The sequence below is a fragment of the Medicago sativa genome, chromosome 1, assembly GCF_051527215.1.
Source record: "Medicago sativa cultivar Bolivia chromosome 1, Bolivia_mono, whole genome shotgun sequence".
NCBI classification, from domain to species: Eukaryota; Viridiplantae; Streptophyta; class Magnoliopsida; order Fabales; family Fabaceae; genus Medicago; species Medicago sativa.
Window position 1 is genome coordinate 50,064,065 of NC_140749.1, and position 52,716 is coordinate 50,116,780.

Consider the following 52,716-nt stretch of genomic DNA (forward strand, 5'->3'; position numbering starts at 1 on the left):
GAAGAGTCCCCAAGGGGGAGCACCTCGATTCAACAAGTTATGAAGACTTCCCAAAATAAACGACTATCTGTTTTTGGGCAAGAATTGAAACAAAAATAAACAAGAAGCTAAAGTACTTGGGGACCTCTCCCATATGAGAGACATCGCCCAAAAAAAGAAAGAAAAAAGACTCGACAATTTCGCTAAAAAGCAAGAAAGCGCCAATCTGTGATTAAATATGATCTGAGTGTAAATTAACCACTTTGCTCTTATGAACCTCTTGTTTGGGGTTTATGAATCTTTAGAAAAATATAAAGGGGCGACCAAACCAGACAAAGCTCGCCATAATATTCCTAAATGATAGACGTCGCCCGCCCCTCTGTTTCTAAAGCAAAAACCACTTCGCCTTGTCCCAAGACTCGTGCTTGGGGGGCTGTGGACCGTTAATGTACAATTAAGAGCTCAAACGCCATCCAAAAGGGCCAAAAACGGCCTTAGGCAAGACCCCTTAAGGGTGCCACCTCTAAAGGCTTCTAGAAACATCTAGAACACTCTAAAAGCATCCTATGCGACCGAACTTATTGATTCATCACTTTGCCTTGTTCCAAGACTCGTGCTTGGGGAGCTCTGAACCGTCATAATATTCCTAAAGGGCTTAGACGCCCTCTAGATGGGCTCAGACGCCCTCCAGAAAGGCTGCCAAGGCCCAGGCGCGTCCTCCTAAGGATGCCGCCCTCCTTAGCTTCCAGAAGCTTCCAGAAACCGCCCAAAATACATAAATACCCCCGTTGCTTGGGAGCCAAGCAACCGAAACCCAAGCCCATAACAGGCTATAAATACTACTCTTGAGATCATTCCAAAGGCATCCAATAATCAGTCTAAACCCTAGAATCCTAGAATCCTTTACCGTACTTTTTTGCAAGTACATATATATATATATATATGTGTGTGTGTGTGTGTGTGTGTGTGTGTGTGTTTTGAACCGTATAATCTAAAACAAATTTTTAATTTCAGATTATATAATCCGAACAAGATAAAATTGATAAAATGGAAGACATGCAAAAGACTTGCTAGGTAGAAAAAGAAATTCAGAGTACAAATAAGGGTTAAATATGTTTTTGATCCCTATAAAATTGGGAACTTCAAAATTTAGTCCTTACTTAATTTTAATAGTTTTTTTATTCCTTACAAAAAAATATTATTTATAAGTTTAGTCCCTGTTAAAACAAACTTTGTTTAATTATCCTTAAACTCTTATATTTTTGAACGATTTTTTTGAAACATGTTTAGAACATTATGAAATGTTCATTTACTAAAATTTAGAATTTTTTTTAACATGAAACGAATTAAATATGAATTTTTAAAACGGCAAAAGCTAAAGGTAAAAGTAACCAAATCTGGACGTAGAAATCAAATTTTGCGATAATATTTTGCAGAGAAACTTTTAGTAATGTTCTTAACACGTCTCCAAAAAATTGTTCAAACACTTAAGAGTTTAAGCATAAATTAGACAAATTTGAATTGAGCAGGGACTAATACTGAGTGCAGAAATTTTTTGTAGGGACTAAAAGAACATTTAAAATTAAGTAAAGACTAAACTTAAAATGTTCCAGGGACTAAAAACATATTTAACCCTAAAAATAACATGCAAGAAAGTTGTGTAAAAAGTCGTCTCGAACATCTATGCCTTTCATTTTTTCCATCACTCCATAAAATAATAAAACCTCTTTCAAAAAATAAAATAATAAAACTCAAATTTTTGAAGGATATAAAACTCAAATTATTAGCGTAGGTGTTTTTGAACGGGATTTTGCGTAACTTACTGCGCACTGCAAAGTGTTTCTAGTTCCTTCCATTTCTTATTATAAAATTAAAAAGGTCACTATTATTTCCGCCACTATTATTTATTTATTTATTAATTTCCTTATCTCCATTTTTTCTTTTCTCCCCTTTCTGTATATTTCTCAAATCCCCATTTCATTCTTTCAGTAAAATTATTACCTGATCACACTATCAGCAACGGTGAAACTGTAATCAACCACACAGGTCACAAAAACATTCATTCATTCATGTTATCGTTTTTCTTAAAAACATGTTTTATATGTTCAATTTTATTTAATTCCCTGTGTTTTTTATTGGGTTATCGATTCTAGATTATGGGTTTGTTAAAAGTTTTTTTTTTTTCTTTTGTCAAAAAAAGGTTTTTTTTTTTCTCCCTGGGTAGGTGGGTTATGGGTTTTCGGTGTTTTACTGATGGGGTTGTTTGGTTTGGTTTGGTTTGCATGATTGAATTGAGAGTTTGAATTTTATGATATGATTGTTAGTTAATAGTTTGGATGAAAACAGAAAATTCTATTTTGCCAACAATTGGAAGGTGTTTGAATAGTGATCACAAAAGGAGAATGAATACTGTTAATTGCTTTTGGCATGAATCATTGACAATCTGACATGATGTTTATGTTATTGTAGTAATCAGTGGCGGATCCACGACCCTGGCCTAGAGGTTAAAACTTTCGAGTTCTTGAGTTTTGTTTGGTTTAGTGTAGGAAAAAAAATTCAGGGTTCAAAATGAAAATTATATAGGGGCATATTTGCATTTTTTTTAGTTTAGGGGTTCAGTTGAAACCCCTCAAAAGGGCAAGCTCCACCCCTGGTAGTAATCCTTGTATTTATTTGGTATTTGGCTGCTTTGTTGTCTTGGAACAAGTAAGCTATGTAGCACTAACACTTAATGTTCAAGGTGTGTCAAAGTGTCTGATATGTGTCAGTTTGTGTGGCACTGACATGCGTGGTTACATTCGATCACTTAAATTTTTTCAAACTATTACAATACAGTGTCTGATTGTTAGTGTAGATGTGTCCGGTGTCTGTGTTTGTGTTTGTGTTTGTGTTGGGACTTCCTGGTGTCATGGCCAATGTTTTGAAAGCTGAATCAAATATTGAAGCTGCGATATCTTTGGGTCATGGTTTAAACTACTTTAAACCGTTCGAACCGCTGTGAAGCCGCTGTTGAACTGCTCAAATAACCAAACCATAGAGAGTGACGGTTCAACTGGTTGGATTGTCTAGTTTGTATTTTAAGACATTGGTCATGGCACATGCAAGTGCAATTCGTTGGTATTGATGAATCATTGACTATGTTGGTTTTGGATTTGCTTGTAGTTATTTGTCTTTTGTAAAGAAATATGTTACGTGTTTGTATTTTCCAGTGAGGGTGAGCTGTTCTATTTATGGTTGCAGGTGATCATAAAATAATGGATTCTCATGACGAAACAGGATGCCAGACTCCAGAACTCCCGATACTTTGTGTTAATAATTGCGGTTTCTTTGGGAGGGCTGCTACCATGAATATGTGTTCCAAATGTTACAAAGACACGCTGTTGATGCAGGAACAGGAAAAGCTAGCGGTAGCATCAGTTGAAAACTTGGTGAGTGGCGGTTCTATGAAACAGGTTGTGACTGATGGTGCTGTTAACGTGCAAATTGAGAATGTGGAGGTCAAGACGGTCGGCGCTGAGATTTCTGGAGATTCATCTTCTAGTGAGAATTTGGAGACAAAAGTCAAGACAGGTCCAAGCAGATGTGCTACTTGCCGGAAGCGTGTTGGATTAACAGGTTTCACCTGCAAATGTGGAAACCTTTTTTGTGCAATGCACCGCTATTCTGACAAGCATGATTGCCCTTTTGATTACCAATCTGTTGGCCGGGATGCTATTGCTAAATCCAACCCTGTAATTAAGGCCGACAAGCTCGACAAATTCTAGGGATGCACTAGATTGATAAAATGTCTTGATAGAAGGCACATGCTTAGAGAAAACCTGCATTGTTGCATTAGGGGGGTTTTGTGCTGGTTTGAAGGAATTCTTTGGATTATTTATTTGGTTGCTCTGCATATTTTTCTTTACTCATTCCATAGTGGTATTTACTGCTTAGTGTTTGTGTGTTTTGCTTGAGTTTTGACATCATTTATTTATGATCATGCTCATAGGAACTTTTGTTAATACTGAAAATAGAACTCGAAGAAATATCCTTTACAGGGGTGAAATACTGCTCAACATATAGAAACACGGATATGCTGGAACTAGTGTTGTTTGCGGATTGCGGAAAAAGTAGTTTGTTCAAATTCCATTATTACAATGCTATAGTGCGGTTATAACAGCTATTTGGAAATGCTTTCTACCAAATAGCATTTGGTAGAATAATAGCGATTTGTTCAATTACCACTATGCGATAGCGCAGCTATTTGACAACACTGGTTGGAACAATGGAAAAAGACTTGTGAGTATTGCCTATTAATTCTAAAATTGTTATCCTGTCAACACTTCCCCGTTGCTGCCATATTGGTGTTTTCATTTTTCCTCTGACATGACATCATTGTTCGTATACTATCTAATAATACTTATAAGCTTATAGGTTTCACATGCCACTATTCTAGTATCCCCTATTGTACTTTTTGCAAGTACAATATCCTTCTTAGTTCCGGAAACATTCTTATTTCTCCTCCGAAATATGTATAATTTTTGTGTGACCAAAACTGTCCAGATCGCTTCCGATTTACTGTTGTATTCATGTTAAAGGTCTATCAAATGTTTATTATGCTCTTTATGCACAAACTTGTGTAATCCGAATCTGTAAGTTTGAAGGTGTTTACTGGACTATGTTATTGACATACTCCTCAGTCTAGTACTCCCTCCGTTTCAAAATGAGTGTCGCTTTAGCCAAAAAAAACTTATTTCAAAATGAGTGTCGCTTTCAGTTTCCAATGCAATAATAACTTTTTCTTTTCAATTGTACCCTCCAATTAATACTCTGTACACTACTTTCAAAGTATTACTTATAAACTAACCAACAGTTAATAAGGATAATTTGGTAAAATAACCATTCTCTTTTTCTTAATCATTGCATTTCTTAATATATGTGTGTAAACACCTAAAACGACACTCATTTTGAAACGGAGGGAGTATAATATTACCATATCTTTGCATCTTAAAATTAAGTCACGATGCATTCACTAATAATGGATTTGTTAGCTATACAACACTTTGTTCACCTAATTTTACTACTCATTACACGGTGTGCCGCACTGCATCTAAATTATCATGTTCATTCTTTTTCTTTGTTTCGATTGTGACTTTTCTTTGGCTTGTAGTGAGTTCTCCTCTATTTTTATTATTAATGTCAAATTTGAGTACTCAAACTATGCCAGATAAATTCCTGACCATAGCTTAATGTGAGAGAGAGAGAGGGAGAGAGAGGCGAACCGAAGATGCATGCAGTTTGGATGTTGGTGTAAATTGAAACTGAAAATAGATTAATAATTGGTATGAGGAAAAAAGTGCCAGAAGAATTGTTAACTCGCTAGGCGCAGCATCTAGCCTGAAAACAAGAGTTTCAAACAACATCAAGCACACTGTTGAAAATAATCAAAAGAAGACAAAGAATCGTCCAAGAAACAATGCATCTCCATCACTGACTAATAACAGATTGAGGGTATTCTTTCGTATCCTATATGCATATACATATTCACCTTGGAAATTAGGTGAGATTTAGCCTGGGAAAGGCTAGTTGCTTCCCATCATGGGAAAGTTGCTTTATCACCATCAGATCATAAGAGGAGCATAGTTTTATGGTAGACTGCCAACACTGAATTTTTTCTACACTATTCTCCATCACTATTCACACTCTCTCTCAGGCATGCATCTGGGAGTAAGAACCCAAGTCTTTGTTTTAACCCATTCATATTGATTCATTTTTCTCCATGGTTGAACATCAAAATCTATTATTCTCAATTATTCTATTTTCCCAATTTTTCAATTCTCAAACACAAAATAAACTACACGTTCATTTGCTTGCAAAACCACTTCTATCCCAAATTCATATGGTTTCTATATGTTCCCAATCCAATTCCCTACAATCTGAAAAAATGGGCAAAATAATTCATATGGTTTCTATATGTTCCCAATCCAATTCCCTACAATATGAAAAAATGGGCAAAATCATAAATGTTCATAGTTTACCTTACAAAATTCTACTGAACATTAAAAACTTAAAAATATTTCATTTTTAACTCCATTGATTTGTGGAGAATAATAACTAATTTTGTTTGTGATTTGGCCCCCTTTTGTTTTTGGCAATTCAAGAATATTTTTAATTAAATATTGAAGCTTCCATATCAATTTCTCTAGAAAATCCGATTTCTCAGTACAAATTTCTCTAAAACCCAAAAATCAATAACACAGAGATTGCCTAAGCTTCCCTAAAAATAGTTTGAAGCTTATTAGAATTAAGGAAAATGGGTTAAATCTGATTTGATTTTGGGACAGTATGCAAGATTGTATGCTCGGAAAATTTTGGGTTTGAGAAGACAATGCAATTGTTTTTTTTCTTTCTGGGCTATGTGAACAAGATGAATATGATGAACTTACAGAAAAAAATCTAGTGTTGGCAGTCTACCATAAAACTATGCTCCTCTTATGATCTGATGGTGAAAAGGCAACTTTCCCATGATGGGAAGCAACTAGCCTTTCCCAGGCTAAATTTATTAGTGAAGAGAACCTTTGTTGAGCATTACCACTTTACATTCTTCATTCCCATTTTTTACAGGTTGTATTCATAACCGTAACAATGTCTTCTTTAAGAAAACCGAAAGAACTTACGAACAATAACAAAGAGGTTTAGCGCAAATCAATGCTGCAATCCTTACACATGAACAATGCAGTCTGTATGAATGGATAGTACAGATCATACAAATGAGCTGTACAAGTCATATATATGAATAGTATCGACGATAGGAAATATACAGTAGTCACAAAAACAGTGTTGTGCGATGAAGAGTGGTAACCGACTGGCACAACAAAGGGCTGCAACGAAGGCATGAAAAGAGACCACAATGAAGGAGCGTAAGGTTTTTCACGCGTAAGCAAGAAACTCAAAATCGGAAGCTCGTGATAGCATGTAGAATTGAGAAATTATTTTCAGAATAAATTCCAAACGAGAATAGAGTACATACGCATAACACTTAAATGGACTGTTGTTACATAATATATACGCTGTTTACAATACAGTTAAGATCCAATACTAAGTAAGTTCTATAGTTTGATGATTCCTAAACAGTTGTAAGTTTCCTATGCTAGATTGTAGATAAATGAAAATTTGAAGTTATGTAAAATCAAGACCATTCATGTTACTAATACTAAGAATATAGTAATAAGTTCTAGGAGTAAGATTATGTTATGGCAGGGTGTTTATTTTATAATTCCTCATAATCTTTTTTCTCATTTTGAGTATTGGATGGGGGAGGCGAGAGGAAAGCCCTTGCGAATAGGCTTTTTCCTCTTGTGGCATGCGACTATTTGGGTCATTTGGTGCGCGCGGAATGACAAGGTCTTTAGTAACGTCTCGAAGGTAGGAGAGGAAGTGAAGGTGCTCTCTTGAACCATCCCAACACATATTTTATCCAAATTCGATCAAGTTTGGGTTCAACCCAAACCAACTCGTTCAAATTCAAAGTAGTTTGGTTACGATAATAAGTTTATGATTTTAAATTCATGAACTAGCCAACCTAACTCATTAAAAAAATTATTTTTTTAATTATTACTAATATATTTTATTACTTTTGTATGTTTATTTAAATGTTTTTCAATTTAATTCAAAGTGCTCAAATTTTAAATTCTAGAGTTTGAATAATAATATCATTTAATTATCTTTTCTTGAATTTTTTTTTTTAAATTATGTACGTCTACTTGGTTCAAGACTGACATAAAAAATATGATTTTTGATCAAATCCAAACCAATATAATTTGATTAGATCAACAACATATTTAAACCAAAACCAACTCAACCCGACCTGTAAACACCTCCAATGAAAGATATACCTAGAACTATTCCTATTCCAAATCCAGAATTTACAAAGTCCAAAATGGTCTCCTTAAAAATTGCAGCCACTTAATTAACCACAAATAAATCATAAATCGAACCTAAAGATTGTTAGAATCTGCGTTGGGGGTCTGCTGCAATAACTTGATCAAAAAAATGATGAAGATGAATGTGATAAGGAGTGCACATAAATTCCAAAGCATGTGTGGGACACACTAACCTTTAGGTTCAATTCGCCCCCACCAGTTATGTCAATCGGATGCAAAATCATTATACTGGTGAATCCCCTTCAGGATACGATGGAAGCCTTGACGTGACTTGCACATTCACACCAAACGTATCGACAATGGTAGTTTACTGAATAAAATTTTGTCAATTTTTCTCGTGCACTAGAGAAAAGAAAGAATGATTTAGTATTTTTTTGGCAGAATTTAGACTCACAAGAATGTGATGTTCTATCTCTTATTCTTTTTAATATTTCTGAATGCTTTTCTGCCTCTGATGAGTCAATAATTAGTGTTTTTAATATAATATTTGAGTTCGTTTTATTTAGATTTGATTTGATTTTATTTAATATTATTTCCTTTTTAGAACTATTTTACTTCAATTGCAAGTTATTTAATTTTAGGAACGAATAATTGAAAGATTGAGTCTTGGAGCAAAAGAAAGAGGATTAGGAGCTGATTCGGGTTGAAAATACGAAGATTGAAGACAAAAATACGATTCCCCCAAGTCAGAAGCTTGGCACGGCCCGTGCCACCAGCCACACGGCCGTGCCAACCCCCAGGATGCTCTTTTGCTGCTTCTGCTTCAAGGACAAGCTACCTATTAGTTTAATTTCTGACCTAAAAGCCTGTGGTTTCTTGTGGAACATTCTATTGATGTATTGCTTAGGGCTTAAGTCGATATAGACTATAAATAGAGTAGCTAGCTATCATAACAATTCCTCTTTTGTTCTTGGAATTCACCATTGTTTTTCTTAATAAAAGTTATTTCCTTTACTTTCTTGTTATTTTAGTTATGTTCTTCTTCTTCTTCCCTTTCTTAATAAAAGTTCTTTCCTTTACTTTCTTGTTATTTTATTTATGTTATTCTTCTTCTTCTCTCTGTCTGCGATGAACATGAGTGAGTATACTCTTCTTGTCTTGGGATTGTTGGATAAGTCTAATGACGTAATCCTAATCAAAACCAAGCCTTAAACCCTAATTTTATGTAACCCTAATTTCTAATCTATTTCACCGTTCTTATAATCAATAACAAACATTAATCGAAGGATCGAAAGATGAAGTTTAATAGTTGTTATTGATTCATCACAAATATTAAGCGATGTATCGAAAGATGAAGTTTTAATATTGGAACAAGTGAATATAGACAAGGATTGTAAAGCATGAAAATAGTCAAGCAAACCTTGAGACAATAAAGTTTCGAGCTTCAAGGAATTCAATAGAAATCAACCATGAAAATATGTGTGGTTCCTAGAGAAACACACTCACTGAGACAGAAAGGAGATGTGATAGGCTAAAGAGAAACGTGTCTTCAGAAAGAGGTCTAACATAAAGTTCTAGGTTTAAGGTGTGATTTTGAGAAGGGTTTGTCACCATGACGGACCAATAATCCCAAGGCTCTTTATTATTATTATTATTATTATTATTATTATTATTATTATTATTATTATTATTATTATTATTATTATTATTATTATTATTATTATTATTATTATTATTATTATTATTATTTTTAACCGTTTAAAAATCCAAACTTTGCAACTTAAACTCTTTCTAATCAACAACTAAAGTTAATTGAATTGAACAACTTCTTGTCGGAACGATACTCTCTTTTATTACTACTTCGATAAACCGTGTACTTGCGGATTTATCTCATCAGCCTCCAAAGTGTCTCTATTTATAGAGAAACTTATGTCATTTGGTGAAGAGAAACAACCCTTTGAAAGAGTTTGTTCATGAATGGTTACATTGCTTCAATTGACAAGCATTACCCTTTTCTTCTAAAAGGTCTCTATTTAACCATCGCAACATTCCGAATATATTTTGAAAATTTCTTTCACAATTTGCAAACGGTAATAGGTTTATAATTTTAAATTTATGAACCCGCGAACCTTCCTTCAAAACAAAAAAAAAAAATCATGAAACCTCAAACCTAACTCATTAAAAAAAGTTATTTTTTTAATTATTGCTAATATATTTTATTACTTTCGTATGTTTATTTAAACCTGTTTCAATTTAATTCAAGTGCTCAAATTTTAAATTCTAGAATTAAGTATGGAAAAATATTATATTTGATTATATTTTCTTGGTATTGTTTTAAAATTATGCACGTTTGATTGGTACAAGATTGACATAAAAAATATGATTTTTGATCAATTCCAAACCAATGAAAGATATACCTATAATTATTCCAAATCCAAATAAAGTAATATGAATACATTTGTTTTTTTTTTTAAGAAGAGAATATATTTGTTTGATTCCTGTCAAAAATTAAATATTTGATATTTATTTATGTCCTCAATTCCAAGATATATTAATATAACATGCAATATTTGTTTATTGCATTAAACCCTACATATTTCCGTGTTTGTTTGCCTTAGGAGTCGTTAGGGCACAGACCTATTTTTTTTTCTCTCCTTCTCTCTGCAAAAACAAACCATGGAAACCAACACCTGGCTGTCATTGCTGAATTCCGGTGCGTCTGACTTAGACCTCAACTTGTATAGAATCACGAAAGCTTTGGAGTACATAGCTTGGTACTTCGAACCAGGCAACCGATTTAGTGACTCTTCAATCTTTTATAGACTATGCATCTCCCTGTTTCGAGGGATTGATTATGCAATTGCCTATGCTCAAACTCCTTCCCCAAAAGCAATTCAACTACTTCATATGTTGATGAAACAGATAGACTATCAAAAAAAGAGTGATGATGAACTAGGAGTTGTGATGGTTTTGCTGATATCTGTCAAGAATGCCTGTGAATTTGGATGGTTCGAGAACAAAGAGTTAGAAGAACTTCTAACTATTGCTCACGAGATAGAAAATATGTACTGCACCCTGGGAAGTACCGGACCTAGTTTTTCTCACCATTCTTCATCATTATTAAATATGAGAATGCAAAGATTCTATCCAAGTATGAAACTGGGTCCAATTATTGCTTCAATCGAAGCCAAGTCTGGATTTGCAGCTGCTGTTGTTGACTTCAATATAATAAAGAATAATCATCGGTCCGATAACAAAATTTGGTTATTGGTGGCAAAAACTGATAATATTGAGACATCTGCATGCTTAATAAGCCCTCAGCAAGTGGATTTTCTCGTGAATGGACAAGCAATTAACACAAGGACTTTGCTTGGAATGGATCATCAGTCACAGATGCCCACTTGTTTGAACAGCTAGCATGCTTAAATTTGGGACAAATCTTTTTCAAGCTGTTGGTGAATTCGATGGTAATTATATTATACTTTTTGCCTATATGAGTTACGTTGATGCATCCTTGCCACCCGAGCTTCCACCAGATTATGTTCAGCCTACTCTTGAATATTCAGATTCAGATATTATGGAGGGGGAATCGCGAATCTCACTTAACTGTCCCATAGGATTGACACGTATCAAGACTCCTGTTAAAGGGCACACATGCAAACACTTCCAGTGCTTCGACTTTGACAACTTTGTTGAAATAAATTGTAACAGGCCATGCTGGTGTTGTCCCCATTGCAATGAGTATGTCTCCTATACAGATATTCGTCTTGACAGAAACATGGTTGCCATCCTGAAAGAAGTTGGTGAGAGTGTTGCGGAAGTGATTGTCCGTCATGCTGATGGATCGTTGAAGGAAGTACTCTTCGATGAAAATGATGCCTCAGGTCTCTGCAGCTGCGACACAGGTTTGCTTCATTAGTACTATTCTTTTAACTCTTTGCATCTATAGTGGCAACTTTATATCTTTTTACTGTTTCCATTTAAGATTGCATTCATTTTAGAATTTAAAATTGAGAACGGCCTAATTAAAATATGTTCCATTTCTATTTTGGCAGGTGGACAATAAAAACAATAGATCCTATAACGCTATGTTTGGAAGCAAACTCTTTGGCTTAATTAGATTAGAAGTAACAAGATTCTCTATTGGAAATCAAGAAGCTAATAAGGGAATGCTATGTTTTAAAGAGATTTGTTCATAAACTTGTTTTCTAAATTCTCATTTGTACGTAGTAAGAACATTTGTGCTATCCATATTAACAATGTCTATGACATGTGTGTTTCTTTTTCTTTGTATGAATTATAAATGAGAAATAAGAGTGATTTTAAAATTGATTCGCCTTGTTTTCTTTCCCAATGGTCTCTCCGAAATTACACCAGTTCCATGGGTATCGTGTAAAATATAAAGCACGCAAATTTCTGTTAAATTTTTTCCATTATTCCTTCTATTGGTTGAATGTTGAAAGTCCAAGCCCTGTGTAAGCATTTTGGACTCAATACATATTGCGAATTGTAATAACATGACTTAAATGCTAAGATTCCTCAGCAGATAATTTCCAAAAATATGGTGTATCCTTTTTGTTTGAGTTCTTATCCCGAGTTTCCTTGCATATTCAGTCTTTTGGTGTTAAAAAAGACTGCCTGTTATGAATGGTTGTCTATCCGATGTGGATGGTTATGTTTCAGACACGTTGCTGCGATCTTTCAGTTTTTTCTATATACAATTTCGCATTTTTGTCAGAACCCTGCTTTCCTGGGTTGTCTTTACTAATATAATTTTGTCTGAATCCCGCAAAAACTGTCCGTTCAAACCTTAAATCTATTTTGACTTTGCTTTTCATATCTCTTTTTTGTAAAACTTAAAACTTTTCATTTTGTAGAAATCTCTTCAAGATCTTTTGCGGAAGCAGGAAGGAGATCGTTCAGTGTGGGAGTACTCATTCATGCTTATTCAAATGCTAGATCTTGAAGCAGGTTGATCAGTTTCTCCTTTTATTTTAATATAATATTCACTCTCAGCATATAGCATTTCTAAAAGGTTTCAATCTGAACAAATCTCAATCTGTGATTTGTTTTCGACATGTTAATTAAATACTTGTTCATGATTTTCGTTTGATTATTTCGTATTTTTTTTTACTTATTTTCCGGTTGACTGTTTGTTTAGATTGAATGTCGGATTTATGGTTCCTTTCAAGTATCATATGGCATCTGTTTGGACTATGAATTGACTTAAGTAATTACCTGATCCCATAAACTTTGAGGGTGTTCTGTGTTTTGATGACAGATTTGTTTTGAAAACTTGTGACACCATTTTCTTTAGCCTCTCGAACTTGATGTGATGAGACTACACTGATCCGTTGTCATAAACTTCAATGTTATTGAATATTGTGAACTTTGTCCCATTACTCGACCACTATTCGAGCAAAGAGTGAACCTCGTTGATACATTCATCTTCCCAACAAGGGGCAAATCATCGTCAGCAATCTCATGACCTTTTCGACTGCCCTTGTTTAAGTGAAACAGATGCATATAGTCCAAAGCCTTATCATATGTTGCGTCTACTACCTTCCTTACTTTTGCTATGTAAACATCTTTCTAATCGTTTGCAGAAAAAATTAAATGAGGAAACCCTCGCTTCCATGTACATTGGATCATTCCCTGAGATAAAGTATAAGTTGAAGACATCCAACTGAACAAGTAGAGGTGGCGCTAGAAATTGAAAGTAAGCCTCTTATGGACAAGAATGGATCCGTAATAATGATTCTGAGCAAACAACGTTGTTTCCTTTTCGAGTTTATACAATGAAGATATACTTAACCACTAGAAGAGTCCATATAATCAAAGCATATCAACCTTTAACATCAGAAAAGTTTAGTCTGTTTAAATCATACTAAATAATGAACAAAAACTGAGCTAAACAGTATTGTTTGATATGTTTGGCTTACAAAAGTTTTTGACTCGTTTGTATCATCGCTTCCATAAATAAATAATCCGAACTTGAGCTACATATTGTTTGACTCGTTTGTTAATAAGTTGACTCGATGATACACACACTAAAGTTTGTAAGCCAAAGAGTATTTTGATGATATTCTCAATTTTCTGTTTAAATCATACTAAATAATGAACAAAAACTGAGCTAAACAGTATTGTTTGATATGTTTGGCTTACAAAAGTTTTTGACTCGTTTGTATCATCGCTTCCATAAATAAATAATCCGAACTTGAGCTACATATTGTTTGACTCGTTTGTTAATAAGTTGACTCGATGATACACACACTAAAGTTTGTAAGCCAAAGAGTATTTTGATGATATTCTCAATTTTAGTTGTGGAACTTTATTGGTATTTGTCTATGTTACATGTACTAATTTTGATGTGCTTTTGTATTTTTGTTTTAGGATGTTTGTAGGCATGTTTATCTTTTAATTTTATATATTTATTTGATATTTATGTACGACGGTATTTGCATCTATCATTTAAACACATTATGTTTTTTTTTATTTTTTTTTAGAGAAAATAGCTTATAACTTTTCATTAAAAATCAAAGTCGAGATACAAAGAGGTACATCATCAAAAACATGGGGACTAGCTAGGGAAATGACCTCTCGAGCAAGAGTATGAGCGACCACATTCGCTTGTCTCCGACTAAACTCCACCTTAGAGTTTTCAAAACAATCATTGCAATTCTTCCTACATTCATCCATTATAGCTCCAAACTCGGATATATCTTTCCCGCCCTTATTGAAATAATCCACAACTTTTTTGGCATCCAACTCAAAATCTACATTCGAAAGTTGTAATTCTCGCACCCATTGAATAGCATGGTAAAGACCCAACGCTTCGCCTACATCCGAAGAGCAAACGGAAATTGACCACAATGTTTTAGCTTTGATAAAATTCCCGTATTCATCTCTAATACACAGCCCAAAACCAACACAGTTCAATGCTTCCGAAAATGACGCATCGACATTGCATTTTAACCTTCCTTGGTGCGGTTTCAACCATTTGCACTGAACTGGCAGCGCTGCTGTTGCTGCAGAATCTGTCATGACAGCAGCTACAGAATCTGTCATGACAGCAGTAGTATGTGGCGCAGCTGCAGCTCCAGCAGCCCCACTTATTTGCTTCTTACAATTTGCGAAATTCCAGTTCTGCAGCAATTGCTTCGCGCGCTCAACAATAACCTGCCCAGTGTCCGTAACGTTCTCCCAAACATGCAAATTACGGCTTTTCCAAACACTCCACAATAATGTTGCAAACTGTTCTGCTTGGCCTTGTGGCAGCTCTTGTAATAGACTGAAAATAATGTCAGCCGTGGTGTTGCTTTTCTGCATCACTGAAATCACTTTGCTCAATAACAAACTCTGCTGCCACACAATTCTCGCCCTCGGGCAGTCGAAAAACACATGACTCGTGTCTTCATAACTTTCGTCACACATAGCCCATAACGAAGTACAGTTCACCCCTTTGTCCAGCAATCTAGCTCGCGTCAGCAGGCAGCCCCGACAAATTCTCCATAATAAATTCTTCACTTTCGGCGGGACTTTAAGCTTCCAAATACTACCCCAATTTCCTGTCTGGTATAAGTGTGAATTGTCTGCTATATTTTCCATACACAAGCGATACGCACTTTTAACCGAATATTGTCCATTCTTCTCTAATCTCCAAATTAATTGGTCTCCCTCCACCTGCCTAAAAATAGGAGTTCTAAGGATATCCTGCACCACATTTTGATCAAAATAATCACTAATCAAATGATAGTTCCAAGTACTGTTATTATGATCAATCAGAGAATTAACTCTTGAGTGCTGAATGACATCACTCGATTGTCCAACACCTGAGATACATCCCCCATGACTTAACCACGGCGCCTCAAAAATTGGGATGTTTATACCATTTCCAATTTTCCATCTAGCTCCTGAACGGACAATCCTCCTCGCACTGAAAATACTTCGCCAGACAAAGCTAGGATTATGGCCTAATTTTGCATCAATGTACTCATTACGAGGGAAATATCGAGCCTTAAAAAGTTGTGTAACCAAACACTCAGGTTGAGTTTGAAATTTCCATCCCTGCTTGCCTAACATCGCCAAATTAAAAGATGTTAAGTCTCTAAAACCCATCCCTCCTTTTGTCTTATGAACCGTGAACTTATCCCAAGAAAGCCAGTGAATGCCTTTGCTACTACTACCTCCATTTCCCCACCAGAAGCCATTGATCATTTTCTCAATAGAATCAATAAGGTTAGAAGGCAATAAGAAAATACTCATGACATAAGATGGAATGGCTTGCAGCACAGATTTAATCATCACCTCCCTACCAGCTTTCGACAAACATTTGCTACTCCACGAACTAATCTTTTGCCACACTCTGTCCTTAATATAACTGAAAGTTGCTTGCTTATTCCTACCTATCATAGAAGGTAGCCCCAAATATTTTCCAGTCCCTAGAACCGCCTGAACTCCCAGTGTCGAAGTAATCACATTTTGAATATTACTATCCACATTCCTGCTATGATATATTCCAGACTTCGGCAAGCTAATAGCCTGACTTGAGGCAGCTTCATACATGTTAAGAATACTTTTCATTTTGTGCGCCTCCTCTTCCGAAGCCCTGAAAAATAAGAAACAGTCATCGGCAAATAAAAGGTGGGAAATAGTAGGCGCGTTCCGACAAATTTTTGCTCCATGTAATTCGCCTCTAGCTTCAGCCTGATGTATAAGAGCTGATAAACCTTCAGCACACAATATAAACAAATACGGGATAGAGGGTCTCCATGGCGGAGTCCCCTTCCAGGAATAATATGCCCAAATAACTCTTGATTTACTAACACTAAATAATCCACAGTCTCTATACACATCATAATCCAGTCCACCCATTGCTGGCAAAACCCCATCTTTAGCATCACCTCCTTTAAGTACAACCAATCAATTCAGTCATAGGCCTTGCTAATGTCAAGCTTCAAGGCCACATTACCTTGCTTACCTTTAGTTTTCAACTTCATATAGTGAACAACTTCAATAGCAACCATTGCATTATCTAAAATAGACCTCCCTGGAACAAATGCTGACTGGTTGTCAGAAATACACTTTTGCAACACTAACTTTAGCCGGTTCGCTAGCACCTTCGACAACACTTTGTATAAAACATTACAAAGAGCTATTGGCCGCCAATCTCTCATATTTCTTTGTTCATTACCTTTTGGAATGAGTGCAATATTAGTAGCATTTAGGGACGCCGGTAATTGACATTGCCTAACCAAGAAACACAGTCCCTAAAAATATCAGGACTACAAATCTTCCAAAAATGCTGATAAAATCCCGGATTAAATCCGTCTGGTCCTGGACACTTGTCTGACTGCATTGAAAACATTGCTTCCTTAAATTCCTCTATCTGAAACGGTGCCATAAGCTGAATATTATCCTCATTTGTAAAAACCTGTTTAATTGCATTCAACATTGGTGTTCTTAAACACATTATGCTTGTGATAGCTTTTATTTGAATTTAAATTTTCCTTTTAAAAAAATTAAATGGTCAAAAGATATAGAAATTCTCTCTTTTTTGACAAAACAAAAATTGACGACAAATTTAGTAAATTGAGATAACTGAGTTGTTCGTCAATTTTATACAAACCAAATTCCAGCTAAACAAAGAAAAAATTTATCAAACTCACATAGGTAATAGGTCATAAATAGTAAAACCTAGAGCTACGACTAACTTAAATTTAAAAATTGAAATTTTAAAAACTATTTTTATAGGTTCTTAAATTTAAAAATTGAAATTTTAAAAACTATTTTTATAGGTTGTAAGTTGAAATCTATAGCATCTGATCTTAAAAAAAAAAGAAGTGAATAATATCAACTTCAAACAGTTCAGATCAAGACGCGATAGATTACAAGACTGCAACCTAAGAATAAAACTAACTGTGTAGATTCTCCTTTCAAAACATAAAATGACGAGAGACTACATTACAAAAACAATGCCTCTCCTTTGGGTTTTATAATAAACATTTGTTCTGTCTCTCACTTGATTTGTTCTGTCCTTTTTGAGTTTATACGATGAAGATATATTTAAATCACTAGAAGAGTCCACAAAGTCTTCACCTCATAATTCTTCCCTATCATAATTTTTGAATCCATAAGCTTAATGATTGCAAAAGCAATAGTTTACTTGACAGTACTAAAACAATAAGAAGACTTAACTATCTCTATTGTTTATGACAAAAATGAAAACTCAAAGATTATTCTTTAAAATAAGAGAGGATGAAGAAAAGAACAAGGTTTAAGTTCGAGCTAAAAACATGTTTGCAACAAACTCAAGTCAATTTCAAGCTAAACTAATTTTTATCGTGTTGTGTGTTGAGTTCGGTTAAGTTCGACTCAACTCATTTTCAGCCATAAGTAGATCCTAATAACAAAATCTATAAATTATGTTAAAGTTCAACTCAACTTAAATGAAATTAACTTAAGTCTAACAATTAAAAATTATTTTAATATTAGTAAGTTGTAACTTGAAATAACTGGATCCTGAGATCCAAATTCGGACCCAACCTGATATTTCAAGCGTGCACCCTAAGGAAACCGTGAGAATATGAAACTTTGTAGATTCTCAATTTCATAAAATTTTTAACTATTATTTTAATAGGACGTAGCTTGAAATCTAAGACCAAAAAATCTGAAGAGACAAATTCACTTCTTTTAAAAAAAAAAAGTGAATAATATCAACTTCAAACAGTTCAGATCAAGAAGCCATAGATTACAAGACTACAACCTAAGCATAAAACCATGTAGATTCTCCTTTCATAACAAAAATGTCGAGAGACTACATACATTATTATGATATTAAATGTAAATGTCCCTTTCTCTTTTTATAAGCCACGTTTGCTACGTATCTCTCTTGATTTTCCGGTGTGGGACTTGAAAGCTTTATTTCTAAACAATAATACAAGTTCTTCACAATCAGAGGCATTTTACAATTCCACACCAAAGACCAATCACTGGGAATATGCTAGTAAGATGTGTCTATGAAAGTGTTCAGAACAAGTTCATAAGAGGACTTAACTGTAAATGTACCTTTACTATCTGGCACCGAGTGAGTGTGTCATGAGTTATGGATGGAAGAAGAGGCGTCTGAAGTACCTTCTCTGCATCTTTTGCCACAAACAGACTGCTCATCACTACCTCAGTTTTCTACTCTTTCACATCATTGCGCTAAAGATCTTTGATCATCAAGCTGTGATTGATAGGATAGCTAAATGGTTATGTTCAAAGGGGTATATATGTCCACTTTTCATGCTAAACATTAATCGAACCAGCGTCCCCTATCGCCCACCTTGTGCCTGCACGTAACAACACTCTAGTCGTGTATATACTTCAACAGGTAAAACTCAAATTACTTCAATTGCTTGCTTCAATACACTCCCCTTTTAGGATCATTTTTAGTCTTGAACAACTTAGCCACCATTGAATCCGGGTTCATCACAGTCTGCCAGGCTTGTTTGGCTCATAGTCACATAGTTCGCAATTCACTTCGATAGGTGGTACGGGTTCGGGTACGCGGTTCGTAACATTTAAAAAATTTGGTACGTGGTGGTATACATAGTCGGTACTTTGTGGGTCGTGGTGGTTTTAATTAAATTAGAATGGAAGTGAACAGTAACATGGTTTGGCTAGCATAGCTAAATTAAAGGTGTAGAGATTTTGAAGTCCTATGCCTCCTGCTTTCTTGGGTTGTGACAATTTGTCGCAAGACAACCTCGATTATCTCTATGTTAAAACCCGACAAATCGAATTCATCATTTTTTGAATCTTGTCGCCTAAGAGCGATGTAGACTTCCAATCTTGCATAGTATTTTTTCGTCTCCCCCTTTGGTGGAAAAACAATATTCAGCTTGTTCAAATCAGGAGGAAGAAAATCATTCTCCAACCAAGTGCAGCAAGCATTATACACATCAACACAACAATGCTCCCAATTTTTTTTGATAAAAAGTTTGATTCACACATACCATTGGGAGCTGGAGATTTGTTCGGATGCATATCGTTTAGGGTTAATCAGCTTTTACCCCCCAGCCATTTGGGGGTCTTTTGGTTTACCCCCCTATGGAAAAAAAAACTTGGAGATTCCCCCTGTAAAATAAAGATTTTTTGGTTTAAATTTGATGATTTGGCATGCTGATTGTGTAACGATGGGTGACGTGGCACTGACACGTCATTATTTTTTTATTTTTGAAAAAATGTTAAAAAAGTGAAATATCTAAAATACCCTTAATGATAAATTACAAAAATGGGAATTTTGGAATTTGATACACTATTGTTGGGTGAAAAGTAGAGCTTTGTAAGCGGTTCTTATCCTATTCAAAGAAATATCAGTGTTAAAGGTAAACTTACACAAGAGCATATTGACGGGGGTGAACGCCATTGATTCGTGGTTGAATGAAACAACTTTGGTGTTGAACTCTTAAACTAGAAAATTACCATTTATGCATTTATGATTACTGGTTAGGGGAGACTCACATCAGTTATAGTTTTGGTACCCATTACTTGATTGAATTAACAATCGACATTCTAGGTGGAAAAGCCATCAATTATCATTAAGGGGTCGTCTGGTTCTCTTGAAATATGCCATGTCTTATGTAATGGTATATTTCTGTTCCTTATGCAAGGCTCCCACAAGTATCATCTCTTCTATTGAGCCTTTTCTTATATGTTTCTTAAGAGGGTAGGGGAAGGGGGTGTGAAGGAATTAGGAAAATAGCATGGATTAAATTGGACAAAGTCAATTTAGATAAGGAGAAATGAGGATTATGAGTGAGGAGAATTCAATAATTTAATTTAGTGTTGTTATGTAAATTGTGTTAGAGGTTGTTGTGGATCAGGATAGTTTGTGGTATAAGGTATTAGTAGAGAGGTATGGAGTTGAAGGAGGGCGTATGATAGGCGGTGGGCATTCTTGGTGTGTTTGGTGGAGACAATTAGTAGGTCAGAGGCAAGGGGAGGGAATGACATTGGGTAGGTGGATGGATGAAAATTTTGTGAGGGTGGTGGGTGATGGGACCATAACAATCTTTTTGTCGGATACATGGATGGAAGGGGGCTTTATGTAATAGTTTTAGGCACTTGTTTAATTTAGCGAAGAATGGGTTGGTATAATATATGAGATGTATGCTTTAGATTGGTTGATAGGGGGAGAGGCATGAAAATGGCGGGGATGAATGTTTTCTTGGGAAAAGATGTTGGTGGGGGGGGTGGGGGGAAGGGGGGGGGTTTGTAGTGAGCTTTTATCAAACAATTATTTTATTGGTTAGTGTGAAGATAGATGGTCCTTGCAACTGACCCCCAACAAATGTTCTAATGTGAGCAGGGTGTATCAACTATTGACGGCGATGGAGATGAGTACTCGAGATGTTTTTTAGGATATTATTTGGAACAAATCAATACCATTAAAAATATCTATTTTTGCATCGAGGCTATTGAGGAACCGAATTCCTACAAAATACAATCTGGTAAGGCGAGGAATTATTCAACCAAATGTGAATGTTTTCTATGGGGGTTGCAGTCTTCAAGAATTGCGACATTTTAGGGAGAATTTGGTCAATAGTGAGACAATGGTTGAGTATTCACTCAGTTAACCCATGTCATATGATTGATTATATTATGCAGTTTAGTGCTTTCAGATGATTCTCTTAGAAAATCAAGTCTTTTGTGGATATTGTGTTTCTTGCTTGTGTTTGGTGATAATTGTCAAAATACTGTTATTTTCACTAGCACTATCGACTTGTTTTGCAAGTAAAATATATTTAAAACCCCCCAATTTGTTATAAATATATAATATTTATCGTTTTATGCCAGTTAAGCAATTTTTACCTAATTCCCTTCAATTATGTAGGTGTTGATATGGAAAAAAAGACAAAGCAGAAAATTCTAGAATTGTCAATATTCAGAATGTTGTTAGCTTCACTAAACATACAGGAAGCCCGCCTAATGAAGTTTCGCTAGAAAAACTGGAAGCACTTATAGCAAATCGAAGAATCTTGTCAGCTTTGCTAAGCGAGCAGAAGGCTCACCTAGCGAAAAATAGGTTGTTTAAAGAAAGTATGCACAAGCAACTTAAAACAAATTGATAAAGCAAAAGTAGCTTTTACCATGCGATGTACAACAAAAAGCCCTCCATATTCAGGATAAGAAATCAAATCTTAATGGGAAAGAAAGTGCAAGTGGCAAAGGACATTAAGGAAATCCACGAGTAAAGAAACCTTTCCAATTGATGGGAAGAATGTATACAAATAGGAGTACTTCTTCACTTGGAGAGGAGCAACTTTTGGAAGAGAAAAATAGAACCAAAACCTTGGTTCTTTGCAAAAGAGCTCCATAACAAGAGACAAAGAGAGAGTTATCTAAAGGGGGAGAAAGATTAGGCAGATGACATAGTAGGAGTGGCTTCAACGTCTAATCTTTCTACTTCTTCTCGTTTATAATTGTAAGGCTATTACGTGTAACTAATCCTCTATTGTTGTGATTTAGACTATCAGCTAGGAATCTATTGTAAGGTTATATATGAATGTTATTTAGCTATAATCTTTAGTTTAAATTCTTTTTTAATGCTTTTGCATATGATGTAGTTTTCCGCAAATGATCTTTTGATTTAGTTTAAGCATTAATATATCCCTAATTATCTAAGGAACATGGTTTAAATGTTGTCACTTGAGAAATGGGAGGCAAGTCTACATTCATGTATAACTAAATGAACTCATGCCATTTAAACAATCAGCTATTTTGCCACTGACCATCGAAAGTCAGTTGGTTCAATGGATCTCGTGTCGTTGTCCATAAATGGATACCTATACCGAGAGACAATTGGAGTTATAATTGAAATAAAAGGAATATGTAATCAATTAAAGAAGGATATTATACGAGTAGTTAACGAAGCTTAAACTTGACAATATAATCTGTCTACTCTTGTTTTATAATTTAAAATGCAAAGACGAATTCATGAACAAACCAACTTTTATTTTCTTACTCAAAACGATGTTAGTTGTTGAACGGGTCGAATATTGCACGAGTCTCTGTGATTCGATATTTTATTTTTGATAAACTGACATCCTTACTGTTGTATAAGGGTAGGTCAACATCCTCTTTATCATTTGGATAATTTAGAAAGAAAAGAACTATCTTTGTTTTAGGCAAGGAGGAGATGATTGCACATTTGTTTGATAAAGTTAAATAATTATCTAATTTGGTGGGTGAAAGCAAATAATCCAAGTTTATCTTTTGATTTTAACCATTGATGGATTAATCTTTTCATGTTTATGAGGTTATCTACTTAGCCGAGTTACTTAGGTTTCATGTAGTTTGTTGTTTTTTATTTGTGAATCTTTGTACTCTGATTTCTTCATGTGAACTTTTTTTATGCTGGGGAAAACTTTTGTGGTAATATATATTTTATTTTGACTTGTTAAAAAAATGTGGTATAAGTATTTTGAGTATATCAAAAGGACCAAATATTGACATATTCAAAAACTTAGATCAATATTATTCTTTAACCTATTTCATGATTTCTCACAAATAAATAATTGATCATTTATATATTGACTATTATTATAAAAAAAAAGGGAAAAATTGTTATTTTTTCAACATATTTATTGCAAACGAAAAAAAAATCAACTCATTAAATAAAATTTTATCTTTTCAACACAACATTCAATTTTTTTCATAACTTTCCCCTCTGAATAAAAGATGATTGTAACTTTTTATTTTCGACAAAAATAAAACAGTATTCAACCATTTAAATTAATATAATAGATCATTCAACATCTCTAAAAATGTAAATGATGAATCTTTGAATATGATAAAGTTAAAAACACCGGAATATTCAAGCCTTCGAATCTGCAAGATTGACGTCCAAATTATTGATTTAATAGACGATCTTTCAACATGAAACAAATGACTAATATTTAAAATTTGATAATTATTATGGATAATTTAGTAAAATTATTCATAATTTTACCACTTGGGTTTGCCTGGTGGTATTGACTTGGGACCTGGGAGTGTGCTCCACCTAGTTTAGCTTCTTTACTATTAATTGTTTTCTTTTACGGAGTTAAACTATAATTATTATTCTTATTGAACACATAGCAATGAGTAATCAAATGCACTAATTAAAAAAATAGTTTTTTTTTTTTACAAAAAGAAACTTATTACATTTCATTTAAAATAATAATACACATATAAGATGGAATCTTAATATCAATATGAAAACTAGCATGACACGGAGCCACCCTAGCGAAACTATGAGCGACTTCGTTAGCAATGAGTAATCAAATGCATATTTAAAAAAATCAAGTTAAAATGAAATTAATAAAAAGTTTACAATTATTATTATTTTAGGAAGATTATTGATAGTTCATTTTTTAAGAAGAAATATATTAGTGATATGATCAAGCCTGCTTTCAATGTGGTTGCACCATTTTGTTTAGGTGTTTTATCTATATATTTTTTTTGTTTAGGTGTTTTTGCTATATTTTTTTTTAACAACCCCAAAAGGAATATAATAAAACGAAGAAAGCATTTTAAAAAGTATAAGGATTGCAAATTTCTAACATAAAAATTCTATTCCAAACTCTCTCTCCCTGTCAACATACATCCACCCACACTATTTTCCTAACAAAGCAATATTAAACTCTCTATCATCCTAACCTCAAAACCTCCGTTCTCCTTCCCCAAACAAACTGAGTCTCATCATTTTAGTTTGTTAAAAAAAAAATGGCCCAATAAATTTTTCTATAATCCTCGCCACTCAAAAAAATATTTAAATAAAGATTCAGTGAAGGAGATTTTACTTATGGGAACCCTGAAGAAAGAAAGAAGAAAGACCGATAGAGAAGACATGACACACTTTAGAAGGAAATATCAACTAACCATCGGAAAAAAGGGACAAACTTTTCCAACCAAACAAGCGAGTTGCTATTTTTGTTTGGCTATTGTATTTTTTCAATCTTACAACTTCTTCTTGTGCGTTGATTGTTTCTGTTTAATATATTTTATTTTAGTATTTAAAAAAAATCTCAGACCTTCTACATACTACAAAGAAGTATATTATATTTATTAAAAAATTATTTAATACTTCCTTTTATAAGTAATTTAAAATATTGGAAATGTTTAGTCAAAAAAATATTATTTAATAGGATGTATCCAATCCTCATCCAATATCCTAATTTGGTTTGTTTTTTCAAGTATCGCAGTGACCAGAAATTCGCGCCCTTAAAGTGAATTAGTGGTGTTTTCGGTGTTCGAACACATGCCTTGACATATTGTTAGCCTACATTTTCGACATGCTATGTTAAATGCAGTCAATGAAGGTTGACTTTGAGTTCGAAGAAAGGTTAATATGTTCGACGTCATTAGTTGGTCGAAGATATAAACTTAACAAGATTGTTGTTTCGAAGATTAATGTTCGACACGCAAAGAGACGTCATAGAAAGATTGGTTTCAAATCAAACCAAGTAACTGTTGCTTTCAAAGGATGTCATTTGAATTTTAAATCGAAGAGGTGTTTTTAGCCATTTGTAGCAGTTACAGTTTCGAATGTCTATCTGTAGGTAGTTTTCTAGTATAAATATCAATTTCTCATAAGAAAAATGAGTCACAATTCAACCATACAGAAAACTTACACTCAAACTACCCGCATTTAGAGAGAAACGAGTTACAAGTCATAATGTATGAATATGTGTACCAATTTATTTTCAATCTATACAATTTAAGTTTATTTTCTTAAATTCCTTTGCAATTTACTTGTTTCTTTAAGTATTTTACATCCCGTTTTACTAGAAATAACTTCTACGAATTTAACATTGTTAAATTCGACAGTTATCTTCATCATTTTAACAAGAACATTAAGAACATTCATCAATTTCTGGAAAATAACAAACACAATATGTCCCAAAGATTTACTGGTTGATCTTGCTAGTAATTAATTTTAAACCAGCGGTTGTTTACAAAAAATCACGACAAACACATATATAATGTAATGTTCCTACCAACCGCTTTATGCTCTCGGTGACATCCTAGAACGGTTATCAGTGGAATTCATAATATTTCAACACTCAAGAAAAAGAGAAAAGTAAAATTGGGAAAAATTACGAGCACTTAATTTTAAGTTGAAAATATAAAAAATTATTATAATTTTCTTTTTAACTTTAAATGATAGTCAATACATAAAAAATAAAATTTAATATAATTTTCTTTTTAACTTTTAAATGATAGTCAAAACAAAACGGATGAAACTTGCATATTTAATAATGATATAATTTACGAAGTATTATAAATGAGTCATAGAATAATACATATAAAGTTTTAAAAAAACATTTTTTCCATAAAAAAAGTTATAAAAAACATGAAATTTTTAAAAAATAAATTAAAAAAGGACAAAATTTAGGGAAAAAAACGTGTATCTTTGAGTTTAACATTTGCGAAGTCCATATAAAAGACTGAAATGTGGCCACTTCATAAAATTGAGTATAGAATATCAAAATCACATTAGTTTATTGTTGTTCTATTTAGGCCATTTCATTTTGAAATATAATCATAATGTCATGTAACAAAGGCCAATCATCAGTAACAAATGTCACGGATCATTCCAAAGAAATCCAAAATTCAACCCAAGATGAAGTTCATGATCATGTGCCATGTTTGATAGGAAGTATATTTCTTCAATTTGCTGAATCAATGGAGACTAATCCCAATCAGAAAAGGTTGATCATATCGTAAATCTACTTAATTAAATCTATCAAATTTTATTCGTATATTTTTTGTTTTGTTTAAGTCATATATTAAAATATTTCACCTTTTAAAAAAAATTAAAATCTTTCATCCGTTTTATGCTACCATCACAGGAAAATTGAGTCGGTATCAGAGGAGAATGTAAGAGACATTCTACCAAAGGCAAGAAGGGCTCATAGGATAACCAAGAAGAAATCAAAATATCGGGGTGTTTCCAAGTATAATTTTATGATTTTGTTGATATGAAAATTAATAGATATAATTCTTTTTTTTTATTGATGAAAACCAAATTTTCTAACATAGTTCATTTTATTTTGACATATATATAGGAAGGGTGAAAATCGTTATGAAACATATGTTTGGGAGAATAGCACAAGAAATAGTGGGAGAGGCAAGACAGGTTTATAAACATATACTAGTTTTTAATTAAACCTTCATTTTAATTAGCTTCCATCAAATATTTCATACTAATAGTTTTGTGTTTTGTTGTGTGCTTGGATCATTTCAACTATAACAGTCTATATTGGTAAGTACATATGATTTCTTATTCTTGTACAATATTTAGTTTTCAATGTTAATGTTAATCTAAGGTTTATTTGGGTGTTGGGTTTTGGAGGACTAGATCTATACTTTGGATCAAGAAAAACACTTAAAAAGACCCATGGTATAATGGTGGTCTCGTTTAGTCTTTTAATAAAAGTACTTAAAACTTTTTTTTTGACTTTTTATTTAAGAAAAACAAAAGAAGATATAAAAAATAACACTATTTGAAATAGTATTTAAGATGTTAAATACAAAATTATAGTCAACTTTATCTTTAGAAACTTTATCTTTCAAGAATTACAAAATTTTGTCTATCTTTAGTTTTCTTTTATAAATGTTTGGTTTAGTTATAATATTGATCCTCCTATTTTTATTCCTTCATAGAATTTGTCTCCCTCTTTTAAAATGACTCAGTTTTGATCTCTCTTTCAGATTTTTGAAATTAAAAATGGTGATATATCAGGATCCCTCTTAAAACATGGCCTAATGGTGTTTTTTTAGGGTTTTATGGTAATTTCATAGTTGTTGATTATTGCATATCATCGTATTGTTTGACACCTTATTTAAAACATGTCACGTCATTATTTTTAGTCCTTTAAAAAATATTCTTTTTTAGTTCAAAAGTATAAGAAAGGGATCAAAATTGATGATTTTAAAACGGAATATCAATTGATCCGTGAGTAAGTGAAAATAGGAGAACAAAAACTATAATCAAGAAAAAAAATTAAAAAGAATTTCTCCTGTTTTATTCAATAAAACATAATAGTTTAGTATTTTTTTACACCGAACCCAAAGAATATTTTAATCAATTTTTTTTTTGTCATGTAGTCTAGTGGTTAGAACTCACATTTTTTAAGTTAAATAAGTGGGGTGTCTGGGGTTCGAACTCCGACTGTATGTCCCTGCCAACTGAGCTATGCTCACGGGGACTATTTTAATCAAACTTAATTCATATTTAAAAATATTTTATGGTTTTCTTACTTAATTTTTTTTATATTATTTCTCATTTGCATTGCAGGGGTATTTGAAACTGAAATTGAAGCAGCCCAAGCTTACGATTTATATTCTATTAACCGATGGGGAGATTCTGTGGTTACAAATTTTCCGGTATGTATATTTCCAACTTGTTTTTTTTTTTTTTTTTTTTAACAAATCAAAATGGAATTGGTAAATTGATTTTGATTAGGTTAATTGGTAAAAAAACAACTTGATTTCTACTTAGGTTATTAAGGAAAAAACATGATTCTTGACTAAAAAGAAAGAAAAAGCATGTTTGTAGGTGAGTGTTTTTTGACACTCTGAGTTCAATATTCTTCACAAATTTAAATCGTCTTCCATTATATAGTTAGTTGAATATTAGTTACAATCTTATAATTATATTATATGTTAATTGCAGGTGAGTGATTACTCGAAGAAAATATCAGAAATGAAAAGTATGGACAGAGAATTTGTGCTTTTTAATATTAAAAAGTATGATATCAATCACTCCCCTTGTCTCGTACTATTATGTGTCTCATTTGCATTATATATTTATCTCAAAGTATTATACAAAATTAAGAAGAAATATATTATTAAATTACTAATACTATATTTCTTCTTAATTTTGTTTTTTAACAAAATTAGAAGTGATATTGTATCAATGTGAATATGTGATACATTGAGCTATATTGACACCTTAATCTATCAGCAACATTGTCTTTCAAGTTGAACATTTTAATGACTGCATTGGTTCTTAACTATTTCAGTACTGCAAAAAAAACCGGGTCTAATTACATGGGTGTCACCAGGTTTGAATATATCTTGCAAACCTCTCTTTAATTATTTGATTGATTATTTTTACTCTTCACGTTTTTAATTATTGTTTATTTATTATAGTATATTTTTATATTCTCTTAATTATTGTTTATTTATTATAGTATATTTTTATATTCTCTTATGTGTGTGTTCAGTTTCCTTGAGAGAGTATTAAAATATATCTCATGTCAAACTTGAATCTAGTGAAAACATAAAGTAATTTTTGAGTTGAATTGAATGTGTTTACTAGATTATACAATAAATAGTTTAATTTGCTTTAGGGTATAAATATATTTGATAGAATTTTCTGCAAATACCCGTTAATGAGAACTGAGAAGTGTGCATATAGTGAATGAGATAGTGTTAAATTTTTTTAATCTTTTTTTTTTTTGGGTACAGTAATCTTTTTTTTTCAACATCAAAGTAAACATTATATTAAATGAAGTATAGATGCTATTAGACCTACAAGAATAAATGAAGTATAAGTGATATTCTATCCGCCAAATCTAATCACAAGACCTCCTAAATTATGCGTGTTCACATAAAGTTGGTAAAACCATATAAACTTAACGAATTAGAAAAAGTATTTTTATAAAAGTGTGTGTTATGTGTTGAAGCATTTTTGTCATAAATTTCTATCATCTTACCACACACTTTTAACTACAACCGGTGGCGGAGCTAGAAAAAAAAGCTAGGGTGGGCCATTAAAATTAACCGTTGAAAAATTGTTTAAAGCCTCGCAAAATAGACCTAGAATTGAATTATTTAAATTTTTCGGGTGGGCCACTACATCACTTTGCGGGAATTTGGATCAACCGAAACCTAAAACCGACACAAAATTGTATAAAATCTCGCAAAATAGACCTATAATCGTTGATTTTTTAATTTTTGGGGGTGGGCCGTGGCCCACCTCAGCCCATGAAGGGCTCCGCCACTGAACCGGATGTAAATATGGTGAATGTTAAATATTTTTTTTGTTTGAGAAATTAAATATTGTTATTGTGCTTTCAAACAAAATAATGCTATTATGATCTGATAATGCATTCTTATGATCTAAAATAGAGTCGATGCTGATAGATGGGAAGCAAGATTGGAAAAGAAGGATAATAATGAGAGGCTAATCTTTCACTTGGGAACATTTGGTGAACTCATTCATCTTAGTTTATCTTATCACTTTATTCAACACGATAATGCAACATATATATGCCTCTCATTTTTTTTTTTTTAGGATCATGTCTTCATATTTCTATTTAATATTTCTATTTGGATCCTCTTCTCCCCATTCTCTTCTTTTATCTTCTTCACCAAGTTGTGTCGGAACACATTTCTTTCAACAAGTTGTATCTATCTCTCTTTAAATTTTAGAGAGAAGATCAAGAAAGAAAAATAATCAAAAAATAAAAGATCAAGATAGAGATAGAGATAGACACAACTTAATGAATGAGAGAGAATGAGAGAATGAGAGAATCCAATGTAATACATACACATTAAGTATTAGGGAATGTGTGTCCTTGTATATATTTTCCCGGCAACGCGTAGTTGCATTTGTGTAGTCCAAACCATGATTTAATATTGGGTCTTGTTAACCAGTGCCTCGGCCTGGGGCACTGGTTAAGGAAGCAAATATAATAATATTTGTCTTGAAAGCTGTGTAATCAATGCATAAAAAGATTAAAAAGTGTCTTTTTTGACTTTCACTTTCTTCTTTTAGCTTCCTTAACCAGTGCCCCGGGGGCACTCGTTAACATTTTCCTTTAATATTTTGCAATTGCGCATGCGGTTGTAGTCATTGCGATTATGATTATTGTGGCGCGCAGTGAAATGATTTTTTACTTTAAAAATTAGAGTGTACCCACCATGCCATTAGAGTAGTTACCCACCATATCATAGATTAGTTTGCTATGAAAATACTACTGGTTGGGAGGTAATTGAATTACATAGTTAAAAGACATTAGATATGAAGTAAATTGAGATATAGGGTTTTGAGATTTTTCATTTTTTTTGTAAAGATTTGAACAAATATGGTCGAAATTGTCTATTGCAATTTCTAATGCAGTTATGATGCAGCTGTACACGTGATTGCACACCACCATTGTGGTGTGATGGCATTGTAGGGACTACGACACCAACAATATTGTGGATGCATACCGCAATTTAAAACCATGTCCATCTATAGCAATATTGTGGTCTAACTAGAGTGCTGCATAGTTTTTGGATTAAGAAAGAAAATAAAAATTCATTTGTACCCCTCTTAATTCAGCATATTTTGTGTAGTATATATGTTACTAATTGCACCATACTTCAACTAGAGAGGGTCCATTTTCGACTTAGTATAACTGCAAACAAACTGGATATAAATGCAAATTTAGTTGAAGTTGTATTTACTATTTACATCAAGATATCAGTGTTATGTGCAATTTATTATCTGTTATAACATATTGTTAATTAATCAGACACTGAGGAAAAAGCTGCTAGAGCATATGATGCAGCAGCAAAGAAATTCAATGGAGATGATGCAGCCACTAATTTTAATGCTATGGAGAGTGAAAGTACAAGTACAGTCGTAGTGAACGATCTTGATATTTTCCGATACATGGAAGCATATCATACCGAAGACCAGGATATTAATCATCCAGCATTGTTGCATCAACATGATGATATCAACTCATCAGCTTCAATTGTACTTTACAATTTCAATAATAATTTAGTTTATGAAGTTGGAAATGATGGAAAAAGAAGCATTGCAGATCATTATATGGAACAATAAATATTTGTTGGAACAACCATTATTGGAGACTCTTCAAACCAAGGAGTGGTAGATAATGTTTCTGCTAGTTCATTTTAAGCTTTGTTATAATCAACAATTCCATAATTTTAATCTTGCTAAATGTTTTGCAGATATATTGATGTGGAGGATCAGAAGACTAATGATTTTGATTGATGACAAATTGTGAAATTTGGAGGATGATGTTTAGTTTTCTTCTGGACCACAACAATGAAAGTTGTTCCTTTGATATAGGAAAATTGCTACCTCTAGCTTCTAGTTCATTTTTATTTTATTTTTGTTTCGATTTTAATTAGATATGAACTTCTAGTTGTTGATTTGTGGATTGGTTTTGCATGTGATGTGCTTTTTTTATTATTTGAATTTCAACATCAATTGTTTGTGAAAAATTCTACATCGTGCTTAAATTTGTAGAGAACTGAATGTGGTGTTTATGGTAGTAGTACTTGTATATTAACCCTAGTTGTCATCATATGTGAATTTATATGGGGTGAACACAGTTGCATTATCTGCATATGTGGATGCATTGGTTTGTAAGCCTTCCATCATTGATGTTGACATACCAAAGGGTTGTTTCCTTGTGACCATGGGCATAGTGAAATGTTGCATAGAAAGGAATCTATTATCCAACGAAGTTATAACTTGATGATTAGGGGTCACATGAAAAGTTGTTAATGGTGGTACAAAAGCCACCAACTCTGATTGTGTCATTGCAGTAGTTGTCGAAACATATGCAGGGGCAGTTACCCCCGTAACTGTCGAAACTGGCACCCACTATAGGAGCAGATGTCTGGGTAGATTGTGCTTGTGAAGATTGTGCGTTAGTTTGTGAAGATGATGCATAAGTACCACTAGTATTGGGACGAGCCATTTCTTTAAGGGCTTTGCTACTCCTTAAATGCATGCACAAAATAAAGTTTTCTCCAAAAAAATTTGTCAAAGACAATTAAAATTTTCCAGAAATACTTTTTCACAAGAACTTTTTAGAAAAAATTTGAAGTAATGGAATTTTCTTCCAAAAATTGTAGAAAAAGGGTCCCACCGTGCATACCAATTTCTTTACTTGTATTTTTTTTTTTAAACAATAAGACTAGTTTTGAATAATTACTTGCAGGATCAAACTAGAAATCCTATGACATATTGTGCAATGATTTTCTAGAAAATGTATGAATGTTCATCATATTCGTGAATTTGCTTATGAACAAGATGAATAAAATTGTTTAGGGATGAAGATAACTTTCTTTTCGACAGAAACCAACATATTAAAATAAGCAAAGACTTGAAGTTTTAAAGACAAAAAGACTTAAAGAAAAGTAAATTGCATTGCATAAAAATGAAGGTAGTTCACAAGATCATCAACATATACATTATGACTCGTTTCTCTATGCGCCGGTACTTTGAGTGTATAGAAATTTTGCTAAATGATTTGTGATCCGTTTTTCCTATGAAAAACTATTAATATACATATAAGAGAAAATAACTAACAGACTAACAGATAGAAACTACATTCCTTCGACAGTTTTATGCATGTTTCCCACATGTCTGAACCTTCAAACTTGCCTTTTCAGCAAAAATTCAACGTCTACAAAGGTTTCTCCAGTCGAAAACCTTCACTTGCCGAAATCACTAACTGTCAAAATCTTTTGCTATCAAAATCCAAATGCTTTCTCTTTGGACTTAGAAAATCCTGCAGTCTTAGACACTTCTTTTCCTGTCGAAAAAGACATTTGAAAATATAGGCTAATAGTGCTCAAACACTATTTATTTGATCTTGTGACCATATTAGAATTCCTCACTTTTGTATTACCACGCCTGACTTGAAGTCCCACATCGGAACGTTAAAAGATTAACACATCAAAAGTGTATTATAAAATAGGAAGCTATAACAATTTGGCTACTAGCCTTTGTTTAATTGTTAATTGTGAGTTGAGATATTTTTTTTCATTGGTTTATAATTTAGACAGAAAGATTAGTAGAATAGTTTTTTTTTCATATCCCTCCATATTTAATTTAATTTAAATAGAACCGCTAAAAGGAAATCGTATTACAAAACAGATAGCGGAATAAAAAAATTCGATTACCTATCCTTGGATCATTACGAATTTGACATGATCAATGATTAGTTTGTTACCTCTCGAAGTACAAAAAAGTAGCGATCACAGTAAAGCAAAGAGAAGAGCCTCTACTGGTCCACACGAACAGTGCTCATGTGGTTCCCGATGCTAGCCAAGCGATCAGAGGTTTGGGAGAACTAAGGGTTTCTCAAAAACATGTAACCATGACTACACAAGGGTTCTATTTATAGAACTCCTTGTGTGTTCAGAAAGTCAGCAGTCACTATTGGGATTCCTTAAGCCCAATAACTCATTCAGCTTTTGCTAACTAATTAGCGTTGTTTGCTAAACGCACCCATAATATAAGTCTTACTTATATTTTCTCCTTTTGACCATTCTATTGTGTGTGACCCTATAGGTTCTTGCCACGTTGGCAATAATATTAAATCTTCTATTTAATATTATAAACAGTGAGCGATATCTAGCAACACATCACTGCTATCCAAGTGAGAGGAATGTCAAGTGATATGAAAAAACCTTTCCATGATAATTTTCATGTGTACAATTACTCCTTTGTCCTCATATATATATTGATCACAAGGCATAGATTTTGTCACCCTTGCATAGATCCATATTTATATTTCTTGATCCCGAAATATATTGAATAACGAATAAGTCCAATATCTGATATTGACTAAGTTCGGCATGACCATGCAATTTTACAGTCATATTTCATCAAGAGGCCTAAAGATATATCTCTTGTTATGAGGAGGGACAAATCTCATCTAGGACACTCATGTCCCTCAACATGATTCCTCAAGTACCTATTAACCAACATTATGGTTATCCTTTTACAGACAACGTTTGAATGACAATAAAGCACTTGATTCCACATCTAGGGATCATAGTGGTTTCAGGTCTAAGAGTGGTATACACCATTATGATTGTGAGAATATCTTATTACATTTTCATAACATACTATGTAGTATTCTCACGGTGGGTCAATCATGTATAAACATTACTCCTAATATTTATACCTATGTATAAACTTAATTTCTCATATACATGACCCATGAGATGTGGTCATCAGTCGATATACATAATAGTCTTGACAGTTTATTATTATCCCAATTTATATTAAAGCTTGACTACGGATACATTTAAGAATAGTGTTCTTTACATTAATGTAATCTCATGATTAAGTAACAGTTAATATTCCATCACACGAACTATCTATTCTCTGGACTTTATTTATCTTACAACAAATATAATAATGAATGCCATATATATTATTCAATAATAAAAGTCATGATACATAGCATAAGTTTAACATAAACTATTGGCCCCTTAGGGCTTACACCAACAACCACATGGAAAAAAAATGATGATTATCTCTAATCCATAAATTATAGTGTTTATCAGTGTTTTTGGCAAACAAAAGTGCTAGTTTTAAAAAGTTACTTGTAAGATCAAACTAGAAATCCTAGGATATGTTGTGCAATGTTTTTCAAAATTTTGTTTGAATGTTCATCATGTTCATGAGTTTTAAATGTTAACAAGTTGAAGATTCATATTTTGATTCAACGGAATCAAACAAGTTTCTAGTGATTTGAAAGTAAACTTAACTTTAAAGATGAAAATAAAGAAGTTTAAAAGAAATAAAATTGCATTGCATTGAGTAAATAGTTCATCAAATCATGTTACATACATTCTTTGTTACTCTTTTCTCTTTATGCTTGGATAATTCGAGCATGAGAAGTCTGATAATGATTTGTGACCCTTTCTTCTTATGAAAAACTACAATATATTCATAAGAAAATAACTAACAAATTAACGATCCTAAACTATATGTCTTCGACAGACTTGGACTTCTTTCCATGTGTGTTGGACCTTTGATCTTGCTTTTCAGAGAGAATTTGAATTCCTTCTAGTCGAATTCAAAAGACTTGAAACTGTTTACAAACACCGTATCTAGTCGAATACAATTGCTTCTAATTTGAACTTGAAGAAACTCCTCTTCGACTGTAACTTTACCTGTTGTAAACAAACACATTGCCCCTCAAAAATGTCATTTTGGGCTGAATTTGAATGAATGAGAAGATTGATATTTTTTAAAACTTCCCATATTCCCAAGAAAAATGATGTTACTCCTATCATGATATCTCTTCAAACTGTCTTTTTAGTTTAAAAATCATTACTGCGCCACTTTGGGGATTTAGTGGGTCACCACATTTAGTTAGAAAGTTAGAGGGCCACCTTATCAAACCTGGGAAAACCAAATGTCAATCAATGGCTTTTGCATGCGTCCACTTTCTCTGAATTTTCGACCACGTGGCATCTTCTTATGAAGAAAAACTCAAAGGAAAATTTTATGGTACACCTAAAACATTTAAGTGTACCGGTACACTAACTCTTTAAATTAATAGTTAAATGAGTTGTTTTTTTAAAGAAAAAAATTATTTTTTATCATTTATAATTATAATAACTAAATCTTATTCATCAAAAGTGTCAACGAAATAAAATTAAACTTTTTTGAATTTTTATTACTCATAATTGAGAACATTGATTAATTTTTACGATAATATGCAAAAAAAATATTACTATGATTATTATAAACAATGAAATGATGTTTTTTCTTATGAAATCATGTTTATAAAATATAAATATTAACAAATAACTATTTATTTCATAAAAAATAATCGTTAATTTATAAAATTATGAAGTAAGAGTACCGGTACACCTCAATTTATAAATGTACCGTAGAAGTTCCTCTTGAGTTTTATGAGAAAGGTAAGAGAGAGAAGATTGCGAGAGAAGTGAAAAGGGGAGAAAAAGTTGGATTTTATACTTTTTGAAGAGAGAGAAAGTTAAGAACCTTTTGAGTTTGGGAGCTCCATAGTTACATATACAAGAAAACTTCACAAAACCCTTTAAATCTTCCGGGTCTAATTACATGGGTGTCACCAGGTTTCAATATATCTTGCAAACATCTCTTTGATTATCTGACTGATTATGTTTACTCTTCACGTTTTTATTTATTTATACATTTTTATATTCTCTTATATGTGTGTTCTATTTCCTTGAGAGAGTACTCAAATAGACTCGATGCCAATAGATGGGAAGCAAGACTGGAAAAGAAGAATAATAATAGGAGGCTAATTTTTCACTTGGGAACATTTGGTGAGCTCATTCATCTTAATTTATTTTATCACTTTAAGGATCATGTCTTCATATTTCTGAACTGAAAAAAAAAATGCCTTCATATTTCAATTTAATATTCTTAGGTATTTATAAGAATTCCTAGGTATTATTTCCATTTACGTTTCTTATACACTCACCTTTTTTTAGAGGAATTCTTATACACTCACCTCAGCTACTTATTCTCCTCGTTCTCTCATTCTCTCTTTTTCACCAAGTTGTATCTATCTCTTTTTAAATTTTAGAGAGATAGACGCAACTTGATGAAGGAGATAGAATGAGAGAATGAGGAGCAGGAAAGAATCCAATGTAATACATACACATTAAGTATTAGGGAATGCGTGTCTCTGTCCGGCTATTGTTTCCTCTCTGCTGTTCTGCTGGTGTGTGGCCGCTGTCTTGGCAGTTTGGCATGCTGTTTGGTGGTGCTGTCCCATTCTGGTGCGGTTTGAATCTGAGGCAGGGGTATGCCTGCGTCTTTTGTAGGTATATGTCGGTGTCTAGGTTCTTAACCTGTGTATTTTGGGGTTTTTTAGGGGGTGTCATTTGGTGTCCCGTATATATGCGGCGCCCTCCTTGTATTTTTCCCCTTTTTTCCGCTAGTTTTTAGTGCTCCTTGCACTTTCTCGACGAGAATAAAATTTAGCTATTAAAAAAAAAGAAGGGAATGTGTGTCCTTGTATAAATTCTATATGTAGCGCGCAGGGGCGGTTCTAAGGCCCGGCGAGCCCGGGCACTCGCCCGGGCTCCGGCCTAAATTTTTTGCAATTTCTTATGTAAATCCCCTTGAATTTCTTATATAAACCCCTATAAATTGGGCAATTTCTTTAAATTTTTTATTATTTGCTTGCAATTTTTTATGTAAACCCCTATAAATGTATTGCAAATTTTTTTCGCCCGGACTTTATAAAAATCCTGGCTCCGCCACTGGTAGCGCGTAGTTGCATTTGTGTAGGAGAAATGCTTACTTACTCACAAACACAATTAAAAAAGGTTTAGGAACACACTCATAAACGGAAAAATTAAAAGAGAAAATAATTGCACGAGGTGACTAAATTCCTTTTCATTTATTTTCCCTCATTTATGTGAGTGTGCCCAAACTTTCTTTATCTGTGTTTGTGCTCATGTAAGACTTGCTCTTTGTGTAATCCAAACCATGGTTTAATATTATGATTGCAATCACGCATGTGGTTGTAGTCGTTGCACTGTTATTATTGTGGTGCGCATTACGATGTGAAAATTTTTTTTACTTTGAAAATTATATAAAGTATCCCCAACATGCCATTACGATAGTTACCCCCAAATCATAGTTTTAGTTTGCTATGTAAGTACTACTGGTTGGGAGGTGATTGGATTACATAGTTAAAAGAGTTTGTCACATTAGATATGAAGTAAATTAGTATAGGGATTTGAAATTTAAATTTTTGTGTGTGAAGATTTGAACAAATATGGTCGAAATTGTCTATTGCAATTTCTAATGCAGTTGTACATGTGATTTCACACCGCCATTGTGGTGCGATGCATTGTAGGGACTACGACATCAACAATATTGTGGATGCATACCGCAATTTAAAACCATGTCCATCTGTAGCAATATTATGGTCTAAGTAGCGTGCTGCATAGTTTTTGGATTAAGAAAGAAAATAAAAATTCATTTTTGATCCCTCTTAATTGAATATATTTGTGTAATATATATGTTACTAGTTGCACAATACTTTCAACTAAAGAAGGTCCATTTTCGACTTAGTATTGCTGCAAATATGCTTGGATATTATTGCAAATTTAGTTAAAGATGTATTTACTATTTACACCAAGATATCAGTGTTATATGCAATTTATTATCAGACACTGAGGAAAAAGCTGCTAGAGCATATGATGCAGCAACAAAGAAACTCAAAGGAGATGATGCAGCCACTCATTTTGGTCCCAATGATTTTGATATTTTCAAATACATGGAAGCATATGATACTGAAAACCAGGAAAATAATCATCCAGCATTGTTGCATCAACATGATGATATCAACCCATCAGCTCCAATTGTACTTTACAATTTCAATAATAATTCAGTTTATGAAGTTGGAAATGATGGAAACAGAAGCATTGCAGATCATTATAAGGAGCAATAAATATTGGAGACTCTTCAAACCAAAGGAGTGGTAGATAATGTTCCTGCTAGTTCATTTTAAGCTTTGTTATAATCAACAATTCCAGAATATTAATCATATGCTAAATGTTTTGCAGATCAAACAAGCAATGATTTTGACATAAGTGGATATCTTGATGTGGAGGATCAGAAGATTAATGGCGTCTAGTTTTCTACTTGACCACAACAATGAAATTTGTTCCTTCGATATAGGAAAATTGATACCTCAAACTTCTAGTTCATTTTTATTATATTTTTGTTTCAATTTTAATTAGATATCAACTTCTAGTTGTTGATTTGTGGATTGGTTTTGCATCTGATGTGCCTTTTTTATTATTTGAATTTCAATATTAATTGTTTGTGAAAAATTCTACGTCGATCGTGCTTAAATTTGTAGAGAATTGAATGTGGTGTTTATGGTGGTAGTACTTGTAAATTAACCCTAGTTGTCATCATATGTGAATTCAATGAGGATAGGGTTTGTGGTGCCAACATGACACTCTTGATGAAAAAAAATCGTAGACACTTAATCAATAGGTCTTATATTATCAACGTTTTCTTTTAATGACATACAAATATTATCGAAAGGAAGCAAGATGGTACAAATATAGGAAGGAAGTTTCACCGAATATTCCACATTAATGCAAGAGGTATGTTTACTGTGAACTCGATATATAGTACCCTAGAAACAAATTCTCTCTTATGTTTACTACTAGTATTTACACCCGTGCAACGCACGGGGAGAAAATTAATTATAAATATACCGGTTATTTTATAGCCCCCGTGGTAAGCGAATTGAGAAATTGTGTTCTAATTTAACGTTTTCAAGTCCTCTTAACTTTTGATGAGATTGAAAAATATATCCCCTTGACCCCGTTTGACCATATGACTTCACTTTATTTAGTGTTTTCAAGTCCTCGCACATTTAACAGTCACTTATTCAAATTTGACTTGATTGATATGTATTATCTACTTATTTAGTATTAGCAAGTCCTTCAAAAAATTTAGGAGACAATTATTCATTGAAAAATATCTCTTCTTGCCCCTCGTTTAATCGTATGTAATATCTATCTGTAGAAAGTCCACATCTATCTAATATCATAACATTACAATCCCATAACATATCAATCAAGTTAAATCTTAAACAATCCTATTACGAATTGAAGAACCATTCGTAAAGTTTAATGTGAAACAAACAAAGCACTCTATGTTTAACACAAAAACTTCCACAACAAACAAATAGGCATAGTGTATATCTTACAGCCCCCGTATTTTTAGATTGAGAAATTATTTTCATGAAGAATAAACAACGATTTATAACAATTTTCTTTCCCGTGATAAAAAAAAAAGAGTTTGGATCATGTGTTAATCTTGTAAAACGATGTGATTATCTTCGTGCTACATTAGACATACGTTTCGGTGGTATTATGTGGAAAGAACGAATCATTTTATTAACATGTCAATGAACTTCAATTTTTTTGTTGTTTTTGTGTGAGGACATACATAGTGGTAACAAAGTTAATAAAAAAAGGTTTCTGATCAGTTATGTAGTTACTATATATATACTTTGAGATTCAAATATCGTGCTTCATTTAACACCAGCATACAATAATTAGCAAGGAAGTATCCAATTGACAACATTTATAAACATAAAACAAAAACTCATAAATCTAAATAACATAAAAGTGAGTTCCATGCAAAACACTGATTCCTTTTGTTAAATCTAAGTCACACAAACTCCTTAAGATTATAATAGAAAATATATTCCACTTACAAATTTGTAGGATTATCTTCACAATGTCCTTAAGATTTAATTTAAATATAATCACCAGGAAGTGACCAATAAAACTTGTATCGATGGGAGGTGAAGAAATATTTACCTTCTCATAACCTGTGCTTGTTCAATTCTGTCAAGAAATTTAAAATAAGAAAAATGAGAAAAATCACTTCATCTTAAACAATACAAATTTTTTAAAATACAACCAAAAACACTTGGAAAATTTGCAAAAAGCCAATATCAGGGTGTGTTCCCCACTTTTCATTCGATGTAAACTACATAAACCTGCAATTCAATCAAGATTCAAAAGTATGATCGACAAACACATGAAACCTTTCTATAAAAATGAAACTTGATTGCTAACCTCAAAGCCTGAAGAGAACAGATTTGTGGTTGGAAGGTGAATTGGATCTAATTGGAGGTGAGATAGGAGTGGCTCTCAGGACAGAGGAGAAATGAAATGAAAGATAAAAGGCAAATGTCTGTTTGAAATGCACTTTGAGATTGAAGAGAGGGAGAAATTGATATTTGAAATTTGAAATTGATTCCAATTTCAAATTCATGCTGCAGAAAGAAAAAAGAAAAAAAAAACAGTGGCAGACTTGATTCCCACTAAAATGGTTGTGTTTTTGGGAAGGTGGTGGAGGAAAAGATTAAAGCTATGGTTGAAATGAGGAAAAAGGGAAAGATTCCTTCTTCTTTTAGCTGTTCCCTTGGTTGACCAAAAGATGCTGAAGAAAATTTAATAGTATAATAATATTGTTTGTATTGTATGAGAAGATGAAATCGTGTGTTAGTGTTACAATTTTGCTTGAGCCAAAAGTAGCTAAAACAGAGAATCTTTGAGAAGTATGATTAATAGGTGGCCAGTGTTTTGAGTTGACACGTGTCAAATGATACCAAAAACAGAGCTTTAAAAAGTCTAATATTAAGAAGTAGCTAAAACAGAGAATCTTTGAGAAGTATAATAATATTGTTTGTATTGTATGAGAAGATGAAATCGTGTGTTAGTGTTACAATTTTGCTTGAGCCAAAAGTAGCTAAAACAGAGAATCTTTGAGAAGTATGATTAATAGGTGGCCAGTGTTTTGAGTTGACACGTGTCAAATGATACCAAAAACAGAGCTTTAAAAAGTCTAATATTAAGAAGTAGCTAAAACAGAGAATCTTTGAGAAGTATAATAATATTGTTTGTATTGTATGAGAAGATGAAATCGTGTGTTAGTGTTACAATTTTGCTTGAGCCAAAAGTAGCTAAAACAGAGAATCTTTGAGAAGTATGATTAATAGGTGGCCAGTGTTTTGAGTTGACACGTGTCAAATGATACCAAAAACAGAGCTTTAAAAAGTCTAATATTAAGATATCGGGTTCAGTAATTGTATGATATTGAGAAAATTTTAGGAATGCTACACTCCTTCAAAATTTTGCGTTTTCGGCTCCTTACTAAAGTTACTTTGTTCAAGAAGGGATATTCGACAGTGTTCAAGAGCCTTCATGTACTTGGTATTGGTTAAGAAGGGGAGTAAGAGGATCATCTTTTTGTAAAGTGTGCGTTAGCAGGGGGGATTTGGTATGACATTTTAATTGTTTTGCGTTACACAACTTTGTTTTTCTATTGGTATTGTCCTAAAAGGCCCAACCAAATTATCCTTTGGTCGGCGAATAGGATAGCACATTAAAAATATGACATGAAAGCCTAATAAACGAGTCAAGTCCAAGACAACTGAGATGACCACCTCATCTTATCACATGGTTCAACACATAATCTAACCTCCTACACCATATCAGGAGACATCATGTCTCAGAATAACATTCAACACAAAGTAAATGACCATCTACGATGTCTCACAAACCACCTCTATCCTATTTTAGAAACAAACCAAGCGCCGACGCGCTTCAGCTACCGTTTTGTATAGTTATTAGTTTAAGAAAAGATTATTAATGAAGGTTGGAGGATGGCATGTTTTTCACCGGACCACATCAAAATGAAGGTTGTTCCTTTGATATACGAAAATTGCCATCACTAGCTTATTTCTAATTCATATTATTTTTTTGTTTCAATTTTAATTAGATTTGTTTTTGACAATATCAATTTTAACTATATTCTTTTTTTAGTGGATTGTTGATTAGTTTTCATGTGACATGCCGTCTTTTTCATTTGAATTTCATCATTAATTTTTGGCTTAATTGCATATTTGGTATCTTATGTTTATTTTAGGTTTTAAGTTGGTCCCTTATGTATTAATAGTTTCAAGTTGGCCCAGAACGTTACTCACCTTAAAATAAAATAGTCCCTTCTGTCACTTGAACGTTTAGAGATCCAGGTTGAGAATATGAGTGATGTAGTTTAACTTGTTTAGAAAATCAATTTGAAAACATTTTTCAATTTTTTTTTGTTTTATTAAACTCAATATCATGTCGCTATAGGGACTGATTTATTTCAACGTGAGTAATATTTTGGACCAACTTAAAACTTTTAAAACGTGAGGGACCAACTTCAAACTTTTTTTTCTTACAGACAGAACTTAAAACTTTTAAAACATGAATGACCACTTGAAATCTAAAATAAACATAAGGGATCAAACATGCAATTAAGCCTTAATTTTTTTTAAGGCAAAACTTCAGCAAGTAATTTCTTGCAGAAAACTCCACATTGTGCTTAAATTTATAGAGAATTGAATGTGGCGTGTTTATGGTACTTGTATATTAGTAACTCTAATTGTCATCATACTCAGATTTAACGAGCATAGTGTTTGTGATTGTACTTTTGATTAAAAAATTAAATGTTTGTTTTGGGAATTGAAAAATACCTAGCTATCAGATCACTTGTTCTTACAAGGTTTCGCAGTACTCTTTTTTTTTTTTTTTGAAAGAACGTTTTGCAGTACTCTTGCAAAAGAGACAAACCAGTCAGCCCATATGATGAACAATGTCCAAACCCATGTCCAATTTTGTGTTAATTTAACACTGATCTACTCAAGGGGTGTGTCTCCACCATAGTCACACGGTTCACAATTCGCTTCGGTACGTGGTACGGGTTCGGGTATGCGGTTCGCAACTTTGAAAGAATTCGGTACGTGAGGGGGTATACAGAGTCGGTACGCTTAGGTTCGTGGTTCAAATATAATAATCGGTATACTATGGATAACAAAATTAATTAATTAAAAATATAAAACAAACAAAGCAAATATATAACATGTTGAACCTCACTGATAAATTATTTTACAAAAATATGAGATATACTAGTTGAACCTCACTGATATGAAAGCATTGAGATATATAAAATGAGCTAAGTCCCACATCGACTACTTAGCAGCATAGAATGAAAAGCTAAAGTTATAAATAGAGCACCCTCCTCGCATATTTGTCGTAGGGTTGAAAGTGCTTCCCATGCCCTCAGTAGGTGGGGCCAGTGAATTCTCTCCCTTCTTTAATAGGTGGGGTCTTTAATAGGTGGGGCTCGTAAATTCATTCTCTACTGGCGAGAATTTGTTTTTTTATTAATGGTGTGTTTTTTTATTAATGAGAAAAAAGTGCTTCTGCAGTGATGCTACTTTTTGTAGCTTCTCATTTTTCACGGTGAAAACGCCTCGTAACGCGAGAATTTGCAATTGGCTGGGATTCCAAACACATGCTAAGTTAATTAGTTTAATTTTTTTGTTCTTTTAGTCTTTCGAGCTGGTTTGCTAGATACGTCGTTTTGAACGAATTTCCTTGCGAATTTTAACTCGTAAAAGTACCGCGAACCGGTTTGCAGAACCGGTTCGTGGTTCTCAATTACTATGTGACTATGGTCTCCACACTGTCAAAGGGTCCTTGCGATGTTATAACTTTTTCAATGACAAGGAATGTTTCTTTAATTAATGTTTCTTTAATTGATTGTTGTCATTCAAAATTTTAAGTATGATTATGTGAACTACCGAGTTTGATGAAAGCATACGTGAATTACATTTTGTGTAATTCGAGTTTGCCTAAGTGTACGCTATTATTCTTGATAGAACTCATAATTAACAGAAATGCATATAAAAGTAAAATGGAAAATAATATTGATTGTGAGAGAAAATAGACCAACTAAATTCTAACTAATCTTACCAACACTACTAGAAAATAGTCATTTAGTGACCGATTTAGAGACCAAAAATAATTGGTCACTGTAGAGACTGATTTTGAGACTGAATTATTGTACGTAGCTTGCAAAACCATTTTTTTTCTTCATTTAATCAAGAAAGCTCCACTAATTTATATCGTCCGAAAACTTCTAAAAGGATTACAATTAACGAAAAATGGAATAGGAGAATGAGATAAGTTAGTTCCCCAAAAAAAAAAAAGGATACATAATTATTGAAAATAAGATAATATTCAACTAAAATGAGACTACCATGTAACATGGGATACAAAAGATAATGTTATAGAATTTGTGGTTTTTGTTGAAGAATGATTATACTCATTGTAGTTTGTTCGTTTCCACACTGGCAAAGGTTCCTAGAACTTTTGCTAACCAATCTTTCCGTGTCAATGTTGTATACTTCCATATACCCATGTTGATGTCGATAGGAAGAAATGAACCAGTAAAGGTGCAGTAGGTTCCTAATGAAAGAAATGTTGCGAGAAAGTTTAGACTCTCTCACATTACATATGCTCTAAGAGCTTGCTAAATTTGTATAGACTCTTGTGAATAATGAGAGGTTGCAAATTTGTGAATAATGATACAGATGCAAGGGTTCCAGATATTCAATCAACACCCTTAAGCTTCCTATCAACGCTTCCTGGCGTCCATGGTATTCTGGAAAAGAGGTACTGAAATCTGTCTATTTATACTTTGAGGAAGAGACTAAATTAATTGATATTCTATAATTAAAGGGATTAGTTTGTTACTTACAACGTAGTGTACATAAATGCTAATTTATTCAATATATGGCTGATTTACTGACTTTCTTCTAGACCAAGTAATAAGATTTTTCAAACATGACCAAATTTTAATAATGACAGATTGGCGGATATATGGTGGGATTCAAAGGATCTCGTCATTCCTCTATGGAAGTTTGCTTCCTGCTTCACCATCAAAACAATGTTAGATTGTAATAACAAAATTTAGTTTGAACTTTCAACTACAATTTTTGTTACATATCAACTGATTAAAATCTACTAGTGTTTCATGTCTTGATTTTTAATGTCACATTTGTGATGAACCAAATTGGCTTAAGAAAGCTAATTTTTTTGTTATGGTTCCCATAAGAAAGCTAAATTTTTTGTTATGGCTTAATAAGTTACATATCAACTGATTACATCTTTATATTTCTCAAGGGAAATTTGTAAGAAATTCAGCTTTTCCACTTCCCTTAGATTCTTTTTCGCAAGGCCAGCCGATAACTTGTAGCTCCCTCAGATTCTGTTTCACAAGGCCAACCGAGAACTTATAGCATATAAGCTAGTATTATCAAAGTAAAACTGTTTCATAACCACCAATCTATCCGCGTTTACATTGTTTCATCAGTGGTTTATATCTTTTTTTCAGATGTGCATTTGAGTTTGTTTATAACTAGATCATAACTACCACTGTTTTCTCGTTTTATACTCCTTATTTAAATTAAAATCATTTTTTATTTTTATTTCTTCAAACCTTATTAACCCTTATAAATCCAAATTAAGCAGTAATGTTAATGACGTGTAGATAGTTTTTTTGTGAAACAATGTTGCACTATAGAAATGCCACCCCTGCCCAATCTGTGTACAACATGCCCAGATGCTATTAGCCAATTTCCAGTCAACCCTACTAGACATTTCAGCAAACACTCAACACTAATTCGAGCATACCATGCCACCTAGCTAATTTAGAATACATATTAACCAAAACTATGCTGCACACACTTCTCAAGAATAAAGCTTGAGGGATGTAAGGTTGGTTTCTTGATGAACAACAAAGTTTGGCTGAAGAGGTTCGGTTGCGGTGATGATCAATTACTCTTGGGGATGGAGGGAGTATATTGCAGTAAGAAAAACAAATTGAGAGGAAATAAAAGAAAGGTAAATGACAGAAAAAGGTGAAAAGTGAGCATGATATGTTTCTTGTGGAAACTAAACAAGCATGTGGGTTCAACAATCCTCTTATTTTTTATGTAAGTTTGTGTCCCACATCGGGCAAATAGAAAGAAACAAGGCACTTTAAGATTATAAAACAAAACCGGACACAAACATGTGAAGGTAACACGTGTTCACTTGCCCCATTGGGCGAAGACCCTTTGGTCAGTTGTCAATTGGAGAGTTGAGATTTTTTTATTTCTTGAGAAACTTGAATTTAAACTTGAATTTATAGAGCAACAGATTAATAGAATAGTTTATTCTATGCATCGGTTTTTGCTTAAATGAATTCAAGAGTCTTAAAAATGAAAAAATCTCATCTTTAATCAATAAATATTTTTCTTTAGGGGTTATTCCATAAACATATATTCTAATTCAATTAACTAAGTTTTAGAGTGTTTTTGCTTAAATGAATTCAAGAGTCTTAAAAATGAAAAAATCTCATCTTTAATCAATAAATATTTTTCTTTAGGGGTTATTCCATAAACATATATTCTAATTCAATTAACTAAGTTTTAGAGTGATAATGAATTTGCAAATTTAGTATTTAGCAATAGCCAGAACACTGCCAAAATTTAGCGGCATGGTCCAGGCCATTTGCAAAGGATTCTCAAATTACTCATAATCCATTCATAGTAAAACTTCTCTATGACAATAACAAAACTGTCATTACCACTGCCAAGTACATAGAAATTAACCATCATTTCCAAAAAACATTGATGATGATTATGATGGTATTATCAGTCTTGAGTCCACTGCCTAGTGCATCCCAGCATAAAACAATTAAACTATAACCCTTTTAAAATATAATTATGAAAACCTAAGATCCAATCTAGACATCAAGAGAGGGGCAGTGCTCGTGATCAGCTCCTATGTTTTAGGAACATACAAAATCATTTGATGTCTCTATCAATTCAATCATTTTAGGGAATTTGTTACTGATTTATATGTTATCTTTTTGGAGGGTATTGTCTCTCCTATTTCTATGCTACTAAAGTAAATATTTTGTCCAAGTTCCCTGTTTAGACTAATCTCCAACACAATTCATGAAAAGTACAATATTTTGCTTCAACTTATTGTCTCGTGATCAAGTTTCCGAAGCTCCATACCATAAAAACAGGCAAAGTTAAGCAACTAAAAAAAATGATAGAACAATCTCTAAACAAACATATTTGTTTCCTCGATCAAATTATACAGTACAACATATGGTCAAAGCCTTTCAACTCTCCTGTGATGATCCCAACGATAATTCTAATCTTCTTCTCTTTCAGGAGCAAGACCACATGGCAGGAGCATTTTCTGCACAAAAGATAGAAATTGTTAAATTAGAATATAAAGTGCTAGGTGTGATTATAGTGTCAGGAATGTTATTCATATTTCAATCAAGTAGTGTAAAATAAAAATTGAATAAATCCATGTGAGATTATAAAGTATCAAGAATGTTATCCATATTTCAATCAATCAAGTAATGTAAAATAAAAATTGAATAAACCCAGGAGTGATAAGGAGGTAATGGGTTCAACTCCCCACACTAACAACAACAGCTAATATTTGTCATTTAAAAAAAAAAAAAAATTGGTTCTCCAAAGATTAGGGTGTCACTACATTCAGCCTCCAAATATTTTTGTCACCACTTTAATCCATATGGATTTTTATAATGTTGAGGAACTTATTTGATGAAAAATTCTTAAGAAGGTAATTAAAATTGAGATTTTACACAAAAACGGAAAGGAGTCAAATCATAAATCGTGCAATTGTTAACACCCATATATGCATACAAATTCATATGCATATAAATAGCATAAGACAGAGAAAATCTTAAATCACATTTAAAATACTTAAGTAAATTAAAATTGGTAAGCATAAGGAAGTCAATAAATGAAGTCTCACAAACTCATAACTTACAGCTTCACAAGTCACAAACAAAACAACTAACAATAGTAAAACAACCAAGAACAACTAATCGTCAACCTCTTCTAGAGAAGGCATATCATGACCACCCTCATGCTCTATAACATAATGTTCAAAGGGACTAGGAGTATTATTTTCCTTCACAATCCATTCATTATTAGATGAGACATCATCAAATTACAACCTTCTTAAACATGTTATTGGTAGTGGGTTGTGAGCTAAACCTCCTCTTAAAAATGTTTTTGGAGCTGTCAACAACACCCTCCACTTCAATGCTTTCTCTTTTTTCAGTAAGTTCTATACAATCACTCCTATTTTCAAGACGTTTTAGGCTTTTTCTTTTAAAGCGAAGGATATTCTTAGCTTGTTTCTATAGCTAAGGACAGGAGAGTGAATAGCAGCATATGCCTCACCAGTAGCAACATGAGAATTTGAAGCCATTTGGTTAACAACCAAAAAACCATATTTCTAAACTAGTTTTCTCAAAGTATTATACAAAATTAAGAAGAAATATATTATTAAATTACTAATACTATATTTCTTCTTAATTTTGTTTTTTAACAAAATTAGAAGTGATATTGTATCAATGTGAATATGTGATACATTGAGCTATATTGACACCTTAATCTATCAGCAACATTGTCTTTCAAGTTGAACATTTTAATGACTGCATTGGTTCTTAACTATTTCAGTACTGCAAAAAAAACCGGGTCTAATTACATGGGTGTCACCAGGTTTGAATATATCTTGCAAACCTCTCTTTAATTATTTGATTGATTATTTTTACTCTTCACGTTTTTAATTATTGTTTATTTATTATAGTATATTTTTATATTCTCTTAATTATTGTTTATTTATTATAGTATATTTTTATATTCTCTTATGTGTGTGTTCAGTTTCCTTGAGAGAGTATTAAAATATATCTCATGTCAAACTTGAATCTAGTGAAAACATAAAGTAATTTTTGAGTTGAATTGAATGTGTTTACTAGATTATACAATAAATAGTTTAATTTGCTTTAGGGTATAAATATATTTGATAGAATTTTCTGCAAATACCCGTTAATGAGAACTGAGAAGTGTGCATATAGTGAATGAGATAGTGTTAAATTTTTTTAATCTTTTTTTTTTTTGGGTACAGTAATCTTTTTTTTTCAACATCAAAGTAAACATTATATTAAATGAAGTATAGATGCTATTAGACCTACAAGAATAAATGAAGTATAAGTGATATTCTATCCGCCAAATCTAATCACAAGACCTCCTAAATTATGCGTGTTCACATAAAGTTGGTAAAACCATATAAACTTAACGAATTAGAAAAAGTATTTTTATAAAAGTGTGTGTTATGTGTTGAAGCATTTTTGTCATAAATTTCTATCATCTTACCACACACTTTTAACTACAACCGGTGGCGGAGCTAGAAAAAAAAGCTAGGGTGGGCCATTAAAATTAACCGTTGAAAAATTGTTTAAAGCCTCGCAAAATAGACCTAGAATTGAATTATTTAAATTTTTCGGGTGGGCCACTACATCACTTTGCGGGAATTTGGATCAACCGAAACCTAAAACCGACATAAAATTGTATAAAAGCTCGCAAAATAGACCTATAATTGAATTATTTAAATTTTTCGGGTGGGCCACTACATCACTTTGCGGGAATTTGGATCAACCGAAACCTAAAACCGACACAAAATTGTATAAAATCTCGCAAAATAGACCTATAATCGTTGATTTTTTAATTTTTGGGGGTGGGCCGTGGCCCACCTCAGCCCATGAAGGGCTCCGCCACTGAACCGGATGTAAATATGGTGAATGTTAAATATTTTTTTTGTTTGAGAAATTAAATATTGTTATTGTGCTTTCAAACAAAATAATGCTATTATGATCTGATAATGCATTCTTATGATCTAAAATAGAGTCGATGCTGATAGATGGGAAGCAAGATTGGAAAAGAAGGATAATAATGAGAGGCTAATCTTTCACTTGGGAACATTTGGTGAACTCATTCATCTTAGTTTATCTTATCACTTTATTCAACACGATAATGCAACATATATATGCCTCTCATTTTTTTTTTTTTTAGGATCATGTCTTCATATTTCTATTTAATATTTCTATTTGGATCCTCTTCTCCCCATTCTCTTCTTTTATCTTCTTCACCAAGTTGTGTCGGAACACATTTCTTTCAACAAGTTGTATCTATCTCTCTTTAAATTTTAGAGAGAAGATCAAGAAAGAAAAATAATCAAAAAATAAAAGATCAAGATAGAGATAGAGATAGACACAACTTAATGAATGAGAGAGAATGAGAGAATGAGAGAATCCAATGTAATACATACACATTAAGTATTAGGGAATGTGTGTCCTTGTATATATTTTCCCGGCAACGCGTAGTTGCATTTGTGTAGTCCAAACCATGATTTAATATTGGGTCTTGTTAACCAGTGCCTCGGCCTGGGGCACTGGTTAAGGAAGCAAATATAATAATATTTGTCTTGAAAGCTGTGTAATCAATGCATAAAAAGATTAAAAAGTGTCTTTTTTGACTTTCACTTTCTTCTTTTAGCTTCCTTAACCAGTGCCCCGGGGGCACTCGTTAACATTTTCCTTTAATATTTTGCAATTGCGCATGCGGTTGTAGTCATTGCGATTATGATTATTGTGGCGCGCAGTGAAATGATTTTTTACTTTAAAAATTAGAGTGTACCCACCATGCCATTAGAGTAGTTACCCACCATATCATAGATTAGTTTGCTATGAAAATACTACTGGTTGGGAGGTAATTGAATTACATAGTTAAAAGACATTAGATATGAAGTAAATTGAGATATAGGGTTTTGAGATTTTTCATTTTTTTTGTAAAGATTTGAACAAATATGGTCGAAATTGTCTATTGCAATTTCTAATGCAGTTATGATGCAGCTGTACACGTGATTGCACACCACCATTGTGGTGTGATGGCATTGTAGGGACTACGACACCAACAATATTGTGGATGCATACCGCAATTTAAAACCATGTCCATCTATAGCAATATTGTGGTCTAACTAGAGTGCTGCATAGTTTTTGGATTAAGAAAGAAAATAAAAATTCATTTGTACCCCTCTTAATTCAGCATATTTTGTGTAGTATATATGTTACTAATTGCACCATACTTCAACTAGAGAGGGTCCATTTTCGACTTAGTATAACTGCAAACAAACTGGATATAAATGCAAATTTAGTTGAAGTTGTATTTACTATTTACATCAAGATATCAGTGTTATGTGCAATTTATTATCTGTTATAACATATTGTTAATTAATCAGACACTGAGGAAAAAGCTGCTAGAGCATATGATGCAGCAGCAAAGAAATTCAATGGAGATGATGCAGCCACTAATTTTAATGCTATGGAGAGTGAAAGTACAAGTACAGTCGTAGTGAACGATCTTGATATTTTCCGATACATGGAAGCATATCATACCGAAGACCAGGATATTAATCATCCAGCATTGTTGCATCAACATGATGATATCAACTCATCAGCTTCAATTGTACTTTACAATTTCAATAATAATTTAGTTTATGAAGTTGGAAATGATGGAAAAAGAAGCATTGCAGATCATTATATGGAACAATAAATATTTGTTGGAACAACCATATTATTGGAGACTCTTCAAACCAAGGAGTGGTAGATAATGTTTCTGCTAGTTCATTTTAAGCTTTGTTATAATCAACAATTCCATAATTTTAATCTTGCTAAATGTTTTGCAGATATATTGATGTGGAGGATCAGAAGACTAATGATTTTGATTGATGACAAATTGTGAAATTTGGAGGA

At 32.9% G+C, this 52,716-nt stretch overlaps 4 protein-coding genes across 5 annotated transcripts; all 4 read left to right on the forward strand.

The window, feature by feature from the left end:
• Positions 1-1,818: 1,818 nt before the first annotated feature.
• On the forward strand, positions 1,819-4,024 carry LOC146955108 (zinc finger A20 and AN1 domain-containing stress-associated protein 8-like). 2 transcript variants are annotated; one of them, XM_085720070.1, is made up of 3 exons: positions 1,876-2,025; positions 2,449-2,482; positions 3,220-4,024. In XM_085720070.1, exon 3 carries the CDS (start codon positions 3,234-3,236, stop codon positions 3,741-3,743), a length of 510 nt encoding a protein of 169 aa, XP_085576196.1. In that variant the 5' UTR covers positions 1,876-2,025; positions 2,449-2,482; positions 3,220-3,233; the 3' UTR covers positions 3,744-4,024. The 2 variants fall into 2 exon arrangements, with proteins under 2 accessions (XP_085576190.1, XP_085576196.1); XM_085720064.1 differs by lacking the exon at positions 2,449-2,482 and having other exon boundaries at positions 1,819-2,025.
• A 6,493-nt stretch (positions 4,025-10,517) lies between these two features.
• Positions 10,518-11,760, forward strand: LOC146955109 (E4 SUMO-protein ligase PIAL2-like). Its single transcript, XM_085707544.1, has 2 exons — positions 10,518-11,244; positions 11,291-11,760. Exons 1-2 carry the CDS (start codon positions 10,518-10,520, stop codon positions 11,758-11,760), a joined length of 1,197 nt encoding a protein of 398 aa, XP_085563670.1.
• A 16,277-nt stretch (positions 11,761-28,037) lies between these two features.
• Positions 28,038-31,713, forward strand: LOC146955110 (AP2-like ethylene-responsive transcription factor AIL1). Its single transcript, XM_085707605.1, has 5 exons — positions 28,038-28,259; positions 28,549-28,622; positions 28,898-28,939; positions 30,009-30,088; positions 31,400-31,713. Exons 2-5 carry the CDS (start codon positions 28,579-28,581, stop codon positions 31,711-31,713), a joined length of 480 nt encoding a protein of 159 aa, XP_085563731.1. The 5' UTR covers positions 28,038-28,259; positions 28,549-28,578.
• A 13,869-nt stretch (positions 31,714-45,582) lies between these two features.
• LOC146955111 (AP2-like ethylene-responsive transcription factor TOE3) lies at positions 45,583-52,516 on the forward strand. The gene is made up of 4 exons (XM_085747705.1): positions 45,583-45,698; positions 49,586-49,627; positions 50,811-50,890; positions 52,203-52,516. The coding sequence occupies exons 1-4, from the start codon at positions 45,583-45,585 to the stop codon at positions 52,514-52,516; spliced, it is 552 nt and encodes a 183-aa protein (XP_085603831.1).
• The last annotated feature ends 200 nt before the right edge of the window (positions 52,517-52,716 follow it).

Bases quoted from the DNA above. Each gene is read 5' to 3' on its own strand.
- LOC146955108 (XM_085720064.1), top strand. From the start codon at position 3,234: ATGGATTCTCATGACGAAACAGGATGCCAGACTCCAGAACTCCCGATA.
- LOC146955109 (XM_085707544.1), top strand. From the start codon at position 10,518: ATGGAAACCAACACCTGGCTGTCATTGCTGAATTCCGGTGCGTCTGAC. The intron at 11,245-11,290 runs GTTTGAACAGCT...ATCTTTTTCAAG, and splicing joins TCAGTCACAGATGCCCACTT to CTGTTGGTGAATTCGATGGT.
- LOC146955110 (XM_085707605.1), top strand. From the start codon at position 28,579: ATGAAAAGTATGGACAGAGAATTTGTGCTTTTTAATATTAAAAA. The intron at 28,623-28,897 runs GTATGATATCAA...TAACTATTTCAG, and splicing joins GTGCTTTTTAATATTAAAAA to TACTGCAAAAAAAACCGGGT. The intron at 28,940-30,008 runs GTTTGAATATAT...GATCTAAAATAG, and splicing joins AATTACATGGGTGTCACCAG to AGTCGATGCTGATAGATGGG.
- LOC146955111 (XM_085747705.1), top strand. From the start codon at position 45,583: ATGAGAGGTTGCAAATTTGTGAATAATGATACAGATGCAAGGGTTCCA. The intron at 49,628-50,810 runs GTTTGAATATAT...GATCTAAAATAG, and splicing joins AATTACATGGGTGTCACCAG to AGTCGATGCTGATAGATGGG. The intron at 50,891-52,202 runs GTGAACTCATTC...TTAATTAATCAG, and splicing joins CTTTCACTTGGGAACATTTG to ACACTGAGGAAAAAGCTGCT.